The sequence below is a fragment of the Aquarana catesbeiana genome, linkage group LG06, assembly GCF_042186555.1.
Source record: "Aquarana catesbeiana isolate 2022-GZ linkage group LG06, ASM4218655v1, whole genome shotgun sequence".
Taxonomy (NCBI): domain Eukaryota; kingdom Metazoa; phylum Chordata; class Amphibia; order Anura; family Ranidae; genus Aquarana; species Aquarana catesbeiana.
The window spans coordinates 267,630,951-267,703,039 of record NC_133329.1 but is presented as its reverse complement, the minus strand read 5'-3'; the positions used below and the strand labels follow the sequence as shown (position 1 = coordinate 267,703,039).

Sequence of the window (72,089 nt, the reverse complement as noted above, 5' to 3'; positions counted from 1 at the left end):
ATACTGGAGAAAGTGAGGAATGAATTGTTGTGGGAAAGCAATTTTAAATGTGTTAGGTTATGTGACTTCCAATTCGTTAGAGAGTTTTGATCTTGAGCCCTATCTGGGAGGGGAAAATGAGGGTCACATAGAAAGGAGGCTAAGGGGGGAATGTCAGAGGATAACTTAAATTTAGAGACTTGTCTGTTCCATAGTTGAAGGGTGTGAGTGACGATGAGGTTTAAGGGTCTTATTTTTTGTGGTGGGATAGTCTTGGACCAGAGAAGTCCTTGTAGATTGTAGGGTAGGACGGATTCTTCTTCGAACCGGAGCCAAGGGATTTGGAGTGAGGGGGCATACCATTGGGCTAATTGGGTAAATCTGGCCGATAGATAATAAAGCCAAAGGTTAGGAATGATGAGGCCTCCTTTTATTTGGGGTCTAAACATAAGGGACTAGCTAAATCTGGGTTTCTTGTTTAGCCATATGAATTTGTTGATTTCTCTCTGTAAAGAATCTAATGTTTTTTTTTATGTAGAATAAGAGGAAGGGCTCTAAAAAAAAATAGGAGTTTGGGTAATATCATCATTTTTACAGCCACTATTCTGCCCGAGAACGAAATCTGGTATGATGACCAAAGTTTAAGTAGATTTTTAATACTGTTAAATAAGGGAGGGTAGTTTGCTTGGTAAAACGTTTTATACAAAGGTGTAATTTGGATACCAAGATATCTAAATGAATCCGCATTCCAATTGAATGAGAATTTGTCTTTAACCACTTGCCGACCGCCTAACGTAGATATACAGTGACTAGTAAAGGGATGGTGAACCCGCGCAGTGGACACAAAGACCCAATTGGTAAAGTCCGGAACTGCCGCCTCCCAACAGGCAGCCACCCCAAAATGGGGACAGCTGAGATATATTAGAAATGATAGAAGGGTTTGGCGCTGTTCCTATTTAGTTTCCTACCTCCATATAGGTTACTAGATTAAAATAAATTCTTAGGTGCACCGTGCATATATCAAATATTAAATACAAATTAACAATATGGATTCCCAAGTATACCGTGCATGTGTCAATTAAATATTCTGCTACAATATTGTGCAATCATAGGTGATACATAGACATAACTTAAATGCTTACATATGTAATATTGCTAGGGAGGGAAGAAAAGGGGGGGGGGGAGGAGGAAAGGGGGGGGGGGGGGAGGAAAGGGGGGGGGGAAGGGAGAAGGGAGTGAGATAGGGAGGTGGGGAGGGGGTGTAGGAAATCTGTTCCTAAGGAAAATTACAATAACAAGATAAAGTGCAAATGTGCTGGTGCAATCCAAAAGGCAACAGTGACAAGATAAAGTGCAAACGTGCTTCAAAATTCTTTAGTAAGTCTCTTGTGCCATATTCTTGTGCTGTGGTGATAATCCTTCACTTATAATATCTCTTTGCTCTGAAAGTGCAGCCACTCACCAGATCACTTCACCCCTGCGGGGGTAGTAGGCAGTTACAGTTTTATCGCCACTGTACAGCGATCGCTGGCGGGCTCAGGATCGTGGTATATCATATATAAAGAGAGAGGGAGTGCCCATAGCGTAAAATTGCTTTAAAAAAGTTTTATTACACAAAATGAAAGGGTACTCACACTTTTACAGTAAAAATCAAGCGAAATGGTAAAAACGTCAAAACCGTCATAAATATCCTTCAGCGCTGGTACAGGAGGTGATGTTTGGGAAGCACAGATTAGGCCACGCCCTACGCGTTTCGTCGTTAGGTCTGGCGTCAAATGTAAACAGCAATTGCACCATGCATGTGAGGTATCACCGCGAACGTCAGATCGAGGGCAGTAATTTTAGCAGTAGATCTCCTCTGTAAATCTAAAGTGGTAACCTGTAAAGGCTTTTAAAGGCTTTTAAAAATGTATTTAGTTTGTCGCCACTGCACGTTTGTGCGCAATTTTAAAGCATGTCATGTTTGGTATCCATGTACTCGGCCTAAGATCATCTTTTTTATTTCATCAAACATTTGGGCAATATAGTGTGTTTTAGTGCATTAAAATTTAAAAAAGTGTGTTTTTTTCCCCAAAAAATGCGTTTGAAAAATCGCTGCGCAAATACTGTGTGAAAAAAAAAAATGAAACACCCACCATTTTAATCTGTAGGGCATTTGCTTTAAAAAAATATATAATGTTTGGGGGTTCAAAGTAATTTTCTTGCAAAAAAAATATATTTTTTTATGTAATCAAAAACTGTCAGAAAGGGCTTTGTCTTCAAGTGGTTAGAAGAGTGGGTGATGTGTGACATAAGCTTCTAAATGTTGTGCATAAAATGCCAGGACAGTTCAAAACCCCCCCAAATGACCCCATTTTGGAAAGTAGACACCCCAAGCTATTTGCTGAGAGGCATGTCGAGTCCATGGAATATTTTATATTGTATTGGGAAAGAGACAATTTTTTATTTTTTTTTATTTTTTTTGCGCAAAGTTGTCACTAAATGATATATTGCTCAAACATGCCATGGGAATATGTGAAATTACACCCCAAAATGCATTCTGTTGCTTCTCCTGAGTACCACATGTGTGAGACTTTTTGGGAGCCTAGCCACGTACAGGACCCCAAAAACCAAGCACCGCCTTCAGGCTTTCTAAGGCCGTAAATTTTTGATTTCACTCTTCACTGCCTATCACAGTTTCGGAGGCCATGGAATGCCCAAGTGGCAAAAACCCCCCCCAAATGACCCCATTTTGGAAAGTAGACACCCCAAGCTATTTGATGAGAGGTATAGTGAGTATTTTGCAGACCTCACTTTTTGTCACAAAGTTTTGAAAATTGAAAAAAGAAAAAAAAAAAAATGTTTTTTCTCGTCTTTCTTTATTTTCAAAAACAAATTAGAGCTGCAAAATACTCACCATGCCTCTCAGCAAATAGCTTGGGGTGTCTACTTTCCAAAATGGGGTCATTGGGGGGGGTTGTGCCACCTGGGCATTCCATGGCCTCCGAAACTGTGATAGGCAGTGAAGAGTGAAATCAAAAATTTACACCCTTAGAAATCCTGAAGGCGGTGATTGGTTTTCGGGGCCCCGTACGCGGCTAGGCTCCCCAAAAGTCCCACACATGTGGTATCCCCGTACTCAGGAGAAGTAGCTAAATGTATTTTGGGGTGCAATTCCACATATGCCCATGGCCTGTGTGAGCAATATATCATTTAGTGACAACTTTGTACAAAAAAAAAAAAAAAATTTGTCACTTTCCCGCAACTTGTGTCAAAATATAAAACATTCCATGGACTCAACATGCCTCAAAGCAAATAGCTTGGGGTGTCTACTTTCCAAAATGGGGTCATTTGGGGGGGTTTTATGCCATCTGGGCATTTTATGGCCTTCAAAACTGTGATAGGTAGTGAGGAGTAAAATCAAAAATGTACGCCCTTAGAAATCCTGAAGGCAGTGATTGGTTTTTTGGGCCCCGTACGCGGCTAGGCTCCCAAAAAGTCCCACAAATGTGGTATCCCCATACTCAGGAGAAGCAGCTAAATGTATTTTGGGGTGCAATTCCACATATGCCCATGGCCTGTGTGAGCAATATATCATTTAGTGACAACTTTTTTTAATTTTTTTTTTTTTTTGTCATTATTCAATCACTTGGGACAAAAAAAATGAATATTCAATGGGCTCAACATGCCTCTCAGCAATTTCCTTGGGGTGTCTACTTTCCAAAATGGGGTCATTTGTGGGGGTTTTGTACTGCCCTGCCATTTTAGCACCTCAAAAAACGACATAGGCAGTCATAAATTAAAGGCTGTGTAAATTCCAGAAAATGTACCCTAGTTTGTAGGCGCTATAACTTTTGCGCAAACCAATAAATATGCACTTATTGACATTTTTTTTACCAAAGACATGTGGCCGAATACATTTTGGCCTAAATGTATGACTAAAATTGAGTTTATTGGATTTTTTTTAGAACAAAAAGTAGAAAATATCATTTTTTTTCAAAATTTTCGGTCTTTTTCCGTGTATAGCGCAAAAAATAAAAATGGCAGAGGTGATCAAATACCATCACAAGAAAGCTCTATTTGTGGGAAGAAAAGGACGCAAATTTCGTTTGGGTACAGCATTGCATGACCGCGCAATTAGCAGTTAAAGCGACGCAGTGCCGAATTGTAAAAAGTGCTCTGGTCAGGAAGGGGGTAAAACCTTCCGGGGCTGAAGTGGTTAAGTATAGCTATTAAGGCTGGGGGAATATTGATTGGTAAAGCTGAGCATTTAGATAGATTTACACCCAGACCTGTCAGGTCATGGAAGATGGCAAGGGTTTTAGTTAGGTTGGGTAGTGAGATTAGAGGGTCGGTTATAAACAAAAGCACGTCATCTGCATAGAGACTTAGCTTGTATTCTTTGGATCCCTTGAAATATCCTTTTATATCTGTGTTGTTTCTTATAGCGCAGGTGAGGGGTTCTATCGCGAGGGTGAAAAGTAGAGGGGAGAGGGGGCAACCTTGTCTGGTACCTTTGGTCAGGGGGAAAAAGTCAGAGTTATTGCCTGGGAGTTTGATACGTGTTTGTGGGTTGTGATAAAGAGCCTTAAAGCCATGTAAGAATTCATTGTTGATGCCATATTTGGGGAGTAGAGTGTCAAGATATGACCAGGAAACACTGTCAAAAGCTTTATGTATATCAAGACTGAGTAATAATATGGATTTGGAATGTATGTTGGAGTCTTGAATGATATTTGTGGTCAGTGGTATGTTGTCAGTTATTTGTCTGTTAGGAATGAAACCTGGTTGATCAGGATCAACTAAAGGGGAGATAACAGCTGATAATCTGTCTGCCAAAATACGGCCAAATATTTTTAAGTCGTTGTCAATAACAGATATTGGGCGGAAGTTTTGAGGGGTGGAGTGGTCTTTATACCAATGGACCTTACTTTGAACAGTAAATGTTTATGCTAGGACAGCAGCAGTGGTCAGGTATAGAGATATGGAGGTTATGCCCTGGGCTTGCCACAGTCATGTTATGCTGGCTTCTGACAGTGTGAGGAGAAAAAAAAGCTGATCACCGGCTTCTGTGTAAGGGACATCGGTCCCGAAGAGGAAGAGAAGAGGAAGAGGCACAGCCACCTCATCTGTGCCCACCAGTGCCGTTTACCAGTGCCACCTGCCAGTGCCCATAGTGCATATCAGTGCCAACAATCAGTGCCCACCAGTGTATATCAGTGCCACCAATCAGTGCCACCTATCAATGCCCATGAGTACCACCTATCAATGCCCACCAGTGGTGCCAATCAATGCCTTATCAGTGCCACCTAGCAGTGATGCCTATCAGTGTCACCTACCAGTGCCCATCACTGCCCATCACTGCCAGCCATCAGTGCCCATCACTGCCACCTATCAGTGCCCATCAGTGCCAACTATCAGTGCCCATCAGTGCCAACTATCAGTGCCACCTATTAGTGCCCTTCAGTGCCACCTATCAATCCCCTTAAGTGCCGCCTTTCAGTGCCGCCCATCAGTGCCCATCAGTGCCACCCATCAGTGCCACCTCTCAGTGCCACCTCTCAATGCCCACCAGTGCCACCTATCAGTGCTCATCAGTGCCGCCTTATCAATGCCCATCAATGCAACCTATCGGTGCCCATCAATGCACCCTATCGGTGCAGCCTCATCAGCGTACATCAATGGAGGAGAAAAATTACCTGTTTGCAAAATTTTATAACAAAATATAAAACGGTTTTGTATTTTTTTTTCAACATTTTCGGTCAAATACCACCAAAAGAAAGCTATGTTTGTGGGAAAATAATAATAAAAATTCCATTTGGGTACAGTGTTGTATGATCACGCAATTGTCATTCAAAGAGTGACAGTGCTGAAATCTGAAAATGGGTCTGGGCAGAAGAGGGTTTAAGTGCCTAGGAAGCAAGTAGTTAATAATTTTTTATACAATTGATTAATGGATATATATGTTATGCGTCTACAGCTTGAATAGAATCAACATCCGTATATGCACAATTTTGGTGCAGAGGTAGGATCAATTATTCAGTGAGGGTGTTTTGAGATCCTGTGGTATTTTAATATTTACAGTATTGTTTTAATAAAGTCATTATTTTGTATTCATCATCATCATAACATACACTGTATTGTCAAAAGTATTGGGATGCCTGCTTTTACACGCACATGAACTTTAATGGCATCCCAATCTTAGTCCGTAGGGTTCAATATTGAGTTAGCCCACCCTTTGCAGCTATAACAGCTTCAACTCTTCTGGAAGGGTTGTCTACAAAGTTAAAGTGGAGGGCCACCCTAAAATAGAAAATAGCATGAAAAATCTTTAAAAAAAAATTAAAAAACATTTGAAAAAAAAAAAATTTTAAACTTACCTGAACCCTTGTTGCTAGGCAGTCTTCCTAATCTGCCTCTTCCTATTCGGTGGCGTGTTCTGCTCCTAGCTGAGCGGCCCCGTTGCCTTCTGGGAACTGTGTGTGTTCCCAGAAAACCATGGGGCCATTCACGGGATCGCCGCGCCACTCGCGCGTGTGCAGTAGGAAACTGGCAGTGAAGCTGCAAGGCTCCCTTGCCTGTTTCCCTTACTTAGGATGGCGGTGCCGGGACCCGAGAGCCAAAGGACGGGTTGGCCTCGGGCGGCCGACATCGCGGGCACCCAGGACAGGTAAGTTCTACTTATTTAAAGTCAGCAGCTAAAGTGTTTGTAGCTGCTGACTTTAAAAAAAAAATTATAGTGGCCGGAATCCCGCTTTAAGGAGTGTGCGTATGGGAATGTTTGAGTGCATTTGTGAGACCAGGCACTGATGCTGGACTAGAAGGCTGTTATAGATGCAAAGGGCGTGCCAACTCAATATTGAACCCTATGGACTAATGCCCCATACACACGGTCGGACTTTGCTCGGACATTCCGACAACAAAATCCTAGGATTTCTTCCGACGGATGTTGGCTCAAACTTGTCTTGCATACACACGGTCACACAAAGTTGTCGTAAAATCCAATCGTTCTAAACGAGGTGACGTAAAACACGTACGTCAGGACTATAAACGTGGCCAATAGCTTTCATCTCTTTATTTATTCTGAGCATGCGAGGCGGATTTGTGTACACACGATCGGAATTTCCGACAACGGATTTTGTTGTCGTAAAATTTTATAGCCTGCTCTCAAACTTTGTGTGTCGGAAAATCCGATGGAAAATGTGTGATGGAGCCTACACACGGTCGGAATTTCCGACAACAAGGTGCTATCACACATTTTCCGTCGGAAAATCCGATCGTGTGTACGGAGCATAAGACTGGGATATCATTAAATTTTTGTGCGTGTAAAGGCAGGTGTCCCAATATTTTGACAATATAGTGTACAATTACATGGCGAGATTTACCAGTTTGGGCTTTATTAAGTGTCAATTTATATGTGTAGAAAAAAATAGAATAAATGTGCAGCGCTGTAAATAAAAGTATGCAAAAATGCTGTATAAATGATCATGTGTAGCAATAAAACAAAATTGTAAAAATATAATCAAAATATTAGTGTCTAGACAACAAGAAGTATGAGTCAATCCAACATAAATCAATAATAATAACCATAAATCAAAAAATGAAACATTCATTAGTGACATACTGTATGTAGCACTATAAAAAAAGTCCATCAAAAAATGAATGATCCACCTAAAAGAGCGACATATAATAATAATATTCCTAGGCTGAGGGTAATGGAGCCTTCCAAATAGTTCTTCCTCCAACCAGAAAGAGAAGAAATACTCCACCAAACACCACAGTGTTCAGATGAACCTTACCAGATGGTATGATCACCGATAAAGGAATGGTCAAATGCGCTCTTATAAAAATCAACACCAGGATGTCCCTGGATCTCCAAATGCTCCCCTACACAGCCCTCTCCAAAGGCATCCACAGAGTTAGAAATAAATATAAAAAAACTCTCATAGTGTAGTAAAATTAATCCTCCAATTTATTAAAATGATTAAAAATACTCACAAGATGACATAAGAGGATCCAATCCTTCGCTCGTGGTTGGCAAAAGCCCACTTCCCGGTCTCAGCTTGCATGATAGCGTCACCTCCACTCCAGATGAGGCTAGCGATGTAGCTGGGAGTAATGTTGTGGATGACCTTGTATGTTGTTGTTAGTATTTTTAATTTTATACGACGGGGTAGGGGAAGCCAGTAAAGAGATTGGCAGAGAGGAGCAGCAGTCACGGATTGGTTAGTAAGGTTTATTAGCCTAGCAGTAGCATTCATGATAGACTGCAGGGGGGATAGACTGTGTAAAGATAGGCCAGTGAGGAGGGATTTGCAGTAGTCAAGGCAGGAAATAACTAAGGAGTGAATAAGTTGTTTTGTGGTGTCATTAGTCAGGAAGGGATGAATTCTGGAACTGTTGTGGGGGTTAAAGCGGCCAGATTTAGCGAGTGATTGGATGTGGGGGCTGAAGGAGAGGTCAGGGTCTAGGATTACACCCAGCACCCTGACGTGTGTGGAGGGACCAATGGCTGTGCCATTGATCTGAATTGTAAAGTCAGGGGGAGAGGATCGGGGAGGAGGAACTATTACAAGCTCAGTTTTAGAAAGATTGAGTTTGAGGAAGTAGTGTGACATCCATACTGATATGTTGCTCAGTAAATTTGTGATATGTGAAGAGATTGAGGGGATGAGTCGAGAGATAGATCTGGGAGTCATCAGCATAAAGGTGGTAATCGAAGTCAAGTCGAGGTTATCACCTGGCCCAGGGAAGAGGTATAGAGAGAGAATAGGAGGGGCCCAAGGATGGAGCCTTGGGTTACCCCAACAGAAAGAGGGAGAGAAGTGGAGGATGTGTTGTATGTGACAATGAAAGTGCCGTAAGATGGGTAAGAGGAGAACCAGGAAAGAGCAGAGTCACGGAGGCCAAGAGAGTGGAGCTGTTGAGAAGGAGTGGGTGGTAACTGTGTTGAAGGCAGCGGAAATGTCCAAGAGTATGAGTATGGAGTACTGGTCATTGGTTTTAGCAGTTAGTAGGTCATTGGCGAGTTTTAGTAGGGCAGTTTCAGTGGAATGATGTGGGTGGATGCTGGACTGTAGGAGATCGAGAAGGTTGTTGTCAGTGAGGTAGGCGTTCAAGAAGCTTGGAGGCAAACGGGAGCAGGGAGATAGGTCTTAAGTTAATCAAACAGCTGGGGTCCAGTGAGGGTTTTTCAAGTATGGGGGTAACCAGTGCATGTTTGAGTGGGGAGAGAAAGGTGTCAATGGAGAGGGAGAGATTGAAGATTTGTGTTAGAGAGTTTAAGATAGAGCAGGAAAGTGGTCATAGTAATTTTAAGGGGCAGGGTCTAGGGGAGAGGTGGTGAGGGGGGCCGTGGAAAGGAGTTTGGCAACTTCCTCAGTGGTAACAGGGTTGAAGGAGGAAAGTATTAAATGTGTTTCCCTGAGGAAGTCACGAGGTCACGTGACATAATGCGTAGGAACCGGAAGCGCAACCAACTGATACACACAGCAGCCAAACATTTTCTAACCCCCTTTGCTGACACTGTATACCGGAAGTCTCGTACTCGGTGACGGCGATGTACCACCACACACTGTACTATTACAGGCACTGTATGCAGAGTGCGCTGTTTATTTTTATTTTTATTTAAATAAAACCAAAGTTTTTTATACTACACCATTGGAGGCCCCTTTGTTTTTCCTTCTGTTTTCTTGGCATGAGTTCCAGGATCCGGAGTTGAATTAATTGAGGATCCAGCATGGACATCCATCCATCCAAAGTCAGCTACCATCATCCGGCAACATTCGGAACATCTTTTTCCACCATCACTCAGCACTCTCTACAAGGCTTTGTTTTAAGCCCCTGAAGGTAAGGGCAATGTGAGCATAGGTATATGCAGATCTTGCACGGTCATCTATTTTTTGCTAATCCAAACATCTATGAACTTTTTTGAATAAGAGCACTGAAGATGTCTCATGCACTGAAGATACATTTCTGATATTGAACTTTCTCTTATATTAATCAGCATTAGTATATTGAGTTTTATACGTCACACATTTTCCCACTAGCACGATTGAATTATTTTTATATTTTATTTTTTTGATCTTACTTTTTTGATTATATATACTTTTAAACTCCACTGATGACATAATACATTGCTTCAACATAGGTCACGTAATTGGCACTTCTACTTATTTTTGGTGTTTTGCGCGAAATCACTTACAGACTTATTTTTTTACTTTGTGGTGGTTATGTGTACACTATAGATTTTGCAGCAACACAGTTAAGATTTTTTCAGTACACGGCAGCTCATGTGCCATTGGATAGTAGCGCAGAGGTCTTCTCGCGATTATTAAATGTGCGGTGTGGGACCTGGAGTGTTGGTTGAGGCAGGAAGTCGAGCGCTCAATATCTCATCACAGATTGTGTCGACATTGTTTTTGAAGTGATTGCCAATCTCCCGGGCAGTAAGCAAGTTGGTGGGTGGAGGCAGTGGGGGGTAAAGTAAGGAATTAAAGGTAGAAAAGTGTTGATGAGGTTTGGATCAGAGGGTTTTCATTAGAGTGGTGTAGTAGGTTTGTTTAGCAGTGTGGAGGCAGGAGTTGTATTTGAGAAGGGCAGATTTGTAGAGGGTGAAGTCTTGCAGGGATTTCAATTTACACCACACTCGCTCAAGAGCATGGCTGCGTATCTTGAGATTTATAGTGTCCTCTATTTGCCAGGGTTGTAGCAGGCAAGGCCTGGTTCTGCGTGTAGAAAGGGGAGCAAGTGTGTCCAGGGAGGATTACAGTATGTTGTTGTAGACAGAAATGGTCAGTTAATCATAAAGGCAGTGAGTAGCAGAAGGGAGGGGGTTGAGGTGGCGAAGGTTCCTGCGGGTAATTGTTTGCAGGTTGGTGACATGGAGGGTAGGAGACAGGGTGTCAGGAAAGGTTCCACCTGCTAGTGGCGCTGTCAGACATTTGGTGTGCAGTACTGATGTCCACCAGCGGGTGTCTCCTGGCAGTCTGGAACTGTCAGGGGAGCTTTCACCTGCTGGTGGTACTATTTGATCCTTGGGTCACAGTATTAGTGCCCACCAGCGGGTGGTTCCCGGCAGTGTGGAGCCGACATCATCTCCTGCGATCAGGCGTCACCTGAGCCTGATTGCAGGAGATGTGTATAAATACCCAGCAACACACACACATAGTTGCCTTGGTATCTTCCTTGCGCCCTGACCTGAACCTGTGAGCTCTGATCCTGATCTTGTCTCTGTACCTGAACCCTGTGCCTTGTACCTGAACCTGTCCCTCCTGTGACCCTGTTACCTTTACCTTTTTCCCTGCAGCCATATCCATCCATCCTCTCCCTGTCCTGTTTGCTCCCTGCCCCATCTGCTGATCTCCTGTTGATGACTCTGGCTTGGCTACGTTTACGATTCTGGCATTCCCCTATTTATTGTATATACTTGTCTTACAGTTTTGCCCCGTACACACAATCGGACTTTCCGATAACAAAACTGTGGATTTTTGTTCGAAGGATGTTGGCTCCAACTTGTCTTGCATACACATGGTCACACAAATGTTGGCCAACAATTACGAACGTAGTGATGTACAAGACGTACGTGATATCTCCATTACGAACGCTAGTTATATCTCCGGCTCGTACTTGATTCCGAGCATGCGTGGATTTTTGTCTGACGGACTTGTGTACACGCGATTGGAAACTCCGACAACAAACATTTGTTGGCGGAAAATTCGAGAACCTGCTAGTCAACATTTGTTGGTGGAAAGTCCGACAACAAATGTTCGATGGAGCATACACACGGTCGGACTTTACATCAACAAGCTCACATCCAACATTTGTTGTCAGAAAATATGATCGTGTGTACAGGGCATTATTGTTTGTGGCTCTATGTTTGGTATTGGTTTATTGTGCACTGTGTTTGATATTGGAGGTGGTTGTGTTTATATATTTTCACTTATCTTAAATAAATCATAATATTTTCACCTTACATGCGTTTGGTTTCCTCTGTTGCTGTCCACGCAGTTCTGGTCACATGATACATGACAGTATACCAAGACCATCCCTGACCAGAAGTGGCTGTGCAGAGGAACCATCTTGTTTCTGTTTGTTCTGCTAACATGAACTCTGATGCAGTTGTTTATTATGCTTTGCTGGCATCAGAGAGTGGTGAATATTGATGTCAAGCATTGAAAAAGTGGACCAGTGACCAGCTGCTAGAGAGCATTCGTTTAGCTCACTCCCTGGTTGATCAGGGCTATATACTGTTTGGGGATGTTCATCCCTTGATTCAAATGTGTGCTGAGCTAGCCCTGTCCTGTGTTCTAAAGGGCAGTGATGATTTTTCTCCCCCTTTCGTTGCTGATCAAGTGGAGTCTCTGGTGTGGCTTTTCTGCATACTTTTTTGAGCGCTATTCAACTTGTCCTCAACAATTACTAATAGAATGTATTAACTCAGTACAGACCCTTATTAGACAAGCAGTATGTGAATCATTTTTTGTCCAGCCAGTGGTCCAAGCATAGTCCGATATATTGCAATCAGCCTCAGACAGCCCACAACAAACCATTTCTGCTACCAGACACCTGCCTGCCCAAATGTCTTTTCCACCATCAACCATAGCAACCTCAGTCTCAGCACAGTATACTCTGCTTCCCACCAAATAGCAATAACCTGCTTCTACTCCCTGCAGCTATCCTGCCTTTAATCCACCTGCCTCTTCTCTTCTGCCTACAACAACCCCACAAAAACTTCCCCTAGCCACTGTTCCCTCTTCCCTACCATATTCCAGCCCTCCTCTCCAGTTTGCTTCACCCTTTACCTACAGTCACCTACAGAACTTCAGTAGCTAAGCCAAAGAAGAAACTGAATTTTTGAATTTTATCAGTTTATCTCGACAAGCAACCAGTTGGGAAAAGGGTTAATCCCACGTATCCTCCCAATCCTCTTTATCAATGTCAGGAGCAACTGACTGCCATGCAGAGCGGAGACATTCCATGCCAACATGTACAGTAGGCTAGAGAGTCCTGTACAAGATAGGCAATGGCTTTGATAAGGTATTATCTCTAATGCCGCGTACACACGGTCTGACTTTTCGGCTACAAAAGTCAGACAGCCCGTCCGACAGACTTTCGACTTTTGGCGGACTTTTGGCGGACTTGCGGCAGACTTTCTAACGAACGGACTTGCCTACATACGATCACACAAAAGTCCGACGGATTCGTACGTGATGACGTACACTGGACTAAAATAAGGAAGTTGATAGCCAGTAGCCAATAGCTGCCCTAGCGTGGGTTTTTGTCCGTCGGACTAGCATACAGACGAGCGGATTTCTGTGTCCGGCGTAGTTACGACGTAAAGATTTGAAGCATGTTTCAAATCTAAAGTCCATCAGATTTGCGTCTGGAAAAGTTAGCTGAAAGTCCGGGGAAGCCCGCACACGATCGGATTGTCAGCCGGCTTTAGTCCGTCGGCGTCCGTCGGACTTTTGTAGACGAAAAGTCCGACCGTGTGTACACGGCATAAGTATACATTTAAGGTCTGGGGTCTCCACCACAATTGCATTTGCTACAAATTGAGAATGGTAGGCATGACGGAGCTGTAAATTTCTGAAAAAATAAGAGTTAGACAGACCGAAGCGGTGTTTCAGATTGTCAAATGTGGTCATCTCCATCTATACAAAGGAGTATAACTGTCTTAATGCCCTTGGATGCCCAAATTATTTGATCCGGAATAGACTGAACTTCAGGAGACCTTTGTTAAACCAAAGTGGTGTATAGCGTGACCACTGAGGAATGACCAAGGTGCCTGCTAGTACAGTGGAGCGCCAGACCTTGAGCACCACCTTCATAGCTAGAGTGAGAGGGAAAGGGGCTCGAGGGCCTCGATATGGTAGAAGACGTGGCGTTTCATAGGAACCTAAGTATGCCGCTTCTAAGACAACTGAGGAGTTGGTGTCATCTGAAATGACCCAGTTGTGAGCGTTTGTGAGAAGTGTTGTGAGGAAGTACTTCTGTGGGTCAAGGCAGGCATGGAAGATCCTCTTTAACTCTAAATCCTGCTATTTGCTTTCAGGATTTTGAATTATTTAAACAGTCCTGAATTCAGGGTATCACTGCTTTAATAGGTAGGCATAGTAAGCTAATGCAAATGAAAAATGCTGTAATAAGAAATCTGTAAATAGCAGGTTCTGCTACATTCCAGTTCTGGCTCCCATGACCTGTACCCAGAATGATTGATAACATGTGACCTCTAGGAAAAGTGCACTGTAGATACTGATGGCAACAGTGTCTTCATCCAGTTTTGCTGAAAACTCTGCTGATCTTCAAGCTTAGTGCAGTGCTTGTGACCTGGAGCAACAGTGTGATGAGACCAGCTTTATAGCCCAGAGGGTTTTTTTTTTTTTTTTTTTACACTACCACTGTTTACATACAAGAGGCATGTGTATTTGACATTGGTGTGCTTTGTGTATTTCTTCCAAATCTGTGCAGTTATCCAGTGTGAAACTTTACCTCTGTGCAAGAGCTTCCTGTAATAAGGACCAATCACTGCTGCTCTCTGTCCTTGTGCAGAGTGACTGATCTTGCCCCCACACCCTCTTGTAGTATTCTGCAAGCAGCCTGTAGTGGGTGGGCCTGTTGGGCCTGTTGGGCCCCTCCCACAGCTCAGCTTTCTGCACAGACCATGAACAGCACAGTGATGATGCCACTGCTACTTTTGCAAAGTAATAACTGAGTTTGTAGAGGCATATGATGAACACAAAGTGGATTTATATCCTATGTGGCAATTAAGGAATACATTTAAAAGCAATGTTTTGCGCTCAGAGTTCAGCTTTAAAGTAATTGTAATGTCTTGCTTAAAAAAATAAAAATAAAATAACAAACATGTTATACTTACCTCCCCTGTTGCAGTGGATTTGCACAGAGAAGTCCGAATCTTCCTCTTCTCGGGTCCCTCTTCTCTGCTCCTGGCCCCTCCCTCATGACAAGTGCCCCCATAGACCAGCAGTTTGCTATGGGGGCACCTGAGCCGAGTCAGAGCTCCGTGTGTCCATTCCGACATGGAGCACCAACCCGGCCCCACCCCCTCTCTCCCCCGATTGGCTAACTGACTTTGATTGACAGCCGAGGGAGACTCCTTAGACTTTCACTTCAAGGTAATGACCTTACGGGCATTAAAAAGCAACAGAAGGGATCCTCCTCTTCTCGGGTCCCTCTTTGCTGCTCCTGGCCCCTCCCTCATGATGAGTGCCCCCATAGACCAGCAGCTTGTTATGGGGGCACCCGAAACGAGTCAAAGCTCCGTGTGTCCATTCAGACATGGAGCCCTGACCTGGCCCCACTCCCTTTCTCCCCTGATTGGCTAACTGGCTAATGGAGCAGCGGCTGTGCCCCAGCCAATCAGGAGGAGAGTCCCGGATAGCTGAGTTAATCGTGGACATCGCTGGATAGAGATGGGACTCAGGGCAAGTATTAGGGGGTGCTGGGGTGGCTGCTACACACAAAAGTTTTTTTATCTTAATATAAATATCTTAATTAAAACCTTTTGCCTTTACAACTCTTTTAAGGATTTAGATTGTTTGAAAGCATACTTATTAGTAACTAAAAAGTATAACTAAAGACAACATTTTTTTCGTAGATTTGGATAGAGTATTAAGGGGTTAGAACCACAGTCAGGTTTTAATTGCGGTTTGTCCCTGCTAGGGAGATTGACCATCTCTAATTGTCCTGGTCACTAAGGTCACGGGAATAAAAGTGAAGGTAAGTTCAATTTTTTTTTATTTACCACGGAAACAGGAATAGAGGGCAAATCTTTCAAACAGGACACTTGTTCCCATGACAACTGTCTGGGAGGGGATTTCCCTCAGATTAAAAAGATCTCCTTTCACTACCTGTTGAGCCTGTGATTTATCTCCCTAATGAGACACAGACCTTCTCCTACTCTATTCAAAATGGAAAAAAAAGGCTTTAGATATACTTCTATTTCTAACATCTCCCAATATATATCAATAGTATATGTTTTAAAAAGAAAAATGCTTTTTCTTTATCATTAAAGCAATATTAAGCCCAAAAGCAAACATTTATTATGTTGCAGCTTATCAGCTCTCCAACAGAATGCATACATGTATCAGTTGTATCAGCTTGGATGAGACAAAGTACCTAACATTGGGAGGGGTAATTAAAATAATCAGATCTTATTTATTAATGCAAAACCTTTACCCAAATGAAAAAAAAAAACAGTTTGCTGTAACTGATAATAAAGTATGAGCTGAAGTTTGGCTTGAGTTTGTTAGTGTATTTAAATATGCTAATACATTTAACACTATCCCCCCCCCCCCCCCACTGGCAATGCCGCATTCTGCTGTGCCCCCTGTCTATGCTTATTCATTCAGAGATGTGGCTCACTAATACAGGAGGCGTGTTATTGGCCAGATCACCAGATATTACAGAGGGAAAAAGCCTAAGAAAATTAATTTTATAAAGTCATAGGAAGCACCAGGGGAGCGGAGTTGTGTATACATACAGGCAAGAGTAAGCTACTATGGGGACTCTGGACTCCATTGGATGCCACCTTTGGAGAAAGTAACATCCCTCCAAAACAGTACTGTGATCTTTCAGAATAAACACCTGCAAATGTTATACTTAAACATTACTTAGAATGCATCAACTGAACAGAATGAACAGTGGGAGCAATAAAGCGCCCGCATCATGGGATTGTGGTTGCCAAAGAAAAATATTTTATAAAGTTTTAATTTTCAAAAAAAAAAAAAGAGGTCACGAGGCAAGGAGCGGGAAAAACGTTTTCTCCTCAGACTAAGAGGCTATATAAGCCTCTGTGTGACAGACCCGCTCACACTTGCCCTGAGGTGGCTTAAGTTTGAGCTCCCCTGCGCTAACCTGGCTGGCTTGGGCTGTCTCTGGGCATGAAGTCGCTAGTAAGAAGAGTTATTGAAAGGGCTGCAGCAGAAGGAGGTGATGAATGGCTCCAGCGGTGTTTAGCTCTCTCAGAAACGGACACTCCTGTGGGTAATGTAGCAGAACAGCGAGCTATGGAGCCGCTCTGTGAATCTCGGCCAGCTGTCTCTGACTCAGCACAGCGCTCACAGGCTCACAGCATTCAGCGGAGCTCTCCCTCAGAAGTTCTTTTTTAGAAACAGCAGCGGTGAGTGAGGATAGAATTACAGCCATACCTGAGCAAGCGGAGTCAGTGCAAGGGGTTAGAAGAAGCAACAGGCGGGGGAAAAGAAGTAGGAGAGTTTTATCCCCTTCTCCAAGCCATAATAGCCGAGGCAGGGACAGAACACACATATCATCAACACAATGCAGGGAAACTCAGCGCAGGAATGAAGCAGCTTTGCCTAGTTTAACAGATATTTTGACGGACTCTCCACCTGCAAGCCTGGCTTCACCTACAATACAGCAGTCGCCACAGTATGCTGGTAGTCAGTCCAGGCAGATACCTCAGTCAAATGTGGCATCACTTGCATCCAGGCCAGCCAGGCTGGATGCTGTGAGAGCCCCTCTGTCTCTTTCCTACCTTACAGGTGATTTTAGTCAAGCAGGTATACAGATTCCAGTCAGATGCAGTCATTCTGAAAACAGTCCAGTCGGTCCTGATAGTCAAGTAACAGCACCAGGTATACAAATTCCTGTCAGATGCAGTCAGTCTGAACACAGTCATGCTGGTCCTGATATTAGTCCAGTAACAGCACCAGGTATACAAATTCCTGTCAGATGCAGTCAGTCTGAACACAGTCATGCTGGTAAGTTTGCTCAAAATGAATTAATTAATCAATTATTAGTGTCATTAAATAAATTTAATGAGAATATAGCTATTAATAATTCCACGTCTGTCTCTACAAACGTATCTCCTTCTCCAGCTAATGTTTGGTCTAGTAACTCTGTAGCTAATATTAATCATATTCCTATAAATACAAGCATTCCTGTATGCATTCCTAACTCTGTTTCTGAGATATGTTTTAAAGAGGTACTCCCCTGTGAAATGTCTCCGTTAGGTTTTCATTTGCCTTTATCAGTAAAAGAAAAATATGGAAAGGGGAATTCTTGGATTTATTATCGTTATTACCTATTGCTAAATATTTCATTATAAAAATGGATAGAAGATCTGAGGATAGTGCTGAAGATAGACGCCGACCTGTTGCTAGATCCTTTTTTAATTGGTTGAAGGCGTTTTGTATATTCTCTGCGATAAAGGGTGAGAAGCATCCAGAGAAATGTCCTGGACTTTTTCAGCATTTGGAGCATATTTTGGAGGCATATAAAAGTTTTGGCGGCATGGGATGGTTTAACTACGACGAATCTTTTCGTCAAAAAATTGCAATATACCCTAATTTAAAATGGGGTAACAAAGATGTTGGGCTGTGGTTAAATTTAATTATTCCTCAGAAACCGGTATATGCAAGACCTCAGCCTCAGTCAAATCTGACCTCAAATGCGTCAGATGCGTTTATAAGAAAGGAACATGTTACGCATTTAATGAAAATCAATGCAAATGGTTGAATTCATGTCGTTACCGTCATGAATGTTCTTTTTGTTTTGGTAACCACCCAGTCTCCAGATGCTTTAAAAGAACATCTAGCAATCAAGTCCTCAGGAATCATACAAAAAGCCTGCATGCCTGTGAGGCTAATCGAAATGCATCCATGGTTAATGTTGTACCCCGACAAGGAGAAAGCACAATTACTAATTGAAGGTTTTTTCTACAGGTTTTAAACTCCCTATTTTCACAGGTCCAGGTTGTCAAGTTTCAAAACATTTGAAATCAGTCTCCCTCAATAGTGAAATAGTTAGGGAAAAATTAATAAAAGAAATTTCAGCCAATAGGATTGCTGGCCCTTTTCTCTCTCCACCGTTTAATAATTTAGAGTTTCCCCGTTGGGTTTAGTACCTAAAAAAGAGCCTAACTCTTATCGGCTCATTCATCATCTCTCTTTTCCTACAGGTCAATCCCTAAATGATGAAATTGACCCATTATCTACTACAGTCAAATATGCCACATTTGATGATGCTATTCATATTATTAGAAAATTCAGTCGGGGTGCTTTATTAGCAAAGCAGATATCCAATCAGCCTTTAGATTATTGCCCATTGCTTCCCAGAATCTTACAATTCCCTTGGTTTCTGTTTTGAAGGCTATTTCTTTTATGATAAATGCCTTCCAATGGGCTGTTCATTGTCCTGTTTTTATTTCGAAAATTTTTTGCTTCTTTTCTTCAGTGGATACTACAATTTGAATCGGGTCATACGTGGATAATTCATTATCTAGATGACTTCATGTTCATTGGTCCGCCAGATTCTTTAGTTTGCGATTTAATCCTCAGGTTATTTTTCCTTTTATCTAAATATTTCGGTATCCCCCTAGCAATGGGAAAAACTACTTTTCCATCTCCAATTATTGAATTCTTAGGCATTAAAATTAATACGCAATTATTCCAGTTTGAGCTTCCTGCTCTAAAAATGTACAGGTTACAATCCTTTATTTCCTTCTTCCTGCGCAGAAAAAAGATTTTATTAAAAGAGCTTCAATCATTTCTGGGTCTTCTGGCTTTTGCTACACGCATTATGCCTATGGGTAGAATATTTTCTAGAAGATTATCCTTGGCTATGTCAGATCTAAAATCCCCATTTTCCCACATTAGGTTGACCTGTGCTCTAAAAGATGATCTACTGGTATGGTCCCAATTTTTGCAGGATTTTAATGGCAGATCTTTTTTCCAGGAAGACTTTGTTTTCGCAGCAGATTTAGAGTTATTCACAGACGCTGCTGGTTCTCAAGGTTTTGCTGCTATTTTTCGTTTTCGTTGGTGTTCTGGCGTATGGCCCCCAATTTGGATTGTTAACAAGTTTACGAAAAACATAGTTTTGCTGGAACTCTTTCCGGTTCTAGTGGCTTTGGAAATTTGAGGCGATCAGCTCGCTAACAAAAAAATCATTATCAATAAAGATAATAGAGGTGTATTATTCGCTTTAAACTGTCTTTCTTCAAAATCGTTACTGGTCATAAAACTTTTGCGTTATTTAGTTCTCTTATGTTTAAAATTAAACATTTGGATTAAGGCAAAACATATACCTGGCAATCTTAATGTCATCGCTGATGCCTTGTCTCGATTCCAGATGGCTCGCTTCAGACAGCTATAAAAAAAAAAAATGCCTCACGCAGATCTGGTTGGGTACCGCTGCCCGAGTCATCTTTGGGATCTAATTTAAGCCCAGTAATCCAGGTTATTAAGAATTCGATTGCTCAAAAAACATGGACCAATTATTTGGTTGCATGGGAAAGGTGGTTGAATTTCAATAAGGAATTGGGTTCTCCTGCTTTACCACCTTCTGAGAGTTCGATCTTAGCATTTCTTTGTTCTTTAATTCAATTGGATTTTTCCTTTAATCACATTAATAAAATATTAGCAGGAGTTTCTTTTTTCCTGAAGCTGAATAATTTCCCAGCCTGTAACAGTTTCTTTTCTGTTAAACAAGCTTTAAAAGGTTTACGGAAGGTTAAGTTGGCTCCAGATAAGCGAAGGCCAATTACTTTGGACACTTTGTCAAAGCTGTATTTGGCTACTCCTTTTGTTTGCATCTCGGAATACGAAGCTATTTTATTTCATGCTGCATTTGTTTTGATGTTTTTTGCGGCCTTTCGTATATCCGAGAATAACAAACACAGTTTAGAAGGTTTGTTTTTATCAGAAGTATCCTTTTCAGAAGATAAGGTCTTTGTTTTTGTCAGAAAATCAAAAATGGATAGATCAGGCAAAGGCCAGTGGCTCAATCTATTTGCTTATGGTGACTCCATCCTCTGTCCTTTATTAATTCTCAAAAAATACCTTTCAGCCAGACCAGCTTCAGGTCAGTATTTTTTGTTCACATAGATTCATCTCCTATGACAAAATTCTAGTTTTCAGCAGTCTTAAAACGTTGTTTTACTCATTTGGGCCTTTCCCTTTTCAAATTTTCTACTCATTCTTTCAGAATTGGAGCCGCTACTGAAGCTGCTAGATTGGGTTTGAGTGATGAAGTTATTATGAGATTAGGTAGATGGGAGTCTAGTAGATTTAACATTTACATCCATCCTAACTTGTCTCTTTGATTATAGGTGATAAATTTTGTATTTGGATATTTGGCCATTCATACATTTACTGGGCTCATAAGAGAGCTGCTCAGCGTTGCTATGGTTCCAACTTATCCTTGCCTGCTGATAAGTTTGTTATACTTTGGAAAGGTATTCGTGGTCTACAATGGTCTAATCTTTTCCTTCACATTTCTGAATTATTTCTTTCTTGGCCTTATCCATCTATCATAATTTTACACGTTGGAGGTAACGATGTTGGTAGATTAAAAACTTTGGATTTAATGTTTTTAATGAGCAAGATTTGCATCGTTTAAGATTAATGTTTCCAAATACATGTGTTGTTTTCTCTGAAATGGTGTCTCGACTGCATTGGTTATATTCTAAAGACAGCAGACCACTGGAAAAGATAAAGCGGAGAATTAATCATTCAATTAAAAAATTTTTAACATCAATCGGGGGATCTCCTTCCGTCACGTAGATTTGGAAGGTGGTTTTCCTGGTCTTTACAGACAAGATGGTGTACATCTTTCAGATGTTGGTCTTGACATTTTCAATTTAGGTCTTCAAAATTGCATTGAACAGGCCGTGGTGCTGGGGTAGCCTGGTTTTGTTTTCAAAACCGGGCTGGTGGGGACTTGTTTTTTATGAATTTAATTTTTCAGCTCGAGTCCTATGACTGAGCAAGTTAGAATTGGTTTTAATTTGAAAGAATATTTATTATATTTCATGGTTTATTGAATAAAGTTATTTGTTTAATTCTAATACCAATAAAGGTGCCGCGGCCAATTTTATTCCAACCTGTTGTGGTGTGATTATTTATTGTTATATAGTGCAACCTACAATTCCATGTTATGGCCCATTTTTATACCTCTGAGATAGACATTAAAATATATGTTTTATCATTTGTAAGATGCTTCCAGGATTTTCTGTACAGACAACTTAGATAGTAAACCTTATTTCTATGTTTCTATATTCTTAATTCTGATTTAAAATCCAGATTTAAACTTCACCTTTTTTCTTTTTTTGCGACATTTTACATATATGAATACAGCATTTACTTTGACACTGTATTTCCGCCAGTATTTTGTATATTTCTTTTGCCACTGATAGAATAATCTATTAGCAACTCCATATGTCTATACAGTATCTTAAAAATACCCAAATAATCTCTGGGCAGCAGGAAAAAGGCAAACACATACTGAACATCAAACATTGGTAAATGTATTACTTCAGGGTGAGAATAGGAAAAAATGTAGATGTGATTTTGGAAAACAGCTAGATAAGAAATGTTAACAAATGGATGTTTTGAGAAATTAACTATAACATTTTCAAATAACAGTATCATTTTTTTTCCTGTTAAAACAAGATGAATAAGTGAATAAAAAACAGACAGCAGAAAAACAAATGACAGAGATTTTAATCCCATATCCCCATTGTGGAGATTTCCTCCATCAATTCCTATCTTTGTTGCACCCTGTCACCAGTACAGAAAGTGAATGGAAACCTCCCTAGTAGAGACAGAGACAGCAATAAAAACCTGAAGAGGATCAAACTTTTTTCAAGAAACTATTCTAAACTAAAAAAAGGTTCTAGTTGGATTTGGACATCATTTGTGTCAAAGCGACAATTTCACAGTTTAAATACATACACTGTTAACTCTTTTCCTTGGCATTCTGCTCAGATCACCAGGTCCTTGACCTCCATGGAGACTACCCTCCAATTAGGCTTTAAAGCCAGGTCCAGGACTTTCCCTAACATGTAACTGGTCAACAAAGAAGCAGAAGGAATTTCTTTACTATGATCTTCCTTCTTATAAGTATATTCACTAGGCTCACAGAAGTGTGCAAAAGAGTCTAATTGCCTTAGAGTGTTGACTCATGCTTTACCAGTCTGAGGGCTGCTGTGCAAGGGATTGAAGGAGACTGAAATAAGTGTAGTCAAGAAAACCACTAGCTGAAGAACCATCAGAACTCTTTCAGAAGTGTTGGATTTCTGGTCCCCCGCTGCCCACTGTATTCCCTCCCACTGGGTCCTAGGTCACTACAGAACAGAGTTGACTCTGGTGGGTCAAACTGCTGAAAATCAATACACCAAGAATCTGAACCTTCTAGAAGTGTTGGATTCTGACAATTCTGAAGCTGACAGTTTCATTTGACTACAGAAGATGTGCAGGCAGCAGGAGAGGTAAGTACTAAGGTGTTGATTTACTAAAGACAAATAGACTGTGCACTTTGCAAAGTGAAGCTGCCCTCTGTAAGTGCAGTTGCTCCAGAGCTTAGTAAATGAGGTAAGGCTTCACTTTGCAAAGTATCCAATCATGTTCAAGGAAACTGTAAAAAAAACCAGCATTTTTGCTTGCACATGATTGGATGATGGAAGTCAGCAGAGCTTCTGCTCATTTACTAAGCTCTGGAGCAACTGCACTTGCAGAGTGCAACTACACTTTGCAACGTACACAGTCTATTTTCCTTTAGTAAATCAACTCCTAAATATCTTCTTTGCAGGGAACAGTCAATTTTATACATTTATTTTAGTGACAGCATCACATTAATAATTAATATTAGTATGGCCTTTTACACACATAATGCATGTTTGCTAATTCTTTTATTAATTGAATTAAAATACTATTCACTTCATTTTGTACAATATTTAATGCAGTATTTCACTGGTGTAATGTGAAAAATGCATTCCTTCTGCTACTGTACAAAGTTTACAAAAAACAATTTTACTTACTGTACCATTATTACTGCTTAGCTTTGAAAAAAAATATAAGAAATATAAAAGAAATAAGAAATATGTCAGATATTTTCAATGATTAATGCAAATATGATGAATTTGATGATCAGAATGTAAGTAAAACCACAGAATCGACTGAATACCCAGGTTCAAAAGAGGTATCTTGTTGAGGTAACAGTCCATGTAAATGCCCTCAGATGGAACAGCTGGTTAGCTTAGGTAGCAGTCAGCGAGAATGACAGATAGCAGGAGTGGTAGCATATGCTACACAAGACAAATGAGGTCGCGGCCGTCGTGGTACAACATTAATATATTCACTCTGTTGAATTCTGGTTCTTCTTCCTTTTCTCTGTAAAATAAGGTTTTGATTTAGAATTTTTCTTTAGAGTTGGCATTAACAGGTATAGAAACAATAATAATGAAGAGATGAGGAGAAGGGAAAAGTGTTCTGTAGTTCTAACACACTTCTTGTCCAGTTTACTAGCATAACAAAAGCCATAGAAGCTCAAGCGGCTGCCATGGGGCCCCATTAGTAAGGATGTTGAGGCTAAATAAACTGTGAAATCTCCAGTCTAGTAGCGCTGACTTCAGATGCACAGAAGGAGTCTCCAGAATTGTCAATAGCCACAGATCCCTCTGACTTTTCTATGCAATAAGCACCAGTGTTTAGTTGTCCGAGCAGGAAAGATTTATTTCCCTTAGACCTTCTGCTACACCTCAGCCACACTAAAATTATTGCTGTATGACTAGTCTTTTGAGTCTATAAAAAAATTACAGTGTCTGGACCTTCAGCTTAAACCTGATAAGACAGCTGAGGTTTGTAGTTCTGTAAGACATTTTTATCAGGGTTTTGATGTAATTGTGTGCCAGAGCACTACTTATGTAATCATATAACATATCAGGATGATTATTATTATTGCTACTATAATATTAATAACTATTGCTACTAGACCACGTCTTTCTGAGGCAGTGGGGTTTATTTACTAAAATTGGAGAGTATAAACACTGGTGCAGCTGTGCATGGTAGCCAATCAGCTTCTAACTTCAGCTTGTTCAATTAAGCTTTGACCAAAAAAAAAAAAACCTAGAAGCCGTTTGGTTTCTAGGCAGAGCTGCACCAGATTTTGCACCCTCCAGTTTTAGTAAATCATCCCCACGTGTGTGGGAGGGCTTTGATTTTTTTACTAACCTTTTACCTAAAATAAAATAAAATACTTGTGAGTTAATGAGGAATGGGTAGTTATTTGGTTAAAATGAAGTTTATTGGTTAATACCATGCACTGATGCCCCCTCTTCCTTGACAACTTCTATCCACAAAACTGGTCTCCAGTAATGTACTGTACTACTGACTATATTGACAGCTTTCCTACTCCCTGTTCTTGATTTAGGCATACTTTATGTAAGAACTAATTACAGTATTTTGTTATTGTCACTGCCAGGTGCCCCAGAAAGGTCACTGGGGGCCCCATCAAAATGTTGTGGGAGCCTCATGACCTGTAGTTTAGAACCTGGTACTGTAAGTGACCCTTGACACATTGGGACAGGAAGTGTGTTATTGACAGGATCACAGGTGAAAGTGAAGGGAAAAAACCCGAAGAGAGAAAACGAATACAACCACCATAAGGACCGATAAGCCTGCAATAAATTAATTTTTTGGGGGCTTTATATACACTTTAAAGTAAAACTTCAAGCAACTAAATACACAGTTAAATACACACACTTTCTGATTTGCCAGTCAAACTCAAACTTTTAGTTGGTAAGTTAGGTGACACTGAATGTATCTGTGGTTAAATTTATTATGTTCATCTAATGTGTGGAAACTGAACCCACAACAGTAAAATCTGTATATGCAGTAAAGCATGCTTGTTGTACTCACTGTGGAACTTAAGGGGTTAATCATCTGCATTGTGTAAAAAGGCTGTTTTATCCTGTATGCATAGATCCTCTCCCTCCTGCACTGTCTATCTGGGGAAGGCCAGCTAACACAGGCAGGGTAGCCAACCTGTACATGCTCAGTTGTGTCTTTTATGCCGGAGAGAATATTTACTATTCTCAGAGATAGCCAGGTCACATGATATTGGCATCACACATGTGAGCGTGTATACAGGCTGAAGTGGAAATCTTCTCCACTCTCAGCACTGGAGAAACTGTGCAGTTAATCATTGAACGTAGTATACAGATCATCCAAAAAGGTATATAGTGGCAAAATTTTAATGTAAAAAGAAGAATTTTTAAGCTGTGGGCACTGTAGGGGCAGATAAACTATTTTCATATTATTGGGTTTAGTAACACTTTAATTGTGTTCCCTTGTGGCTACTCAAGTCATGAAATGAAAAGGTGGTGGGGTCATCTAAACTGTATTACAACCACATCTAGCTAAAGGTTGGGAGTAGAAAAATTAGAAGGCACATCTCAGTTACGAACAGCTTTAATTTACACATACATAAAGAAAACAACATTTTTGATGATTCCCAGGCACTCTCTTCTTCAGGGCTGTTTAAAGTTGATATTGTTATCTAGTCCAGGCTTGAACGTTCATTCATTACTTTCATTGTTCTGAAGAAACTGTTGTTTAGTTTACCATGTGATATCTCAAACCTAACTTCAGCTTATTTCCATATACTTTCAATTAAAGAATGAAGATATGCCTTCTGATATTTCTTGTGCTACTCCTGCCACATATGTGCTTTTGGTAAAGACAGTCTTATGATTTACACACACTATCCACACCGTACAGTGAGTCACGCACATAGTTCCCGATTAGGCAACACATCTTCCTGGTTCAGCCAAGCAGCTTCCTGTTCCACCTCTCTGTCTCCAGCTTGCTCATTGGACAGAAAATCAGCAATATCACCTCAGTTCAATGAGTGTGAAATTGACCCAGGAAGATGTGAAATGGAAACAGACATACATATGTGGTGCAAAAACTATGGTAGATCCTGCTGCATAAAAGTCTATGTAGTCCTTGTAGTTCCACAGCAATGCGCTGTGGCAAACAAGAGAGGGGTGAGTAAAGGAAGTCCAATATGTCAGGGCCAGCCTTATGCAGGGAAGCAGAAGCAATCTCCAGGATATGTAAGAAAATAAATGAATGCAGGCACCTTTGAGTATGGACTGTTATAAATTGTAAATCAAAATAGTAAAAATTCACTTTTAATTACTCAATGCCAGTCTTTTTTTTTTTTTTTATTTCCATTTCATTATTCAAGATTTTCTTAAATCCAACAAGTTTAAAAAAATGACAAAGATACATACAAATAACAATCAGACATGTCTCCAAGAAATCATTTCCCTCCTCTATTCAGACCACCCAGAGGGAAGTGGAAAGGAGAAAAAGGGGGAGAGAAAAAAAAAGGGGGGGTCTCCTCCTCTTTCCCTCTCCCCTCTTTTAATCCAAAAAGCAGTAAAACCTTTTAGCCGGGGGGAGACACACTGATGACCTAGAGGGAACACTGTCTGGTATGTCGTTTAGCACCCACCTATCATCCAATCAAAATACCTAGCCTATACGCTCATACCGCTCCTTCCATCCAACCAAACATACTTCAAACTCACAGGGGACTATTCTTTATTAAATCATTTCCCTCTCTATATTTTTACCGAGTATCTAGATTTCTATGTATCATTTTCTCTTGCATCCCACCAAGGTTTCCAAATCATATTTACAGAGTGCACTCTGCCTTATATATACTGTACTTTCTTTAAGGATAACAGTATTCATGATGTTAACCCATTCCTCGCTAGAGGGGGGTGTCACCGACTGCCATCTCCGAGCAATCAAATTCCTTGCTTGGAATAAGCATCTTGAGACCGCCATCTGCCTGCTTCCTAATTTCACCCCTCCTCCCATCAATCCCAGCAAGCATCGTTTTGCCTCCCCCTCGATGGAGGTACCAAAAACCCGGTCAGTATATTCTATCACTCCTGTCCAGTAACGGAACAATTTCGAGCATCTCCAAAACATATCGAGCATGTCTGCCTCTGAGTCTCCACATCTAGGGCAATTCAAAACAGATCGGCAGCTAAACCGGAAAAGTTTTAAAGGGGTAAAGTAAGTTCTATAAAGCAGAAACAAATGTGACATCCTTTGAGAGGGAAGAACGTTGGGGCCAATTCCAAGATTCTATTCCACTGGGATGCAGTGATATTTCCCACTTCTTTTTCCCATTTTTCCCTATATGAAGGGGGCTCACTCAGTTTTTTCTTGTTAATATGTAGATATAATTTTGAAATTAGGCCTTTCCCTGTTTCGCTGTTAACCAAATCTTTAAGTACTGGAATTGCACTCTACTCTATAGTCCATTCCCTAAATTGTTCCTTCAGTGCATGCCTAATTTGTAGGTAGCTAAAGAAAGATTTGTTTGAAAGGGCATATTGAGGCACATCTTAAATGTATGGTCTGGATGATGCATCTGTGGCACTGGTCCGCATGAAGAGTCTTCCTGGCCGGCAAGATGGTGGTGTGTAGGAGGAAAAGCAAAAGAAAGGGGTGGAACGCTCTCTGGATCACAGTGCTGGTAGGGATGACATCACAGGCGTGTTTGCAATGCGTTTCAAAGCGAGCGCACTCTGGTGGTGGGAAGAATGCGCGCACCTTTTTCAAGCAAGTAATAAAGAAATAGATGTGCAGTATTTATACTCTACTAGTGGTATAAAAGGTATAAAGATATACTGAGGTCCAGAAATGTTATTATTTAATAGTAATTAACTATATCTTTTTTAAATTGTTGTTTGTTGCCTTTTATTGCCATTTGAATCTAATTTATGGTATAATCACAATTATTGTTTGAAATGATCCATTCATCCTTATGTACACATGATTTTTTAGACCACATACGAAAATTGCATGATATTAATTACTACTTGAATTATTGCTTATATTGTTGTATTTAACGAATTAAAATTAATTTTTAATCAACCCAAAGTTTGAACATTTCTTACTGACATTCTAACTTTGTACCACTAGGTGGCCGTATTCCACCTCTAATAATGCTGCCCACAGCAATTCTACTTTCCCCACTAGATGGAAGCACTAGTAGAATATAAATACTGCACATCTATTTCTGTATTACTTGCTTGATAAAGGACCGCGCATTCCTCCCACCACCAGGATGCGCTGGCTTGGAAACGCGTTGCATACACGTCTGTGATGTCATCACTACCAGCTCTATGCTCCAGAGAGTGTTCCACCCCCTCTCTTGGCTTTCCTCTTACACACCACCATCTTGATAGCCAGGACAAGCCAGGACAAGCTGTCAGAGCGGCCAGGACGACTCTTCATACGGACCAGATCCACAGATGCATCACCGGACCATACATTTAAGATGTGCCTGTCATTGAGTAATTAAAAGTGAATTTTTACTATTTTGGGTTACAATTTGTAACAGTTCATACTCAGAGGCGCCTGCATTTTTTTCTTTTCTTGGATGTGAAATGGATCCAGGAAGCAGTAATGCTAAACAAGGGAGTAGTAATGTTCTTAATAACTAGCAGAGGTACCTGGCACAAATAATAAATCTATTAGCAACTGACTATTGTAGCCTACTATTTATCTTAATATCGTTTTTTCAAAGCCAAAGTAAGGAATTGTATTAGACTAAATCAAGACTGCAGGCCTGTCAGCCACCTTTTTTTTTTATACACAAGTGTCCAAGCTGACAAGCCCAGTCAACTTGACATGCAACCAAGAGTTTTTATTAATGATCTATCTCATATATTGCATTATCTAGCATGCTAGTTCTCAACCTTTTTAAAACCAGGAACAGGTAAAATCTTTTAAAACCTTCCATGCCCCAACAGAAATAAAATAAAGTTTATACCAACACAATTACAGAATGAACTGATGCTTGGGGGTACTATGGAGGGTTCTGCAGCAGGCTGGGGGGCTCTGTAGGAGGCAGGGTGGCACTGTTGGAGGTTAAAGGGTACTGTGGGGGATGAAGGCTCTCAGAGCCTGGGAACACTGTGGGCCACTGTGGAAGTTGGGAGGCACTGTATGAGGTTAAATGATCTGCAACTGGCTAGAGACCCAAGGGAAGCGAGCCACGGCCTAGCAGTGGGCCACTGTCTGGTGGTTGTGACTCATTAATCTAACATATGATAAGGGGCAATCTGTTTCACCCTTGGTCTAGCTCCTTGAATAAACAACATTGCTAAGGTCAGTGGGCAGTCATAGCATTCTAGCCAAAAATTATAATGCTGTCTTTGTGTTAAAATTGACAAAAAAAAGTAACCCTTGGATGAAAGAAAGTATGTTTGTCTTACCACAATATATAGAAAAGCCGTAGTGATTATAATACTGTATAATGCAAAACATCCAAGTGCAATAAATAGGCTCAAAGGGGGATCAAGATTTTTTTTAATCTCTGGTTTGTTGCGTGTAGGCTCTGAAAGAAAAAAAAAAAAAACAAAGTTTCAAAATGTCATATAATCTGATATTTATTTCAAACAAACTCAGACATCATTTTAAACATATTATTCACATTTTTATTCAGGAGTATAAAATAACACTTTTTTAATATCTTGGATCTATGCATAAATGATGCTGAATGAAAAATAAGGAGAAGGTAATATTAAAATATGACTCTAAACTAAAGCTGAAATTTAGATAAAGGCATTTCTGCTCAACCTACAACTATGCATAAGTACCCAAAAACAAAACGTGAGAAAAAAAATTTTATCATATGTTTTAATATATTTTATCAATTTAGCTTATGATCTGTTAGACTAAGGCTGGGTTCACACTGCTGTGTGGAGCGGATCACCGCAGGGGTCCAGTGCATCCCTGTTCTCCGTTTCAGCGGTGTATTAGGCCCGGATTTTTAGCTGGATTTGGACCTGAAACAGACCAGAAGATGCACAAGACCTCTGTGCAATTCGCTCTGCAGTCGCCCGCAGCTGTGTGAACCGACACCATTGAGAGCCGGTCACAGTCTCCCGACATGGAAACCCACATCCCATGCGCACTAGTGTGAACCCAGCATTACACTTGGGTCTATTAGCCTCATTCACATAGATGTAACAAAACAAATGTACAAACATTTTTTATTTATGGATTTGAACGCATCTGCATTGTTATCAATGGAGATATTTAAACAGGTGCGTAAATTTATACTGCGTTCAAATCTGTAACCAAAAATCTGCATCTGAGGACATGCGTTTAGACATATACCATTGAGAAAAATGATCTACTGATCTACTGATCATTTGCGTGGGAGCTTTTGTTCAATAATGGCCAATAAAAAATGTACAGCCGTGTTATAGCCACGTGAATGTAGCCTTATAAGCAAGGTCGTCTTTAGTGCAGGGCAAACGGGGCACTTGTCCTGGGCCCAATCTTTGTTGGGGGGCCCGCGCTATCTGTGAATTGGGGCCCGGATGACAGCTTTGCAGAGCGCACAGAGGACACGGGAGGATGTATTCCCACGCTATCCAGCCTAGAAGGGCGGGGCCGGGAGCTTCACTGACGCTCTGACCCCACCCACGTGCACCCTGTATACTGGGAACAGACCGTCTGTAGTGAGAGCCAGTGATTGGAGTGGGAGCGTCAGTGGAGCTCCTGGCACCGCCCCCTCTATACTGGCTGGTGAATACAGAGGTCCAGGGGCGGGGACGGGAGCTCCACTGATGCTCCCACTCTGATCACTGGCTCTCACTACAGACTCTCTCTTCTGAGTATACAGGCTGCATGTGGGCGGGGTCAGAGCGTCAGTGGAGCTCCCGGCCCCACCCCCCTCAACTGGCTAGTGCGGAAATACATCCTCCCGTGTCCCCTCTGTGCGCTCTGCAAAGCTGTCATCGGGGGCCACAATTCACAGGTAGTGCGGGCCCCCCAACAAAGCATCAGTGGAACTCCCGGCTGTTGTAGTGAGAGCAGAGAGTGAAAAGCCCGCCCACACACCTGAATGTATGTAGTGAGTTTGGTTGGCCAGGTATGTCCTTATACCCATAAAATGCCTGACTGTTTAAACCCTGAGCTGTGTTATTTAACTGTAAAGCTGTGTGTTGCTGAAAGTTCTCTGACCATCACCTGTATAATGTCTGCAGTCTCTGTCTCCTGTAGTATGTCCCTAGCCTTTAATTGTCTCCTGCAGTATGTCCGCAGTCTCTAGTAATCACCTGCAGTATGTCCGCAGTCTCTAGTAATTTCCTGGAGTATGTCCGCAGTCTCTAGTAATCTCCTGCAGTATGTCCGCAGTCTCTGATTGTCTCCTGCAGTATGTCCGTAGTCTCTGGTAATCTCCTGCAGTATGTCCGCAGTCTCTGATTGTCTCCTGCAGTATGTCCGCAGTCTCTGGTAATCTCCTGCAGTATATACGCAGTCTCTGGTAATCTCCTGCCGTATGTCCGCAGTCTTTGGTAATCTCCTGCAGTATGTCCGCAGCCTCTGATTGTCTCCTGCAGTATGTCCGCAGTCTCTGGTAATCTCCTGCAGTATATACGCAGTCTCTGGTAATCTCCTGCCGTATGTCCGCAGTCTTTGGTAATCTCCTGCAGTATGTCCGCAGTCTCTGGTAATCTCCTGCAGTATGGCCGCAGTCTGTGGTAATCTCCTGCAGTATGTCCGCAGTCTCTGATTGTCTCCTGCAGTATGTCCGCAGTCTCTGATTGTCTCCTGCAGTATGTCCGCAGTCTCCGATTGTCTCCTGCAGTATGTCCGCAGTCTCTGGTAATCTCCTGCAGTATGTCCGCAGTCTCTGATTGTCTCCTGCAGTATGTCCGCAGTCTCTGGTAATCTCCTGCAGTATATACGCAGTCTCTGGTAATCTCCTGCCGTATGTCCGCAGTCTTTGGTAATCTCCTGCAGTATGTCCGCAGTCTCTGATTGTCTCCTGCAGTATGTCTGCAGTCTCTGGTAATCTCCTGCAGTATGTCCGCAGTCTCTGGTAATCTCCTGCAGTATGGCCGCAGTCTGTGGTAATCTCCTGCAGTATGTTCGCAGTCTCTGATTGTCTCCTGCAGTATGTCCGCAGTCTCCGATTGTCTCCTGCAGTATGTCCGCAGTCTCTGGTAATCTCCTGCAGTATGTCCGCAGTCTCTGATTGTCTCCTGCAGTATGTCCACAGTCTCTTAACCTCTCCTGTAGTATGTCTGCACTCTCTGACACTCTCCTGTAGTATGTGTATTAATGTGCCCCTTTACTTGCGCAATTATTTGGCATTGCTCCACTGCTCAGTGAGAGGTAATGATGTGCATTAACCTCTAGCAACCAATCAGCGAACAGTAGTGATCTGCTTTAATCTCTAGCAACCAATCAGTAAGTGGTAATGATGTGCTGTAACCCCTAGCAACCAAATAGTGAGCGCTAATAACGTACATTAACTTCTAGCAACCAATCGGCAAGTAGAAATTATGTGTTGTAACCTCTAGAAACCAGCCAGTGAGCAGTAAGGATAGGCTGTAACCTCTGGAAAACAATTGCAATCGCTGTGTGATCTGCTACAGTAATCTGATTTTGAGTCTACCTGCTATTTTTTTTATGTCTCAGAATGGAGGGGGGGGGGCCCAAGAAAATGTTTGCCCAGGGCCCAAACAAAATTAAAGATGGCCCTGCTTATAAGTGATAAAATATTGTATTCAAAAATATAATTTGACAAATGTAAAGTGCCTTATAGCCTTACGACTTCAGACCCAGAAGCATATTTGTTTTAGGAACTTCTGAGATGATTTGTCTTGTGTATAAGTTGTTTGTAACCTAATTTAGTTGCTCAGCTTTAACTGCTTCTGAGGTTTAGAAACATCCTGCACCCAGCATATTCAGCCTTGTACTGTAGATAGTTACTTTAATAAATCAAAGGATCCTAAACAGCAGTATTACACATTAATGTACACCTGGATATGCTGCATGCTGTCTGTTTCTTCTGAAATATAAGTGATGAAAAAAAGGCAAATAACAGGCCATGCACCAGCACCCATGTGGAGGTAACTTGCTATCCCTTGAAGCAGAAGATCTGTTTGCATGTCCCAAGTTTATTTCTTGTTCTGAGGTGCATCAAGCTGATTCTGAGCTGCACTGAGTTGCTTCAAGTTGCTTTTGCATTACCATTAATTTGCATGAGTAAAAAACAGCTCGGAAATAAACAAAAACATGTACAATTGCCCTTAAAGTCCTAATAGACTGCTCTACCTCCAACAGCAAGTAAGAGTTTCAAAAGATCAGTAATATCTATAATTAGAAGCAAGACAAATGTTTACAGAAACTAATTACATGCTGCGTAGTCCGAATACCCATGTTTTCAAGTAGAACTGTAGGCATAGATCTCTTCATTTTGGATAGAGTAAGGGAGGGATGTAACCCCTGTCAGGTTTTTGCACCATTGGGGGTATTTTTAAATGTATAAAAAGGTAAGAATATTTTCCACTTTTATTGATGTTTTGTGATAACTAAAACATTGAACTTTTTTTACCTTTTATATGAATAATAGTGCCATTATCCCATTCACTCTTGTAAGGTGGGGGATACATCTTTTCTTTGTGGAAAAAGTAAATGTCTGTATTATTTACCCACAGGTAAAAAGTCACATTGCGTTCCACTCTTGTCACTCGGCAGTTATTCTCGTCAAATGTTATCTGGGTGGAATTGAAGAATCCTACACAAACAGTCTCTGCTTTGTTAACTCCTTTGTTCAAAGACACCTTGAATTCCTCGTTTGTGTCATTAACGTCACGGTAAAAGGTTAAACTGATGTTGCCTGGAAAGGCATAGAGAATGTATCCTTGTGTACTTGGTACAGTATCTACAAAATTAGAAAATGACAATTAGGAAAATGATTAGCTTTATCAAAGAAGACGATGCTTATCTTCTTATACAGCGCATTATATTTGTGCATAAGAAAAAGAGTATTATATTTAGTACAGAACTGCATATAGAGGGCACATCATACTTGTCCGGAGCCAAGTACTTCAGGCTACTCTATGCTGAGAAAACCATGCATCTCTAATTATTCTGGAAGTATTATATGCAAAAAGATGCACAGTAGACCTCAGGAAAAGGCTGAGAAAAATGGCTAATACAAGCTTTTACCCCCACCCAGAGGATCCCCAAATGCCCAATTAAAATTAGCAATTATTATATAAAACTGAGATCCGTGAATTGGATGCAAGTATAGTGTCAGAGTTTTCTAATTTGTATGGACAAGTCACTAAATGATTTAACCTGCAGTTGTTTTCTAAAAATGTTAGTGTATGTTAACTGAAATTTTTTTATGTGTGTTCCAATATGTGTATTTTATAAATTTAAGACCCTATCATTTTTATATTCATCTTTCATCTAAAATACCTGGTTGATCCTCCCAGTCACTTTTCTTCCATGTTCTAAATTAGCCTGGTTGCTTTGCATCCTATAGCTGACCATTCAGTACAGGACACTGTGTAGACTCACTGCATGACTGTATTGGGTAGAGTGTTCAGCCACCACACCTTGGACCACATCACAGCCTGCTTCTGGCACACATCCTCTTCCAATCACACCCTGCCTCTTGAACATGCCCCCTGCTCAAGTGTAGTCTGCATCTAGCCTCAGGCTGAACAGACTGTGGAATACATGAATGATCACATGACAGAACATTTTAACCTTGTTAAAAAGGTAAGATCATTTCTGTAACTAAGCAAAAGCAGTTTTGGTACATGTATAGTTATACCCAGGGCTTTTTTCTCAGAAAATAAGTGCAGGTTCTTCCCACTTCCGAGTCACCCCCTGTCTCCGCCCCTACCCACCTTTGAGAGCATTCCTTGGTTCCACCCCCTAAGCACCTTTTATAGAATACAAAAGTCTCATTTTTTGGTGCTAAGTAATTTGTATGGAATGTGTTAATTATAACAGGAAAAGCAGCAAAATAGATGCCTCCAGCATTTAGAGACCCCACCACCAACTATAGATCCCCCAGCAACAATAGAGTCCCCCACCAAAACAATATATCCACTTCAGCAACAATAGACCCCCCCCCCCAGCAAAAGTATATCAATAGACCCTTCAACAGACAGAAATAATAGACCCCTCACTCAACAGTGGATCCCCCCAGCAACAATAGAACCCTCCCTCAACAGTAGACCCCCCCAGCAACAATAGAACCCTCCCTAAACCGTATATCCCCCCCCAGCAACAACAGATCCCCCACCAGGAACAACAGGCCCTCCCAACTATAGACCCCTTCCAGCGACAATAGACCCCCCCAGCAGCTAGTATCAATAGATCCTCCAGCATATCCCAGCACCCCTTGCCATTACATACATGCAGTGCTAGAGGTGCCGGAACTGCATTCCCCCGCGTTCCTGCTGAAAAAAATCCTTGGTTATACCTGTCATAGAAAGTGTCTATAACATAGTATTTCACAACGACTTTAAATTCCAGAAATGTAAATCTTCATAAAAGTGCTTCAAAATTTCTCTTTATTAGGATATGGTTATTGTTAATTCAATAACAAATATTCTGTGCAAGAAGCAATCATTTCCCTAAACCCGTGACTATAAGAGATTTATACATTTGTTACTATGCATACTCTGTCAGCGGATGTCAAATACAAATCGTGCTTGATGGTTTTATTTTCATCAACACTGTCCATCTGTCCTTATTTGTGGTGGGAAAGTCCATCCGTACACAAAAAGCAAAAGCTTTAGCAATATACTAAGTATATACTCTATATAAAATATTGCCAAGTATGCTAAGGTTTGGTTAAACTGAGCAATGCGCAAGTTATCTTGTACGTGATTCATAATTCATATTAAAAGGGGTAAAATAGCAATTAGGGATGGGCTAACGATTCGGGCTGAGCATAAGTTCGGCCCAAACATTGCCCGTTCAGGTGTTCACCGAACACCCAAATTTTCTGTGCACTCGGCAGTATGTTCGTCAATAGATTGTTAAGGAGCAGGGTTAGGAAGCGTCGCCACTTGGTGATGTCACCTGGTGACCCCACCCCCTTGTGACGATACCGACCCAGCATGGCAAGACCATTGCACAGAGCACAGAGTATAACATGTTTGTTATTTCGAAAAAAAAAAAACAAGACTTTAATATCGCTTTAATACAATCATTAACATTTAGAGAATATTTATTTCTAGACTTTTTAACCAATAACAGAAGAAACAAGAATAAGCTTAAGGGAATTTTTCCCAGAGCTTAGTGAATGTGGTGAAATTTCACACTGCAAAGAATACCCAATCATGTGCAAGGAAAATAAAAAACAGCATTTTTGCTTGCACATGATTGGATGATCGAAGTCACCAAAGCTTCACCACAATTACAAAGCTCTGGGATAATTGCTTTGTAAAGTGCAGCTTCCCTTGCAAAGCGAACAGTCAGTCCTTTAGTAAATCAACCCCATAACATTAGTGTAGTAGTTTTAGGCATTTTAGAAATGTTCTTACACTTTCCCAAGTATTTACCCTTTCAATAGATCTTTTAATGGTAGCGAGTTTGGCTGCCATTATGTGCATATACTATTTAGATGCTATACCTAAAGCTAGATTTTTATATTAAGACACATTGGGGTTGATTTGCTAAAGGCAAATAAACTGTGCACTTTGCAAAGTGCAGTTGCACTCTGCAAGTGTATTTGCTCCAGGACTGGGGTAAAGCTTCACTTTGAAAAGAATACCCAATTACGTGCAAGAAAAATTAAAAAAAAAAAACAGCATTTATGCTTGCACAAGATTGGATGATGAAAGTCAGGAGAGTGTCTGCTTATTTACTAAGCTTTGGAGCAACTGCTCTTGCACAGTGCAACTGCACTTTGCAAAGTGAACAGTCTATTTGCCTTTAGTAAATTAATCCCATTGACTTACATTAGCATGGCCTTTCAAATATAATATATGTAACAACAATTTAATTTAAGATTGTATATTCCCTTAAAAACTATATGCAGTATTTTTAAAAGACAAAATATGGGGAAATATTGTAGCGATGTACTGAATACATTTTATTTGTTAATTGCATATAAATCCACTTTAATAGGACAAACACAGTCTTTGCTGGCCTCCTGCCACAAAACTGTTTTGATTGATTTTACCACACACACACAAAATCTAAACATTTGAGAATTCAATTATAAAGGGTCACATAGGATCTATTATATCTTAGCATTGATTTGAGTCTAAAGCCTCGTACACACAATCTGATTTTCCGCAGAAAAAAACCTCAGACTTTTGTCCGAAGGCGTGTGCCTGGATTTTGTCTTGCATACAAACGGCAAGGAATTGTTGGCCAACAAACACAAACGTACTGACGTACGTGAGGTTTTTCAGCTCTTTAGCGCCACCCTTTGGTCTCCTTCTGCTAATTTCATGTTAGTAGAAGTTTGGTGAGTGTTGATTCGCACTTTTCATTTTGCGCTTTTCATTTAGCGCCTTTCAGTTCGCGCTTTTCATTTCGTGCTTTTCAGTTCGTTTCTGAACGGCCGTTCGTCAACCAGACATGTTGCGGAATTGGAGGAGATAACGTGTAATTTATTATTGGCCTTGAAGTTATTGCTTTGAGCCAAATCCAGTCCAGGAACAGGATGATGAGTAGTTCTTGGACTAAAAATTGGTTGCTTTATTAATCGTGACCAATTATGTCATATGCCTTTGCTGCAGGAGCTCCAGGGGAATAATCCGGATGATTTTCAGAATTATCTCCAGATGACAGACCCCTGCTTTCACCAACTCTTGGCATTGTTGACCCCCTATATTTTTGGATGCATAGAATGCACTTTTTGATTAACTTCTATTGACAGATAGCATGTCTAATTTTATTTGTTTTCTTTTTTTTTAACGCACAATAAAAAAAAAATGTGGAGAATAATACTTGGCTATGTGTTTTACTTCAAATGATAGTTTGGGAGTAGGCAGTTACATTTAAAAAAATACAATGTAAAATTGACAAGAGACACCAACATAGTTGTATCTTTGATATTAAAAACTACGGGATAATGGTGTTGTGGTAACTTGCCCAAAAATGTTTTTAAAAAAGCATAATAATATCATTCTTGATATCACTAGAAAAAACAAGCCTTTGAAAATTTGTTTGCAATAATTCCATCAGTATCACCAGCAAAGCAGCTCATTATTATCCCATTAAAGAAGAAGAGAATGTGCGCTGCATTTCGAGATTTCATAATTTGCTATGTCACGAATGTTAATTCTCCATTACAAACGAGACCGACTGCTTCTGGCTCCTCCTTGCTTCTAAGCATGTGTGTTTGTACTTTGGACTTTTAATCGATGGACTTGTGTACACACGCTCGGAAAATCCGACAACAGACATTTGTCCGTGGAAAATTTTAAAACCTGCCATCCAACGTTTGTCCACGGAAAATCCAACAACAATTGTCCGATGGATTTTCCGCCAACAGCCTGTCATCACACATTTCCCGTCGGAAAATCCGATCATGTGTACACAGCTTAAGAGGGGGGGTGGCATTTTTATGTCCTGAACAGTTAGACCTCCCTGCTATAATTTCCAACTCTTTTTCTGTCCTCCTGGGCATTTTAGATGGTGTTCTCACTCATTTTCGATGTCCCAGCACCTTTGGATACATGCTACACAATGTTAAAAACAGAAAAAACAACAGGGAGAGCATGACCTCTCATAATGGCTTTAGGAAGTGTACAGACCTAGGTACCCAAGTGCAGGTAATTCACCAACAGATACATCCAAAGGATAGAAATTGTTAGATTGTTTAACTCTCTAACATTTACCAACAGCTCAGTTCTAGAGAGACTAAAACATGCAATTGTAGCTCACCCATTAAGGAGCAGCAATGAACTGGGATCCCACACCCTGCACAGCCAGGCACACCAAATCAGAGAACAGTTCAGTGCTTTGTTTTTGTTATTTATTGAGGAATTAGAACTTGGATAGGGATTGGGAAATTAAGGGATGCCCACTTGACTTCAAAACTTCAGGAACAACTTTTCTATATACAATCTATATACACTCCTTCTCCAGCACTAACTTGTTTGCAGAACTCTAGCAGGCACACTGTTTTGTGGATCTGACAAAAAGGCACTCAGTCAGATTTTAACAATAGCCCTTTACAGGCAGGAAACCGAGGCCCCCTTTAAGTGTGTAGCAAATTTTAGTGTCCAGCATACATTCTTTTGGTTGCTGATCCCAGCACCACCTCTTCAGGCACTGGTAACCCACCTGGCTGCAGCTGCCCCTCTCACTAGCCCTCCTAGCTACCTTCTCCACAGTCCTCTCCAGACTGAAACACTCACCAGCCCACCTGGCTGATTCCTCTGGAGATCTCTTAGATGTGCTGCCTCTCTCCTGCTGTGCTCTCCTTGCTCCTGTGCCTCCAGGATAGGATTCTTCCATGTGTTGAAGTGGGTTCCTCCAGCACCCGAGCCCCAGGCCTGATGACACAACCGCCTCCCAGATTAGGGGATACCCTTAAGGGCCACTGACAGACTCATTAGCGCTCCATCTTCCACCCAACTGCCCCTGCTGGCATGACCCATGCATATTTATGAGATAAACAGGCCCCCTTCCAGCCTCTTTCCGCTGGGGATTGGTCAGGACCTCATAAATATGCCAAGCAGCTCCTCATAGCCTCCGCCCACCACTTCTGGAAGATTCTCAAAGGTTCCAGAAAGCAGGGGGAGGCATCAGAGATGCTGACTATTGAATCATCCAGCCTCTCCGAGTCACTCAACCATGACCCAGATTTAACCCAGGCCAGGCTCTCAGGCAAACCAAATTTTCTAACTAACAACTAAACCTATATACACCTAGCACACTAAAGAATGGTACACAATTATATGATACATACTTGACATGACTAAAGATTAACATTACTTGTCATTGGATTTTTAATTAGATTCACCGTATGACTATAGAAATTCCACCATTTGTTCACAGCTTGTAAACGAAGAAAGCTGTGTGTAAACAGGAAAAGGGTAGCTACTGCACAGGTGTCGCTCAATCCACCAGAGCATCTTCCTATATCTGCCCAGTGATTGGGAACAGATTCAAAATGTTCATTACAGGGACTTCTGGACTAATTATTGAAGGACATAACAAGAACATAATATTTTATTATTTTATTTATTTATTACAGGTACTTATATAGCGCCGTCAATTTATGCAGTGCTTTACATATTTATTGTACATTCACATCAGTCCCTGCCCTCATGGAGCTTACAATCTAAGGTCCCTAACTCACATTCATACATACACAAACTAGGACCAATTAACCTGCCAGCATGCCTTTAGAGTGTGAGAGGAAACAGGAGTACCCAGAGGAACCCCACTTCGGCACAGGGAGAACATGCAACTCCAGACAGGCAGTGTTATGGTTTGGGATTCAAACCGACTACCCTATATATGTGTTTTATTGGCAGTACCTCTATAAGCATTTTTTTGTTGGCACCTTTGTGCTGTGTGGGGATGTATTTACAAAGCCATTGTTATTTGCAAAACACAAAGGTGGTGTAACACATGAAACAATAGTAGAAAATGTAAGCTTGTACTGAAAGTAGTAGTGGTTAAGTTAACCAGCAGCTGACTGACTGGGTTTATTACATCAGAAGGAAGACCCCTGTGCACATGAGACATATCTATTTCCTCTCATTCAGGGGTCCTCCCTAGCAAAGACATAAACTGCATGACCCAGATTTGCTGACTTGCAAAGACAACAGCTGAAAGCAGCACTGCAGTTGTGTAACTCAGGAAGTGGAGACCAGTAAACAAAACCACAATGTGAAAGGGAGGATAAAAGGCGCATATTTAGATTATGCTTAGTTTCTTAAAGGAGAAATGTAACAATCAAGTCATGTTGTGCTGGGTAAAACAATAACTGAATACTCTCATTCTTATACCAATCATTCTTGTGAGAAAGGAAAGGGAGGCATATTTTAGCACAGAAGTTTTTAGCTAATAGACCCATCATTGCCACAGCCCCAATCACGTGGATCATGAAATATTAAAAAGGGAATAATGATCACATAAATCCACTGGAGCTTTTTTTTCATCACTGTCATGTTCCCTTTATGTTAGCCATTAAAAATAACTAATGCAATCATCTAAAGAATGGATGAAAAGTTTAGCACAATATAAACAACACTGCTAGTTAAGTACTAAACGCACAACAGTAAAATCAGTCTGTATATGCAGTAAAGCATGCTTGTTATACTCAACATGGAACATAAGGGGTTATCCTCTGCATGATGTAAAAAAGCTGTTTGATCCTGTCTTCTCTGATCCTCCCCTTCTTTTACTGTCCCCAAGCCATCTCATCATAAGACAGAGCCTTTGGAGTCATTCTGCCCAGCGTCCCAGAACGGCCACTCTTGCGCGCCCGCTGGCACATGTAGCGCGGCGATCGTGGCCACACCGTTTTGCTAGGACACGGCACGACCCCGATCTCTATAAAGAGCCGCATCCGTGGCTCTTTAACCATGTGATCGGCTGTGTCCAATCACAGCTGGTCACTTCTAAACACGGAGATGCTGGTAATCGGCTCTCCTCGCCTCACATTGACAGAGTGTGTGGTCGAGGAGAGCCGATCAGCGGCATCTCCACGCAGGGGGGCATCTAGGAATGTAATCAGGGCAATATAGCCATACAGTGTCACCAATCACTTCCCACCATTGCCCACCATTGCCTACCACTGCCAGTAATCAGTGCCCACCAGTGGCAGCAATCCAAAACCACTGAGCGCCCCAAATGGACAGGCCGCCACTGATTGGTAAACTGTAATATATTACATTTTTAGTTTTGGCTGTATGCTGTAATGTAGGCACTGGTGCATTGGATCCGCACACAAGATGACGTGTGAGGCTTCAGTAGCTGCTAGAGTATTTCCTAAATTGGCAAATAGCAGAGCATTTTGGGACATCATCCATTTCCCAGGCCTACCTGCTGAACCTACAGAGCAGGTTTATGCACTGAATGGGGGACAGGGGAGGCTGTCAGAGAACTTTACGGACAGGTTAACAGAGAACTTTGATACAAAATCAATCACTAAGGAATGCATATTGGGTGCATAATATAAAATATCCAATCTCCCAGTATCCTCATAGCACCCCTTCTTCTAGTCAGTCAAGACGAACCGATGCAGAATAGCCACTTGGTTATTACCGGAGGAGAAACCTACAAGAAAGATGCAAGGACAACTATTGTTTGGCCAAGGTCACTTCACAGCTAGGTCACCCAACAAATCAGAAAACACCAAAGAGCTCTTATGCCCTGTACATACGATAGGACTTTCCTACGGAAAATGTTCGATGGGACCTTGTTGTCGGAAATTCCAATTTTGTGTAGGCTCCATCACACATTTTCCATAGGAATTTCCATCACACAAAATTTGAGATCTGGATCTCAAATTTTCCGACAACAAAATCCGTTGTCGGAAATTCAGATTGTGTGTACACAATTCCGACGTACAAAGTTCCACGCATGCTCGGAATCAAGCAGAAGAGCCGCACTGGCTATTGAACTTCATTTTTCTCAGCTCGTTGTACGTGTTGTACGTCACTGCGTTCTTGACGTTCGGAATTTCTGACCAACTTTGTGTGACCGTGTGTATGCAAGACAAGTTTGAGCCAACATCCGTCGGAAAAAAAACATGGATTTTGTTGTCGGAACGGAATGCGCGATCGTGTGTACAGGGCATAAGAATTTAGCTTTGAGCTTTGCTCCAAGGAGTCCTCCATGCCCCACAGGATTTTATCTGCTACCCTGTTTTTTGCCAACCTTTCCCCTGGTCTGTCTGATTCAATATCAGAAGCACAGTCCCATGCTCCTGCCAACCTATCTGTGAGAAAGTTGTTCTTTTCACATCACCTCAGACCCCTATCAGAAGCTCAAGACACCAAGTTGACAGGACATCCAGGTATTACTAAAACCCTTTCCATGGTTTTGCATAGGTTTAAAGCCTGTCCTTCAGTTCTGTTCCCCAGGAACACTGTGCCAGCCACCTTTGTCCCCATGCCCCTCATATCAGGGTCAAGAATCAGGTCTGGCTCTCCAAAATGAATTTAACCCTCGAGGTTACCACCTAAAAACTGCCTCCTAGGTTCATCTGTTCTTATAGGGTTGTTAACTCAGTTACCTTCAGATTACAACTTACTGCTCCTCTAGAAATTCCTAATGTTTTTTCATGTCTCCCTTCTAAAGTCTGTTCACCTAGATAGATACCATCACTTTTTTTAGTCTCTCCAAATTATCAATGGTCAAAAGGAACATGTGGCTTGTATCTTTGACTCTAGGAAAGCCAGAAAGCCAGAAACTTAGTCCAGTACCGTGTCCAATGGAAGGGTTTTGAGCATAAATACTACTCTTGGGTTCCATCCACAGAGCTGCATCATTTAAGCACAGGAAACCACAAATGAAAAACTAATGCAGCAGAGGAACTGTAATTCTCAATGAAGCACAAGTGTGGTGATATCACTGCACTGGTAGAAAATGTATACTTCCTGCAAGCTCCATTGCTGAAGGTCTGTACTTTGGCATGGACTTTAAGCTGAAAGAAGAGTCTGCAGAAGCCAGCACATTGCACCCGAGATCCACTGATCATGGTTGCAATGCTTTGCATGCTTTAATGCAAATGCACATTTTTTGCCATTTGCAAAAAAGGGTACATTTATTTATTTATGTATTTATGCAAAAGGTAGAACTCTCCTTTACACAGTATGCCCTTAATGCCTCTGATCTTTAGTATACTGTACACATGTTTTTGCTCAAGATAGTGTTGCGTTGAGAAGAAGCACAAGATAAATTATAATTCAATGCTGCTTCTCCCCAGAGGCCTAAGGCTGATTGGAGTAGAAGTTAAAGTGGTTGTAAACATTTGAAATTAAAAACAAACAAAGCACAGCCTCATATAAAGTATACACTATATTGCCAAAAGCATTGGGACACCCCTCCAAATCAATAGATTCAGATATTCCAATCACCTTTATGGTCACATGTGTATCAAATCAAGCACCTAGCCATGCAGACCACTTCTGCAAACATTTGTGAAAGAATAGGTCACTCTCGGGAGCTCAATGAATTCAAGCGTTGTACCGTGATAGGTTGACACCTGTGCAATAAGTCCATCCGTGAAATTTCCTTGCTACTAAATATTCCACGTTTCAACTGTTAGTGGTATTATAATGAAGTGGAAGCAACTGGGAACAACAGCAACTCAGCCATGAAGTGGTAGGCCACGTAAAATGACAGAGCGAGGACATGCTGAAGCTCACAACTTGCAGAAGTCACCAAATGTCTGCAGAGTCAGTAGCTACAGACCTCCAAACTTTGTGTGGCCTTCACATTAGCACAACAACAGTGCGTAGAGAGCTTCATGGAATGGGTTTCCATGGCCGAGCAGCTGCATTCAAGCTTTACATCACCAAGTGCAATTCAAAGCATTGGATGCAGTGGTGTAAAGCATGCTGCCACTGGACTCTACAGCAGTGGACAAATCACGCTTCCCTGTCTGGCAATCCGATGGACGTGTCTGGGTTTGGTGGTTGCCAGGTGAATGGTACTTGCCTGACTGCATTGTGCCAATTGTAAATCTTGGTGGAGGGGGGATTATGGTGTGGGATTGTTTTTCAGGGGTTGGGCTTGGCCCCTTAGTTCCAGTGAAGGGAAGTCTTAGGGCGTCAGCATACCAAGATATTTTGGACAATTTCATGCCCCCAACTTTGTGGGAACAATTTGGGGATGGCCCCTTCCTGTTCCAATATGACTGCGTACCAGTACACATAGAAAAGTCCATAAAGACATGGATGAGCGAATTTGGGGTGGAGGAACTTGACTGGCCGGCACAGAGTCCTGACCTCAACCCAATAACACCTTTGGGATGAATTAGAGCAGAGACTGCGAGCCAGGCCTTCTCGTCCTCATCAATGCCTGACCTCATAAATGCGCTTCTGGAAGAATGGTCAAACATTCCCATAGACACATCCCTAAACCTTGTGGACAGCCTTCCTAGAAGAGTTGAAGCTGTTATAGCTGCAAAGGGTGGGCCAACTCTATGTTGAACCCTACAGACTAAGACAGGGATGCCATTAAAGTTCATGTGCGTGTAAAGGCAGGCATCCCAATATTTTTGGCAATATATTGGAATTACCTTAACCACTTGCCGACCAGCCAACGCAGTTATACTGTGGCAGGTTGGCTCGGCTGCGCAAATCACCATAGGTGTATGTCAGGCTCGTACATGACGATTTGTGAGTGCGTGCCCATTGGCCAGCGGGGGAGCCTATCAGCAGGTCCGGTGGACTCGATGTCCGCTGGCCTCCCGCGATCATTCCAGTGTGACAGAGGGGATCTGCCATAGTAAACAAGGCAGATCTCCGTTCTGACAGGGGGAGATCTCCCCCTGTCAGAAGATGGATCTGTGTGTTGTTCCAGGCAGCCAATCCCCCATACAGCTAGAACACACAGTGAGGGAACACATTTAACCCCTTGCCTGCCAGTGCCATTAGTACAGTGTCAGTGCATATTTTTAGCACTGATCACTGTAATTATGTCACTGGTTCCCAAAAAAGCGTCAAAAATTTCAGTTAGGTGTCCGATCTGTCCGCCGCAATGTCTCAGTCCTGCTTAAAATCGCAGATCACCGCCACTACTAGTAAAAAAAAAGAATAATAATAAAAATGCCATGAATATATTCCCTATTTTGTAGACGCTATAACAAACCAATAAATAAACGCTTATTGAGGGGGGTTTTTTTAACAAAAATTTGTAGCAGAGTACAAATTGGCCTAAATTGATGAAGAAATTAGATTTTTTTAAATTTTTTATTGGGTGTGTTTTATAGCAGAAAAAAGAAAATATTGTTTTTGTTTATAGCGCAAAAAATAAAAACCGCAGAGGTGATCAAATACCACCCTCTATTTGTGGGAAAAAAAGGACATAAATTTTGTTTAGGTACAGAGTTGCACAACCGGGCAATAGTCAGTTAAAGCGATGCAGTGCCGTATTGCAAAAAATGGCCTGTCAGGAATTGGGTAAATCCTTCCGGGGCTGAAGTGGTTAATTAATAGTACCTACTGTTGGTCCTTTCTTCCCCTGCAATCTCCATGTGTCATTTCTGGCAGTTCAGCAGGTGATTGAAGGCCTCATATGTTTCTCAGTGAGGCTATGTAGGGGGAGTGTCCCTTCTCTCCACTCAGGTCTCCAACTACACTCAGCTCTCTGCTCTGTGCTGTGGAGTGAGTTATGTCGGGTTTATGCCCCCTTCCGACCTGGAAGCTGAGAAATAAGATCTGTTCTGTGAACTTTGGAAGGCTCTGGAAGAGGTACAGTTGCCTAAGACTTATCATTATCATTTTAGTGGGTTTATGTGAAGGTTTATTACCACTTTGAGGCAATGCAGAGGAGGAGAACATAGTCTGTCTGGGGTTTCTATGCACAGTGAAGTTGAATAATGAGGAAATAAACTAATTTGTCTGTGCTTGCTGCATTAGTGGGCGGACGACAAAAGGAATTTCTGTGACTGCTCTCTTCCAAGCAAGGCCCTCCCCACAGAGTGGTAGACATATCCAGAGCCAGGACAAGGGGTGGGCAGCAGGTTAGGCTACCCTGGGCACTGTGATATCAAGTGAGGTGAGGGGTGCCACAAGGAGATTAGGGGGGGTGGATCTGTGTTGGGAGGGGGTAAGTATTGTTCTAGGAGGGGCTTCTAGGAGGGTTTTTTTTTGGGGGGTGCTAAGAGTAGTGATTTAGGGGGGTTTGTGTTGGGAGGGGTGATAGGGATGGCGGGGGGGTGTGTACTAGGAGGGAAAATTTTTATGGGTAGAGGATTGGTGCTAGGGACGATGAATTATTTTTTTCTTTGAGCTGGGGGGGTTATGCAGATAGGGGGGGATTTAAGCAGGGGGTTAGATTTATACTGGGAGGATGGGGTTTATGCTTAGGGGGTAAGCATGCAGATTATTGCTTTCTGTTTTTGTGGGGGGGATTTTTGCTCACACATAATGTTTATACATCTTGCAGGGGGGGATGTGAGGGAAGGGGCAAGTATTGTTCTAGGAGGGGGACACTTGGGGGGGATTTGTTTTGGGTGGAGGTTTTGTGCTAGGAGGTGGGGATTTTACATGGGGGGGGGGGGGGGAGATGTGTACTAGGAGAAATCATTTTAATGGGTAGAGGATTTAAGCTAGGAGGGGTGAATTTTTTTTTTGGGGGGGGGCATTTATGCTGAGAGGGGGGATTTCAGTAGGGGAGTGCTTTTGTATTGGGAGGAGGGGGATTTATGCTTAGGGAGTAAGCTAGCAGATTAGTGATTATTGTGTTTGTTGGGGGGGGGTTGCTGACACATAATGCTCATACATATAGGAGGGGGGGGGGCGCAGTTTGGCATGTTCGCCCTGGGCTTTGGATGATAGATAGAGGCCCCAAGGAAAGGGGCTCTCTCTTTCTGTCACACACTGCACACATGGAGCAATCAGGATCGAAACAGCAGAGAGTGCTACATGAATATGACAGAGAAGCCTGGATCTGCTCTGCCTCCTGTCCTATCCTTGTTTTGGCTGCCCACCACACACTCCGCCCCACACATGTGCACACACTTCCTGTGAAACGGGTGGCTGTGTGGGCATGTGCAGGAAGCATAAATGAATACAGAGTGCACAAAGAAGCTCTAGATCCCAGCTACCTGAACCTTATAATTGTGAACATAATTGTGAGTAAGCAGGCAAACTGAAAACCTCACACTTACAGATGTCCTTGCCTCTGCTGCTCTGAGGGCTCATTCACAAGTACAGCAAAGACTACCACTCCTCTGAAAAGCAATCCACACTCAGATTGCTTTCGAGAGGTGTTTGACAGGCAGTGAGGAGGTGATGTGATGCCTCCTCACCGCCTGTTTTAACCCCTTAAATGCTGCACCACCGCAGCCATGTACATTGCACACGGTTGCAACACAGCCTCATTCACTTGAACGGGTCACGTTCAGTGGGTGGAACTTTTGTTGCAGTTGCAAAGCAAAACATTGCAGCTGCAGCATGTGTACACCCCTGACCACTGCCTTGTCAATTAAAGGGAGAGCAGTAAAACCACAGCTCAACCACATGCTTTTACCGCCACCAACCACTCGAGTGAAAGAGTCCTGAATGAGAAAAAGCAGAGCTTCTGAGTCCTATGGAAGGAGTAACCACTGTGTAGAGTAACCACTCTTGTTCCCTCTCTCTCCCCACTCTCTCCTTACCCCTTTTTCTTCCTCTACCCTCTCCCCTATCTTTCTCCCTCCTCCCTCCCATCTCTGTCTCTTTCCCTTTCTCCTCCCACCTTCTGTAAAATGTGTGAAAAAACACTGCCGTCACCTGAAGGGTAATCCTCCACAGTGAATCACTCTTTAAAGAATAAGTAGTGAGTGCTAAACTCAAAATAAAATAGATATCCTAACAGGTGTTCTCACCCTGTGTTTAAGGCAAGTTTATACAGATAAAGCCCTAATAATAGTGCTGATTGCAAACTGGTGTATCAGCTTGCAATGTGAAAGTGAATGTGCTTGTGAAGTGCAATAACGAGTGTTCTCACGAAGTCAGCAATTATAACTGAATTTCATCGTAAACAAAAAAAAAAGAAAAAGAGAAGTATCACACTAATAGAGAGTCCAAGAAAGATTTTTATTGGTCTATATCTAAATGTGGTAAATATACAGTGCCTTGAAAAAAGTTTTCATACCCCTGAAAATTGTCCACAATTTGTCACGTTACAACCAAAAATGTAAATGCATTTTATTGGGATTTTATGTGATGGACCAACACAAAGTGACACATAATTGTAAAGTGGAAGGAAAATGATAAATGGTTTTCATTATTTTTACAAATAAATATGTGAAAAGTGTGGCATGCTTTTGTATTCAGCCCCCCTGAGTCAATACTTTGTAGAACCACCTTTCACTGCAATTACAGCTGCAAGTCTTTTTGGGGATGTCTCTACCAGCTTTGCACATCTAGAGAGTGAACATTTTGCCCATTCTTTGCAAAATAGCTCAAGCTCAGATTGGATGGAGAGGGTCTGCGAACAGCAGTTTTCAAGTCTTGCCACAGATTCTCAATTGGATTCAGGTCTGGACTTTGACTGGGCCATTCTAACACATGAATATGCTTTGATCTAAACCATTCCATTGTAGCTCTGGATGTATGTTTAGGGTCGTTGTCCTACAGTAAATACAGCTGTATTTATACTAAGATTAATTGCACACAGATTGACTTAATAATTAGGTGACTTCTGAAAGCAATTGGTTCCACTAGATTATAGTTAGGGGTATCAGAGTAAAGGGGGCTGAATACAAATGCACGCCACACTTTTCAGAAATGTAGTTGTAAAAAATTTGGAAAAACATTTATCATTTTCCTTCTAATTCACAATTATGTGACACTTTGTGTTGGTCTACATGACAAAATATGGAAAATGTCAAGGGGTATGAATACTTTTTCAAGGCACTGTAAGTGCATTCCTGTGATGGAGAAGTGATGGAGAAGTGAAGTATAGCCAGAAAAGTTTTTAGGCTACTTTCACACTGGGGTGTTGGGAGCGGCGGCGGTAAAAAGCGCCGCTATTTTTAGCGGCGCTTTACCGTCGTTTTTGCGGCACTTTTCAGCTGCTAGTGGGGCGCTTTTAGCACCTGCTAACGGACGAAAAAGGGTTAAATGCGCCCGCAAAGTGGTGGCGCTGCCCATTGATTTCAATGGGCAGGGGCGCTGTAGGAGAGGTATATACACAGCACCTACAGCGCCTCAAAGATGTCGCTTGCAGGACTTTTTTTGAGTGCTTTCACATTGGAGTGAGAGGAGAGGCTCTTTACAGGTGCTCTGCAGGCGCTATTTTTAGCTCTATTGCGCCTGTAAAGTGCCGCAGTGTGAAAGTAGCCTAAGGCTTGGTTCACACCTAAGACAGATCTATCTCACGGTGCGTGCTGGTTCACCGTTTCAGGTCCGATTTCAACCTGAATTTTGGGCTGAATTTGCACCTGAAATGGACCAAAAGGCGCACAGCATTTTTTTGCAAAATGCACCGGACCTGCTGCGGAGATATGTGAACCGGCTCCATAGAGAGCCGGTCAAAATATCCTGCTATTGCGAATTAGATGCGGGTATCCTGCATCCAGTTCACAATGGTGTGAACCCAGCCTACAGAATATAATTAACATATATATATATATATATATATATATATATATATATATATATATATATTATGAACCATATGTTATTTTACATTTGCTGTAGCCCTGATGTAAGAAGATAGCTGAAACACATGTCTCTGTTTTACTACATTCACTACTTTTGGCAATGTCTGAGACAGGATTTTAGCCCCATAGAGAGAGTATTGTTCTCAGTCAACACATAGACTTGCATTGGGAAAAGGAGCAGTAAAGCACAAACACCGTGTAGCACTGCAGAATTGGAAGTAGAACCTGAGTATGTGATCAGACAACATGGCTGCCTCGATGCACATATATGAGAATAAGTTATGCAAACAAAGATTTTTTTTTTAATCTGTTTTCCATAGAAAAAAAGATCATGCTTTCTCTTTTACCCCTTCCTGCTCACCCCGGTATCCTTTTAACTAGTTCAGAGCACCTGATGTGGGGTGGGGGGGGGGGGCAGAAAGGTTTTAGCAATCATTTTAACACTGTTGCAGTGGTCACATGATCACTATAGAGCAGGGATATGCAATTAGCAGACCTCCAGCTGTTGCAAAACTACAAGTCCCATCATGCATCTGCCTCTGGGTATCATGCTAGTGGCTGTGAGAGTTTTGCTATGCCTCATGGGACTTGTAGTTCTGCAACAGCTGGAGGTCCGCTAATTGCATATCCCCGCTATAGAGCATACAAAATTGACTTGCTGCCCACCACAGCACACCATAACACTTGATATGTGTAATGCCCTGTACATACGGTTGGATTCTCCGACGGAAAAAGTGCGATCGGATTGTGTTGTCGGAAATTCCTATCGTGTGTGGGCTCCATCGGACTTTTTACGTCGGAATTTCCAACACACAAAGTTTGAGAGCAGGATATAAAATTTTCCGACAACAAAATCCGATCGGTTAAATTCCGATAGTGTGTACACAAATCCGTTGCACAAAGTGCCATGCATGCTCAGAATAAATTAAGAGATGAAAGCTATTGGCTACTGCCCCGTTTATAGTCCCGACGTACGTGTTCAGAACGATCGGATTTTCCGACAACTTTGTGCGACCCTGTGTATGCAAGACAAGTTTGAGCCAACATCCGTCTGAAAAAATCCATGGATTTTGTTGTCGGAATGTCCGATCAATGTCCGATCGTGTGTACAGGGCATTACAAATAAAATAAAAAAAAAATGAGCAGGTGTGAGTTTATCATCATTATCAAGCAAAAGAGAACCAAAACTGAATCTTAGTGTGCTCTATGCTTGCCATACTGGGCTTAATTTTTGGCTAGTTCCTGTTGAATTGGACAAAATTTGAGCCATGGTTTGCTTCCTGGGCACCCCCTGGCTCAGCAAACTTCAACATGAAAATCAAAGGAAAATCCTTGGCCAAACAACTACAGCTAATCAGATGATGTTACTGTTCTGGTATCCTGACGGCTGTGAGAGCAGCAATATCAAGCAGGGGAGCTTCCTCCATCCACACTGTTTAGTCTTTCACACTGGTGGAGTCCGCCAGTGGATCTGCCCACTCAGCAGGGGATGTCTCTGCTGATGCAGTGCGGACAGGGACACAGCGTGCTCTTTTCTATGGGGCCGTCGGATGGAAATGGACTGCCTGTCTATAAGAGCCAATGGCTCCTGTTGCTGTCTCAGCCAATGAGGAGAGGGAGTCTCTGGTGCACATCGCTGGATGGAAATGGGGCACTGAGGAGTATTGGGGGGGGGGGGGCTGTGGGGGGTAGCATAGAATGCATGAAGGTAAAAAAACCTTCAGCCTTTACAACCACTTTAATGTGTATGACTAGCTTTAACATAACACTAATTGTACCGTCTGACAATTCAGAGAAATTAGTATCGTTTTCTTTTCTGAGATGACTACACAATACTGATTATTCATTTTAGTTTGCACCCAGTAATGAGTTCTCTGACAGGAACTAAGAAAAACATAAATGCTTGCATTGTAACCACCACACCTGTTACTAAAATCTCCACCTTTTACCTCCATAAGAACTAACTATACTGTTAGAGCTGATTTATTTATTATTTTTATTTCAGGTACTTATATAGCGCCATCAATTTACGCAGCGCTTTACATATACATTGTACATTCACATCAGTCCCTACCCTCAAGGAGCTTACAATCTACGGTCCCTAACTCACATTCATACATACTAGGGACAATTTAGACAGGATCCAATTAACCTACCAGCATGTCTTTGGAGTGTGGGAGGAAACCGGAGTACCCAGAGGAAACCCACGCATTCACAGGGAGAACATGCAAACTCCAGGCAGGTAGTGTCGTGGGTGGGATTCGAACCAGTGACCCTTCTTACTGCTAGGCGAAAGTGATATCCACTGCACCACTGTGCCACGAATGTTAAATATATTAATTTAACACATAGTAACAATATCAGTAAATATGTATTAGTGATGTTCTAGGTTAAGCTGTATGTAAACCCTAACAACGAGTTTCCCTTATTTGTTTCTTTTTGGTCTGACACCATTGAAAGCATTTTCTTATATCCAGGGCCGGTGCTACCACTAGGCAACTGCTTAGGGCGCACTGCTGCCTAGGGGCGCCCGGCCACTGGTCTCCCTCCGCGCTGCATGCTCTGCAGGCTGAAGCATGTAACTAACTCAGTCTCGGGCAGCTGCTCCGTCCGACCGAGTGTAATTAGAGGCTCAGTGCAGCACTGGAGCCAGCGCTAGAGGAAGCAGAGCTGATGCTTCCTGTATAGCGCCACCTTCTGTCACATGGACAGGGCAAAGGGGGTGGGGTCAAGGGTGGAGCCAATGGGGGCGGCAAAATTAGGTTTTACCTAGGGCGTCAAAGATCCTTGCACCAGCCTTGCTTATATCTGTTTAATGACTGCAAAAAAACATGTTGATCTTGTCAAAAAATAAGAGCTGTCCTATGTGCTCTGCACACTGCCTGTGTTATCTCAAAGAGTTTATTTTGCCAAAATTGAACTTAGCAAAATACACTGGTCAGGGCTGAAACATTCAAAAATGTTGTGCTGCCAGCCCACAACAAGGCTTTAGGCTCGGTTCACACTGGTAGTATAGTGTGAGATCGCATGTGATTCGCACTGCAGTGCAAATCATATGCAATGTCTGTGTGATGGGAATATAAACATACAGATAGTATGGCTGAATTTGCATCGCATTCAGACCAAAGTTGTGCAGGACCCTTTTTTTGGTCCGCACCAGAATCGGATTGCATGGGTTTTCACACCCATGCGATCCGATTCATGTCCGAACTGACAGTTTGCACTGCAATATGTAAACCGATCTGGGGGTGTCATTAACTTTGTATTGACACGCGTTCGCATATGGCAGCCTAAACTGCCTGCATGTTGGGTGCGATGCGGGGACCCATGCTGGATTCGCAAGGGTTATCGCATCACACCCGTGTGAACTGAGCCTTAGCCCTGGTTCACGTTTCAGCGATTTGGCATGTGATTTGACACATCAAATCGCATGCCAAATCGGCGGCTATTGCTGGTAACGGCACCTTCCTAATCCGTGCAATGCCGACTTTGCAGCGGCGCACCAATTCCCAAAAGTATTTTTAATAGACATCTGTGAAGCAACCCGCACAGATGTCTCTGAAATCACCACGTAGTCGGGACTGACATGCGGGAAGGAAATCGTACGAGTTCAGCTAACCTGGGCTTAAGGTCCATTGAATTTCTGACAGATAAACAGGCATTTTTTTGGCTTGCAGAATCTTTAATGAAAAGAAATATGGGGAAATTAGTTCAATTGCATTTTTTTCTTTTTTTTGGCTAGACATTAGGCTTTATGCACACTGGACGTTAAAATAATGTTATAAAAATGCCAGTAGCTTTGCAGTGAGTATTTCAATGTTTTTCAACATTTTTGCAATAGCATTTATTGACGTTTTTCCGTGTTAGCTTTTTTAGCGTTTTTTTTTTTTTTAAATATATATATTTTTTTCAATGGATCAAAAATGTTAAAAAACATTGGTGAGGTGTGTTTTTGAGCGTTTATCGTTGTTTATCAGTGCTTTTTTTTTTTTTTTTTACGTTAGAACGCTTTTACAGCTGAAAACAGCTGAAACACTCCTCTCAGAACCCACTAGTTTTGGGGTTTTTTTACAGCCAAAAAACGCCGCAGACAAAAACAGTTGCTAACAGCCTATGTGTGCATGGACACATAGGATAACATGATGGGGAATTTATTGACTGTAGAAAAAATGTCTGAAGCCAAAAACAGCAGCTGTAAAAACATCATGAAATTCTGTGGAAATGCCAACTTAAAAATAAAGTGTCATGTAATACATTTATTTAGAAGCTGCAACATTTCCTAAATACAAACAATTAACACTTTTATCTGTTTCACTGCAGCGATGGAGCAGCTTATATCCAAACCCAGCACCAGGAATTCATATAGCACTGATGCAGGAGCAGAAAAAGTTCCCATTTCATAATGTTAAAAGTGACAAGTGTGATGATGTCATGAAAAGTATGTTGTTCCCCTTGTTCCAAAGGCAGAAGGTTTTTAATTAAGGTAAAAAACCTTCTGCCTGCAGCACCCCCCCCCCCCCAGCTTACCATAAATACTTAAAAGCAATAAACATATATGTGGTATCTGTGCTACCTAAAATCTACACACATGAATCATATTAATGGTAAAAAAAGGTGATATAAAATTATATACAAAAATGGGAGCAACCAGCACAATTTCTTTCAAATAACAATATAAAGAAGTCCACATGCGTTCTACGTCTGCAGATGAAACCAGTGTGTTAAATAAAAGGAAGAGATGAGGCCCCTGCACCAGTTTCAGTGTGAATTTACAGCACACCACACCACAGTGCCACATTAAATCTCCATACCAGATGAAAGGTAAACACAGGCATGAATCAGGATCTTATGCAGAAATTCCAACATCAACTGCTCAATGGATGGCTGTATGTTGTATCAACCCCGGAAAAGGGCTTACAAGCAATCACCTCTCCCAAAACAAACTCAGTTAGGACATCCACTCTCTGGGTTCACTTGTGTATAATCCCACAATCATAGGGTCGATGTCACCACCAAAATAAGAAAGCAGCACATGGTGAAGCCCGTAGATAAAAGTGTAACAATGTATTAAATGTTGTACTTACACAAGGTAGTAAAAAAACGAGCATTGGTTAAAAGTCATATAATGACGCGGCTCAAAGCGTGCTTATGTCTCCAGGGACCCAACTAACATGTTTCATCCAATCAGACACCAAGCATGATTCCTGTCTCCTCTTTCCTTCGTCTGCTATTTGCATGAGTCACTTTTGGCAAGTTATGCCGACACCAGACAAACCCTGGAGATGGCCCCGCCACCGCCAGCACACAGTAGGTGATTGACAGCCTCAGCTGTGAATATTTCCCTAAGAGACTGTGTAAAAGGGGAGTGTGTCTATTTCCTCCACTCATGTCTCAGTTTACACTCAGCTCCCTGTTCTATTCTGTACATTATGTGGCATCAGATCCCCACCCCCTGCCTTTTGGAGCGAAGAAATGCTGTGCAAATTCTAGAATTCGAATGTCTTTGGAGGAGAGATAGCTGCAGATATACCAGTACAATGAGGTTAGTCACTTCAGTGGGTAAATGTAAGGGTTTACAACCACTTTAAAGTGTCTATAAGAGTGTCTGGCTCCTGAATTTGGCATTTATTTAGCCACCCACAGAGTGTGCTATGTTGCCAATTTAGATACAAAGGAGGGAAATTGGAGAATGTCTCTAGAGTACAACTTTAAAGTGGTTCTAAACTCTAAAGGTTTTTTACCTTAATTCAGAAAATGCATTAAGGTAAAAAATCTTTTAGGTACACCTGCCTCCCCAACTTCCTCTAAATATTTATCTTGGTCCAGCGCTGTGCACAAGAGCAGAGGAGCTGCTTTCTTTCTCCATCCTTACTGGACAGTGTGAGAGCATTGGTTCTTGCTCCTGTCAATCAAATGCACTGACAAGGAAAAGCGGTGCCAGGACGAGCCGCACTATATGATGTTTCAAATGTTTCATTGGTTCTTGCTCCTGTCAATCAAATGCACTGACAAGGAAATGGGGTGCCAGGGCGAGCCGCACTATATGATGTGTTTAATAGACACACACAGTGTGACTCAGGAGCAGGCCCACCTGAGTAACCCCCAGCTAGAGGGTTGCTGGGGGGGGTACACGAAGGGGAGAGGAGCTGAAAGCACCAGCGGGCACCTGAAAAGAGAAGGATTGGGGCTGTTCTACGCAAAAGTATTGCACAGAACAGGTACGTATAACATGTTTGTTATTTTGGAAAAATAAAAAGTTAACCTTTCATATCACTTTGATGAGTGAGTTTCTAAAAAAGTATTTTATACTTTGGGATTGCAGGTCCATCTGTATCATTAATGAATGTGTCTTCCAGAATAACAAGGAGCAAAAAGGAAAGAACTGCATATATTGTTGCTGGAGTTTTTAACAATTATCTGATTCTTTAATTTATTTTTTCATTATTGCTTTATATTGTTTTATATTTTGAACTAAAGATCATTTAACATAGGCTTTCCGGTCAGCTCCGTCTACCAGTTTTGATCAGAAGTTCCATGCAAGTCTAAGAGCCCTTTCACACCAAGCCGCCCATAGCGTCGGCGGTAAAACGCCGCTATTTATAGCGGCGTTTTACCGTCGGATTTGCGGCGCATTTCGGCCGCTAGCGGGGCACTTTTACCCCCCGCTAGCGGCTGAGAAAGGGTTAAAACCGCCCGCAATGCGCCGCAATAGCTGCGTTTTGCCGGCGGTATCCCAGTGCTGCCCCAGGCTTTCACACTGGGGACAATGCTGCAGCTGTTTGAGGGCGGATTGCAGGCGCTATTTTTAACGCTATAGCGCCTGCAAAACGCCCTCGATGTGAAAGGGGTCTAAAGGCAGGCAGATGTAAACAAGCATGCATCTGTTTACATATGACTACTGCTAAGTCCATCAAGGTTCAGAAAAAAAACTGAAAAAGACTGCTTCATTTTCTGTTTTTCTGGACCTAAATGTAATGGATTGGAGTTAGCCTGATGTACGGACACATTCTCCAGTAACTTATTAGCAAGGGTTTTTACCCACCCCTGTCACATGGAAGTTGGGGTAAAGGTAAGCGTATTAACTAACCTTTCCTACCTAGGTTCCTACCTAGGTTTTTGAGCAGTTTAATGTAGTATTTGGGGGGGGGGCACACTAAATAAGCAGACCTTGTTTGCAGTGCAAGGTCCACTTTAAACGGAGTTGGTCATTCAACAATAGCATAGCTCCCAAATGTCCCTTATTTGGAGAGACTATCCCTCTTGTGGTCACTCTACTGTATCTTCCAAATTTGTCCCTCTTTATTGATCTGATCTATAAAGGTCTATACAAATGCATTATTCATCTACCAAAAGTTTTATACAACACTAAATCTATCATTTAGCCTCTATATTATTGCAATTATCACTTTAAAACAAGCATAAAGAAAAAGTAGTGTCAAAAAATTGCATTTAACCAATCCATTTTGGTTTAATAATTCTTCATGATCCACATAAAGGGGGTGTGTCCTATGCCTACATTCTTTCTGCTAAAAAAAAAAGTGTTTCTCATTACAAAAAGTTGGAAGCTATGGAAAAGGTTTATAGCAGGCAAAAAATTTGCTTTTTTTTTGCTTGCACCTGATTGTTTATCCTTGGTAAGTTGAAGCTTTACCTCATTTACTAAGCTCTGGAGCAACTGCACTTGCCTTTAATAAATCAACCCCACCACACATTTGCCAAGACTTTCATGTGACAATGTTGGGGCCTGTTGATAGGTCAAAGAAGGTCAGAGAAGGAAAAGAGGAAAAAAATATTACCATTCACTGACTTTGTGTGTGACTGAGGTGAGAAAAGCAGAATGGAGCTGACCGGAATTTCACATTAACATCTACCAACAAAACCTACAACCACTAAACAAAACAATAAACACAAATCACATCTGCTTAGCAGTTAAACCACAGATGACTTCTAAATGTACAAGTAACAAAAACATACGGTTTTGTTAGATGTTTGCTTAGTATGTAAGCAGGTTGAACTCATGCTAGTTAGGTACTGGCTTGGACAGGAGGGTAATGCTGCGTACACACGAGCGGAATTTCCGTCAGAAAAAACTTGGATGTTTTTTCCGATGGAATTCCACTCAAGCTTGCCTTGCATACACACGGTCAAACAAAAGTTCTCTGAACTTTCGACCATCAAGAACGCGGTGACGTACAACGCTACGACGAGCCGAGAAAATGAAGTTCAATACTTCCGAACATGTGTCGAATTGTTTCCGAGCATGCGTGATTTTAGCGCGTCCGAATTGCATACAGATGAACACATTTTCGGATAGGAACTTTTTCCGACCGAAAAATAGAGAACATGCACTCAATCTTTTGCTGGCTGGAATTCCGCCACTAAAAGTCCGATGGAGCATACACACGGTCACATTTTCCGACCAAAAGCTCACATCGTCTTTTGCTGGCAGCATTTCCGATCGTGTGTAGACGGCATAAGAGTTAATGCCTTCCCCGGTTATTTCGTTTTGGCGGGCTATAGCAATGGGAGAAGACTTGCGCCACAGAGGTTCCGATCCTGTGCCCAGGTACAGAAGAGTAAAGTGAAGTACAGGCATGGAGTCTGTGCCCGTATGTGCACGGTGGGACCCCATAACGCTAATGGGAGTGAGGTAGCAGTGATACACTGGATGGGTGGATGTGGGCAGGGCTAAGCATTTCCCTCCTAAATGCAAATTACAGAGACAGTGTACATTGACACAGGGACCAGAGAGTTAACTAGAGAACAGTTATGGTGCAAGTGTACACAGTGTATGTTCAAGGCCGTTTACATTAGGAATTCCTTCATAAATAGACAAATGTTGATGTTCCTTGTACCCTTTTGCACTCAGTGGTTACTCTCTCTGTTCCTTTTGTTTTTACTGTGTCCTGTAGTGACACAGAAGTTGGTGGGAGGAAACATTGATTGCACTGGGGGGGGGGGGGGGGGCAAGGACAGAATCCTAACATTCTTGGAAGTGTTCAAATCTACCTATCACAGTCCTATGCATAAAATAAATTAGACTAGGAGGGGGGGAGTTAGTCAATGCAGTCAAATTCTGCTCTATTGCCTTACACAATGCTGCCATTTTAACTTATTTCAAGCACAGGGCACTGATGGGGTAGTGGTTTAGGCATCTTACAATAGGGCGGAAGCACAAAGTGGATTTTATCTTTGTAATGGTTCTCACTCATGTCGTCAAGTAACAAAGTCAAGTAACAAAGGAAATGCAATTCTGTAACATTGAGTACTGGTGCTACCACCCTGGGTTCGCAGTATATTAGGGATGTGTGAATCACAAGTGTCTGACCAAAATTACAATATTTTGGAAAATCTTGCAGTTCAAATCTGTGTTTATCCAACTGTGAGTTTAACCATGAGAATGGTTTCCTACTTTAAGTTGCCAGTTAAATTATAATTAAAGTTAAATTATCATAGCTCCTTTGGGACTTAAAGTGGAGTTTCGCCTAAAAAAAAAAAAAAAAAGTCAGCAGCTACAAATACTGCAGCTGCTGACTTTTTTAAAATAAGGACACTCACCTGTCCAGGGCGCCCGCGATGTCCTTACCCGAAGCCAACCCGTCCCTCAGCTCAGGTGGAGGCACCGGCATTGCTACTAAGGGAATCAGGAAGTGAAGTGAGTCGCACTGCACATTCTGAGTGGTCCCTACTGTCTTCTGGGACCTGTGTGTCTCCCAGAAGGCAGCAGGGGGGGGCAGAGGAGGGGCCAGACATGGCGTAGATTGCAGCTATCTGCTTCTCCCTCCCCCCCTGAAATGTGCCAAATGTGACACCAGAGGGGGGAATCCAGACAGCGGAGTTCCACCCAAAAGTGGAACTTCCGCTCATTTGTCTCCTCTCCCCCTCCGGTGCCACAGTTGGCACCTTTCGGGGGGGAGGGGGGACAGGATACCTGTCTTTAACAGGTATCCTGTTCCCACTTCTGGGAGTCCGCGCCACGGCCCATGACGTCACCGCGGGGCTCCCTCCTTCTCCCCCTGTCGCCGGGCCAGTAGGAGAGAGGAGCGGGGCCTCGCGCATGTGCAGTAGGGTTCTCGGCATGAAGCCATAAGGCTACACTGCCGGGTTCCCTTACCCTCAATGGCGGCGGAGGCACCCGACAGCTGATGGAAACATCAGCTGCGGTGCCAACATCACTTGACTCCAGGACAGGTAAGTGTCCTATTATTAAAAGCCAGCAGCTGCAGTATGTGAAGCTGCTGCCTTTTTTTTTTGTCGGACCTCCACTTTAATAATAATTTTTGATGGTGATACAGATGAAGCAGGCATACAATGATTGTACTAATAATATCTCTATGAAATAGAAATTGTAGTAAATATGATGCATTCAGTAGAATTTCCTTACAAAAGAATAAGGCATGTCCACTTTACAGGGATTACTGAATAAAGGAAAGCTATGTTTGGTTTGAAAACCTAATCATATGTTAGGTATTTTCTTTTTAAAAATATGTTTTTTGCTTACTCGGGATTGGATGGTTGAACTGAACACAGCTTAACCTTATTCTGTAAGTTTAGTTAAAGTGGAACTACACCTCATCTGACGACCACAAACCAAAAATGCTATTTAATTCATATTTAATATTCAAAGCAAACTCCCCATCCATTCATGTCTCCATGCTTTATTTTGTTGAGAAATTACTATGAAAAATACCCCCTAGAATTTCTGGCCATGGCCATCTTGAGTAAGGGCAGATAATTCATGTAACATTTACTTCCTGGAATCCACCTGCCCTTAGATCAGGCATGCAAGCAGAAGAGGACGTGCTTAGCTAAAAAAGTCCCTCGTCCCCTACTAAAGACTCCTGGGATGTATGACATCATTTGCCTGGGCATGGAAACCAGGAAGTAACTGAAGACATGCAAAAAAAAGTTTAAAACAAGCAAATATTATATGCTTTCCTATTTATTTACTAATTCTAGCAGCATAATGATGAAAAATAATCAATGTTGATTGAGAGAGTGAAGTTCCACTTTAAGATACACTTTGTAAAGTGAACATCTCCTAAAATTTCTGGTAAGTCAACCCCGCTGAATGCATGCATGTTGACTACACATTTACTGATAATAGAAACATTTACTGCATGCCAACTTTACCTGTACCATTTGTAGCCAACATAAGTAAACACCCACTACTACTTTAGTATACCAAACTCAATGTATATATTAGAGACATGGGATGAGATTACAAATCATAGAAATACAGAAAGGAGTGCAAGACCAAAACTGGATAAAAGAGTCAAAGATAATTTTAATTGCTGGTAAAAAAAGGTGATATAAAAACATCCAATGCATTTTGTAGGCAACACCACTTCCTTTTCATCGGGGCTCAACATAGGAAAAAATTTGGATGGACTTCACAAATCTATATTAGAACCAGTATTAAACTCTTGTGGAGTAACAAATTGACAGCAATTGCTGAGCAAATAATTGCCTTCATTTCCCATAATCGTATTAAAAATCCAATTCCAACTGTCACTTAACAAAAGTTACATAACATGTCAGTTATTGTAGTTTCTGTATGGGATCAAATACTTTTGTATATAGGTTATATATTATACTTTTTAGAATAAAAAAAAAAACACTAAACAGTAGTTGCCGTTTACTTTTGTAGGATATTTAAGAATCAATATGCAGCCAGGAAGAGGTGGTCTTTATGGCTTTGTTTTTTTTTCTCTCTTGTTAAGTGGGTTTCTTGTTTTCCGGATACCCTAGCAGTCATATGGGCTGCTTTGTATATGTTGATATTGAGTTTCAGCTATCCTGACCTAACGGAACATGACAGGCAACTACTGTTACACATTTAAACGTTTTTTGAGATTTGGAAATATTAATGCTGCCACTGCTGACCTATACTTCTAAAGATTCTACTTCCTTGGCTGCCCTTCCAATTTAGTGGCTTCAGAATTATTTCTTAAGCTGTGATAAGATTCTACTTCCTTGGCTGCCCTTCCAACTTAGTGGCTTCAGTATTCTTTCTGAGGCAGTGATTTAAAGCAAACACGCAGATCAGAACTTCTGATGTCCTGTGTGCTTGTTCCGGGTCAGTGAATCAGAAGGTACTGCAGCCAGAGACAGCCAGGCAACTAGCATTTTCAGAAGTAACTTAGCAATTACAAGCCTGTATTTTATAAGCTGAAAGATTTAAATGTTCATTTGGCACAAACATACATAAAAACATATAATACATAGGGATCATTCCTAATTGAGAAGATGAGGATTTACTGGAGCTGGATATAGATCAATTTGGTTAGTACATGTATTACATAAAGGTGCAAGTGCATCATTTCACAGAAACTAAAAAGCAGTTGCGGCTCCTGAATAGTAAAATTCGAACAGTTGCTAAAGACTACAGCCTACAAAACTAACAGTGGAAAATCCATTGTAATTCCACATATGTCAGGCATATTAACCAATAACACCAGCCAGCAAATTAATTTGTTAATACATTACCTTTCCTAAAAGGTACCTGTTACCTTGTTTTACCTTTTCTAAAATACATGCATTCAATTTTAATCCACAATTAAACTTGATAACATACAGCATATGAGGGGGGTCACAATCGTATAATGGTACAATTGGATAGTATAACTGATATATTTGCATTTAGAACCAAATTTTTTTTGACTTACCTTTGCACTGAACCGATGTGACCAGACCTACTGTTAGAATTATCCAAAGAACCATGGCTGCATTACGTCTTAGAACTTAACTCCATGCATCGGTGGGGAATGACATACGTAACTAGGGTTCAGGTAGATCTTGGGTTATTCATTCACATATCAGTTGCGTGCAGCAGAATAGGGCCTCTAAACACTGATAGCATATTCTACTCCTCATCAGACCCCAGTGCGAATGTGACACCTGTTTCTCTCATTTTTTCCAATGCTTATCTCCGCCTCTATCTTACCAAATCTCTCACACTATAGGCTTTCATTCAGCCCTACCACATACTAGGCAGGAAACCAGGCTGATGACTTCAACTTTTCTGCCCAACGTTTTAAGCAAAAACAAGACTATGTTATAGACAAATGATAAATTATTTTCATTTCCTTATTCTTTTTCCAGTGAATAACATTTAGTTTATAAGAAACACAGCAGCAAATTTTACATAGCATATGAGCGTGACTTTCAATTTCTTGCCTTACATAGTAATATGGATTTCTACAACATTTCATCAGGGCTGTCTTTAAGTCAGAGCAAAAGGGGCAGCTGCCCTGGCCCCTGTCATTGTTGTGGGGCCCAGAGCAGCTGCCTCATACTTGCCAACTATCCCAGCTTAAATTCCCTATGTCCTTTGAAGTTTTAGTCCTGTGCTGTGTCCCAATATCTCAGTGTGAAGTGCTGGTACTAATGCTGCCCAGGTCTGCCTTATTGTTGTGTACAGATGACTCACCTGCAGACCCTGTGTTTACATGTAAATAACCGGCATTCATATGTAAATAGCGGTGGCATATATAAGTAAATAGCTGCAGCCAGCGGCATTGATAAGTAAATAAAGGCACCATTCATATGTATATCATGCCCCCCTGCAGTGAGGAGATGATATGCTGTAACCTCTAGCAACCAATCAGTGAGCAGTAACACTGTACAGTAATTTCTAGCAACCAATTAACAAGCAGAAATCATTTGCTGTAACCTCTAGCAACTAATCAGTGAGCCATAATGTGTGCTGTAACCTCTAGCAACCAGTCAGTAAGCAGTAATGATATGTGCTGTAACTGCTGGCAACCAATTGCAATTGCTGCCTAATCTGATATAGTAAACTTATTTTAAGTCTAGCTGCTATTTATTGTATGTCTCAGACCAGGTGGACAGTGAAATCGAATGGGGGGCCCAAGAAAATTTTTGCCCAGGGTCCAATCAATATTAAAGACGGCCCTGCATCTCATACTGTATATTTAGAAAAAGGTGTGTATCAGCATGATCATATCCAGTTGTTACAAGCTATAAGAAGCCGGGGGTTGATGGAAGAAATGAGATGTGTAACATTAGACTACAATATTACATATTAATGCAATCCTACTATCACAAAATTGGGGCATTTACTATCCGGATATATACAGATACAATTCAGGTAAAAATGTACACTGTTTAATTTCTCAGAAGACTTTTATTCTGAAGTCAGAGGAGATTGGTACATGCCTTTTAGTTATGAACCCCACCTTGCAATTTCAGACTTTGCTAATAATTAAAATTTAATTACAGAAAAATCTCTGCCTGACATTATCGTAGCTATTCATGACTAAACACTTTATTACACGGATGTGCCATTTCATAACAGAAACGGACTAGTTTATAAACAATGCCTCCTGCATTTTACTTAGCACTACCTCCTTGGAATCAACAAAACATGGCTATGACATCACTTAATGGAGCTATTTATCAACTAGACCACATATGTCAAACATAAGGCTTGGGGCTGAATCCGGCCCGCCAGGCCTTATCATGTGGTCTTTGTACCCGGTTTTGCAGCCGGAATTTAGCAGAATTCCATTCCTCCACCTCTGGATTTCACCCTTCGCTTCACTTGTAAACCAGAAGCATTCAGTATTTAAAAGGGAAAGCTCTGCTCTTAGCATCTCCGGGGTCTAACAGATCCTTGCGCACACTCACGGTGGGGCACATCGGTACAGATCCCTAGAATCTGATAGAAAGAATGATCTTCCTGCAAGGCAGAGCTGCCTACACAGGGAGGTACTAGAGCCAGGCCAGGTAGGAAAAAGTAAATGTGAGGAAGCTTTGGGGTTGGGGTTGCACGCAGTGCATTGCGCACCCCTGAGCCATGCACTCTGTACAAATTGTACCCCTGAACTCTGCACGCTATACATAGCCTACTCCTGAATTCTGCACTCTGTACATGACAAACTCCTGAACTCTGCACTCTACATAATGAACTTTTGAGCCTTGCACTCTGTACATAACAAACTCCTGAACCCTGCAGTCTGTACATAACAAACTCCTGAACCCTGCAGTCTGTACATAACAAACTCAAGAACCCTGCACTCTGTACATAATGAACTACTGAACCCTGCACTCTGTTCATAACAAACTCCTGAACCCTGTAGTCTGTACATAATGAACCTTGAACCCCACACTCTGTATGTAATGAACTACTGGACCCTGCACGTAACAAACTTCTGAACCCTGCACTCTGTACATAACAAACTCCTGAACCCTGCAGTCTGTACATAACAAACTCCTGCACCCTGCACTCTGTATGAAATGAACTACTGAACCCTGCACTCTGAACATAACAAACTTCTGAACCCTGCAATCTGTAAGTAATGAACTACTGAACCCTGCACTCTGAACGTAATGAATTGCTAAACCCTGCACTCTAAACATAATGAACTACTGAACCCTGCACTCTGTTCATAACAAACTCCTGAACCCTGTAGTCTGTACATAATGAACCTTGAACCCCGCACTCTGTATGTAATGAACTACTGAACCCTGCACGTAACAAACTTCTGAACCCTGCACTCTGTACATAACAAACTCCTGAACCCTGCAGTCTGTACGTGACAAACTCCTGATCCCTGCACTTTGTATGTAACAAACTCCTGATTCCTGCACTCTGAATGTAACAAACTTCTGAACCCTGCAATCTGTATGTAATATACTCCTGAACCCTGCAATCTGTACGTAACAAACTCCTGAACCTTGTACTCTGTACGTAATGAACTTCTGAACCCTGCACTATGTACGTAACAAACATCTGAACCCTGCAATCTGTACAAAACAAACTCCTGAACCCTGCACTCTGTACATAATGAACTCCTGAACCCCGAACTCTGTATGTAATGAACTTCTGAACCCTGCACTCTGTACACAACAAACTTCTGAAACCTGCACTCTGTATATGGCGCACCCCTAAAGCACTCACTCTGTACATAGTGCACCACTGAGCTCTGTACTCTGCGCATAGGACACCCATAGAACTGCACTCTGCAACACACTCCTAAACTCTGCATTCTGTATGTAGCGCACCCCCATACAACTTGCCCTTAGGGGGCAACCATAGTTATAATGCAATGAAATTGAGTTTGACACCCCTGAACAAGACACAAATACATATGTTACCCACAAGCACTATGCCATCACATTACAGAGCGATGACACCGTTTTAATGTCTAGTTGAAGTAGTGGTGAATTTCACTAAATGACCTACAATGTCTAAAAATGAATGCAAAAGCATATGGTGATCTTGCCTTTATTACTCAATTAAATTCTAGCATGCCATTGTTTAGAGAAACATAGAAAATGTGGGATACTATAACACTAATGTCGTGTACACACGGTCGGATTTTCCGACGGAAAATGCTCGATGGGAGCTTGTTGTCAGAAATTTCGACCGTGTGTAGGCTCCATCGGACATTTTCCATCGGAATTTTCGACACAAAATTTGAGATCTGGATCTCAAATTTTCCGACAACAAAATCCGTTCTCGTAAATTCCGATCGTGTGAACAAAATTCCGACGCACAAAGTTCCACGCATGCTCAGAATCAAGTACGAGACAGAAACGTCGGTCTGGTAAAACTAGCATTTGTAATGGAGATAGCACATTTGTCATGCTGGATTTTTTTTAATCTTTTAATGCAGCGCATTCTCTTCTTCTTTAGAATGCTGGAATAAAGAAGTTGTTTGGCTGCTGATATTCACACAGAGTTCTGAAAAAAATATTTCTTTATTATTTCCCGTGATCTCCTGAATAATATTAGTTATTTTTTTCGTCAGATGTCCATAATAATGTTTTGTATTTATTTTTATAGTGATTTTTTTTTTTTTTTAATCAAGATCTCCTGTTTTATTTATTTTTTCTGACAAACTGGTTTCTTTAGTATTTTTCGTGATCTCATGAATATTTTTTTTTTCGTCAGATCTCCATAATAATGTTTAGAATTTTTGTTTATTTTTTTTGTTTTTTTTTTTATCCAGATCTCCTATTTTTATTTTGTTTTTTATAATGATCTCCATATTTTTTTCTTTCGTTTTTTGTCAAGTTACCACAACACCATTATTATCTTGTATTTTTTAACCTCAAGGAGGTTGGTGTTGGTGTCCCTTGTTAATTTGACATTGTATTTTTTAAATGTACCTGCCTACCCACAAACTGTCCTTTTTGAACTAAAACACATAGGCAAGTATTTGTGAAAAATAAATAGCCATTTATTATGGGTCATAACAAAATAAAGAGGAAGGCAACGCTGGAGAAACTGATGAAATTTGCAAAGCCTTTGTACCCCAGGGCACATATCAATTATTTTACAGTCAAAATTGGTGGCCTGAGGAGTCCTTATAACAGTGATCACAATCCGGTCCAGGACTACAAGAGATCAGGAACAGCAGCAGATGACATATATGTCCCCATGCTGTGATCTTACAACAGCCTGCGTCTTTTGTCAGACCAGACTGAACCCAGGCCATCACTCTCTTGTCTTCCTTGCACACTTGCTTCCAGGCTCTGGCTCTGGTGTTGTAGTTGTGGCAGGGGGTGGAGGAGGAGGACCATGGTTGAACTCCCAAACCTGGCTTTGGCTTGTGAGTTCGCCCCTCAACCCCTTATTTAGGGCTTGTAAGATAACTTCCTCACATAAGAGGCGTTGGCCCTCCTCCATTTCCTGCATTTTGCAGGCTGCCATGTAGGCATAGTCTTCTTGAGGGAGGGACCTGGGATTTGGGCAGGCTACTGGGCCCGGCCACCTCCTGGCTACCACTTACCCCCGCCACCTACTGGCTGCCACTTTCCACAGCCTACTCCTGGCTGAGACTTTCCTGTGTATGAAAAAGGGACATAGTTTTAGTTTTTGGTTCATCAATCACACACAATTTTCAGCTCATGACTGTTGCAAATTGAATGTTAATGAATAGAAAAGACTATCATTCTGACCCCAGCATTTTCCCAATCATTTGTAGCTACTACTGTCTATTGATATGTAAAACACTTTGTAAAATCAGAAATGACTGATCAATAATAACATCTAGTTAACATCATTAATTATTTGACTAGAAATATGTTGAACAATGCTATACCTGGCTCAAGCTGGGCTCCTCCACTTCTTCCTGGTTGGAAGGCCCAGGTTGGATGGAAGCCTCAGCTTAGGTGGAAGGAAGCCTTGAAGGAAGACTGGAGAGTGCAGGCCTGGGTTCAGTCTGGCCTGCCAGAAAATGAAGTCTGTCATAGTACCACAGCCTGGGTACATAAATGTCATCCGCTGCAGCTCCTGATCTCTGGGAATCCTGGACCTTCTTGCGCTCCCTATTATAAGTGCTCCTCATGCCACCAATTAGGGCCTTCAAATAGGGGATGTCTGCCGTGGGGATCACCGGCTTCACAAATTCCAGCAATTGATCTAGCGCTGCCTTCCTCTTTGTTTGATTGTTAAAAATGGGGTAGTTTACCTGCCACAGACAGGGCAGCTCCCTGTACATATCAATGAATATTGGGATAAAGCCCTGATCTTTCAATAGATCCATTTTCTCTGCAAGACACAACACAAGACAAACCCTAATGTCAGGCTAAACTTTCCTAATCTTGTCCCAATATAGGCCTCAATCTATAAGCAGTATAGGCCACTGATGCACCAAGTTTAAATTGTACCTTCGTTCAAACGATCAGCGCTTCCGATACACCTTCCTCCTCTCACAGATCGTACGTACGACTCATGCATGTTGAGCTTTATATACACTGCGCATGTGTGAAACTCTGCCCAACCCTGATGTTCTTTCTAGTCTATTCCCCGCCCCTTGTCTTTCGGCGCAGTGGGAGAGCACATGGCGGAGAAAGAGCAAGTGCATGCAGAGGAGAGCAGCAACGACGAAATCCCGGAGCCATGAACGTTCCGATCCCAGAGGAGATTTAAGGCCTCAAATATGTCCTTTATAGAGATGGTGGAGATGGTGGACATCTTGAAGAGGACCGACTATGATGGGAAGCATGGACCTTACCCAAACCCAAATGTCCGAAAGGCCAAGATCATGACTAAAGTTATGAAAAGTCTGCACAGGAATTTTGGGGTACGACGATCCAAGGATCAATTGAGGAAACGGTGGTCAGACCTGAAACTGAGGGAGCACAATCAGTACAGAAAGATCAAGAGAGTTCTTCAAAAAAGTAAGTAGTTGTCGTGTGTTCCTATTATTATTATTATTATTATTACTTGCACGCTGCTCCATGTGCTTTTCTTTACTGTTGTACAGTTTAAAATGGCAACTTTCAGGTTTGTAGGCACAGTAAACATTGTTCGTTCACCCACTAATACGATGTTTTTGGCAGATACAGGTTAACTACATTTGTTCAGGCCTATTTGTAGTAAAATAAGTTCAGTACATTGTTGTCTTGATGGTTTTGTACTCTAATGAAATGCAAAATTGATTCAGTGTAAGGAGAGGACACTCAGCAGCTGTTTACACATCTGGATGCAGGAGCACTAGTGTGGGACACCAGAACAAACTTTTTAGGGTGTCCCACACAGGTGCTCCAGTGGATACTAGGGGTGTCTCCATGTGTGAAAATTGTACAAAAAAGGTAAGTATTCCAGCTTTAGAAAGGGAAAAAAAATAATGTCTTCAGCTTGGAACTCCGCCAAAAAAAACAATTGTACGACACTTCCAAGCAATGTTTCATATTACTATTTCTGGCCTCAAATATCTGTGTTTTTTTTATTCACATAGGGGAGAAAAGACTTGGGACATCTGAGGACACCAGGGACCCCCCACCTCCGAAAGAAAAGCAAATCCCCACACCACAACCTGAGGATGTGGAGGAAGGAGAGGTTTGTGAAGTGGGCGAAAATAGTGACCACAACAGGTGAGTGTCTGAGACCACAGCTTCAGGTAATAGATGGATGCCTGCATATTTATAATACATGGTGTGTTTTTTTTTATTTTAGGTGATTTGGATGTTGTGGAAGAAGATTCGCATTTCACAAGTGCAAGTGCACACGTCCTCATCGGGGAGATCATGGTGTGCAATTGTGATTTACAAAAGATCAAATTACGTTTGCACTATTGAAGAAAAAGTCAAAAAATAAAAGCCCATTGGAGAACCTAGGAGACAGTTAAAAGAAGCACAAGCAGTAAATCAAAGGAAATCTTATTTCACTTTAAATAAAATATTTTTTTTTTAAAGTGTTTATTAAACATTTTCTGGCATATCAATGGCCCCCCTACCCGCAAAGTACTCCATATATTTTATACGGACCTCGCATGCGCTTTGGGGGGGCAAGCACTGAAAACCATATACGAACCCACAAGCACAAATTGAAGAGCAGGAACGATCGGAAAAGCACGAATCTGAAAAGCGCAAATCGTCTCTCACTGAACTTCTACTAACACGAGATTAGCAGAAGGAGCCCAAAGGGTGGCGCACTTGGTATTGAACTTCCCTTTTCTAGTGCTGTTGTACATGTTGTACGTCGTTCTGGATGTTCGGAATTTCCAACAAGATTTGTGTGACCATGTGTATGCAAGACAAGTTTGAGCCAACATCAGTCGGAAAAAATCCATGGATTTTGTTGTCGGAATGTCCAATCGATCGTGTGTACGCGGCATTAAAGTGATTGTACGGCTTCGTTTTTAAATTTCGTTTTGCACAGAGTGGCCCCGATCATCCTCTTCTGGGGTCCCCCAGCAGCGTTGGTAGCTCCTCCCCGCATCGTATAAACTCCCAGGAAAACCGATCTCCCGGGGAGTTACTTTGTGGGGGCACTCCCGTGTCCAGCATTCGGCGTCCATAGACGCTGAATGTAGGACTCGGCCCTGCTAGCCGGTGCCTGCATCATTGGATTTGATTACCAGCAGCGGGAGCCAATTGCTGCGCTGCTATCAATCTATCCAATCAATAGCCGAGAACCCAGGGCAGAGAGGAAGAGCGCGTCTCCAGCGGGGGAATACAGGACAGGTGAGTAAAACGGGGGGGGGGGGGTGAAAGGTGAAAAAACATGAAGGTTTACAACCCCTTTAAGTTTTACTCTTCAACTAATATTTCTCTAAACTAGTGCCTATCTGTCTTCTCTCTGTTACTTAAAGTGGTTGTAAAGGCATGAGGTGTTTTACCCTAATGTATTTTCTGCATAATGGTAAAAAATCTTCCATGTTCAGCTCTCCCCAGCCTCCCCTAAATACTTACCTGAACCAGATCGAACCAGCGATGCACTCAAGAGC

At 41.8% G+C, this 72,089-nt stretch overlaps 1 protein-coding gene across 1 annotated transcript; it reads right to left on the bottom strand.

Annotated features, from left to right (window-relative positions):
- Window positions 1-22,227: 22,227 nt before the first annotated feature.
- On the bottom strand, window positions 22,228-63,889 carry CD28 (CD28 molecule). The gene is made up of 4 exons (XM_073633357.1): window positions 63,552-63,889; window positions 34,171-34,500; window positions 30,029-30,150; window positions 22,228-24,113 (listed from the first exon to the last, which is right to left on the bottom strand). The coding sequence occupies exons 1-4, from the start codon at window positions 63,604-63,606 to the stop codon at window positions 23,991-23,993; spliced, it is 630 nt and encodes a 209-aa protein (XP_073489458.1). The 5' UTR covers window positions 63,607-63,889; the 3' UTR covers window positions 22,228-23,990.
- Window positions 63,890-72,089: the final 8,200 nt, after the last annotated feature.

Coding starts and splice junctions, on each gene's coding strand:
- CD28 (XM_073633357.1), bottom strand. CDS start 63,606: ATGGTTCTTTGGATAATTCTAACAGTAGGTCTGGTCACATCGGTTCAG. Junction 30,151..34,170: donor CACTATTATTCATATAAAAG/GTAAAAAAAGTT, acceptor TTTTTCTTTCAG/AGCCTACACGCAACAAACCA. Junction 24,114..30,028: donor CGGCTTTTCTATATATTGTG/GTAAGACAAACA, acceptor CTTATTTTACAG/AGAAAAGGAAGAAGAACCAG.